General features: G+C 49.4%; 3 protein-coding genes across 3 annotated transcripts in view; 1 reads left to right on the top strand and 2 right to left on the bottom strand.

The window, feature by feature from the left end:
* The window catches only part of KBTBD13 (kelch repeat and BTB domain containing 13), a 12,234-nt gene extending 8,277 nt beyond the window's left edge, over positions 1-3,957 (bottom strand). The window contains exon 1 of the mRNA XM_038766987.1: positions 2,523-3,957. Within this exon, the coding sequence (XP_038622915.1) occupies positions 2,523-3,903 (1,381 nt within the window). The 5' untranslated portion in view covers positions 3,904-3,957. The remainder of the gene's footprint in view (positions 1-2,522) is intronic.
* Positions 3,958-16,669: 12,712 nt separating this feature from the next.
* RASL12 (RAS like family 12) lies at positions 16,670-51,134 on the top strand. The gene is made up of 5 exons (XM_038767267.1): positions 16,670-16,796; positions 27,591-27,647; positions 35,720-35,793; positions 40,376-40,569; positions 49,129-51,134. The coding sequence occupies exons 1-5, from the start codon at positions 16,670-16,672 to the stop codon at positions 49,502-49,504; spliced, it is 828 nt and encodes a 275-aa protein (XP_038623195.1). The 3' UTR covers positions 49,505-51,134.
* A 1,015-nt stretch (positions 51,135-52,149) lies between these two features.
* On the bottom strand, positions 52,150-58,579 carry SLC51B (solute carrier family 51 subunit beta). The gene is made up of 3 exons (XM_038767345.1): positions 58,404-58,579; positions 57,560-57,650; positions 52,150-52,543 (listed from the first exon to the last, which is right to left on the bottom strand). Exons 1-3 carry the CDS (start codon positions 58,498-58,500, stop codon positions 52,342-52,344), a joined length of 390 nt encoding a protein of 129 aa, XP_038623273.1. The 5' UTR covers positions 58,501-58,579; the 3' UTR covers positions 52,150-52,341.
* Between the last annotated feature and the right edge of the window lie 12,337 nt (positions 58,580-70,916).

Genomic DNA, 70,916 nt, shown 5'->3' on the forward strand with positions numbered 1-70,916 from the left:
AGCGGTGGAGCCGGGATTAGAACCAGGGCCTTCGGCGCTTAGACCATTCATTCAATCATATTTATTGAGCGCTTACTGCGTGCAGAGCACTGTAAGAACAGTGCTTTGCGCATAGTAAGTGCTTAATACATGCCATCATTTCTTTTCGGACTTCCAAGCCCGTACTCCATCCGCTAGGCCACACTGCTCGTTGCGTGCGTGTCGTTTGTGTGTGCTGATCGTGTTGTGAAAGTTTCCAGAAAAGCCAGCCCCGTCGAGTGATAAATGGACTCTCAGCACGTGGGTGGCTGAGTTTCCTACCCCAGTGAATTCCCATTGTCTCTGCGAAACGGGCGACATTTAAACAAAGTCACTGAGATGAAAAACAGCCAGGCTGGTTGGACCAGAAGGAAAATAAATAAAGAGAATCTGAGTCTATTTTATGGGCCACCACCAGTTATATTTCACCAGCTGATTAGCTGGGGGAGGGAGGAAAACTTTCCAGCCTCCGCCTCCCAGAAGCCAAGACAATTTCCCACTTCATTTTCCCGGATTCTCACTCTTCTCCCGATTCTTCTCGTTAGTCTATTAATTTTATTCTGTTAATATGGTTTGTTTTGTTGTCTGTCTCCCCCTTCTAGACTGTGAGCCCGCTGTTGGGTAGGGACCGTCTCTATACGTTGCCAACTTGGACTTCCCAAGCGCTTAGTCCAGTGCTCTGCACACAGTAAGCGCTCAATAAATCAATCAATCGTATTTATTGAGGGCTTACTGTGTGCAGAGCACTGTACTAAGCGCTTGGGAAGTACAAGTTATGGGAGTTATACAAGTTAAGGAAGCTCAATAAATACGATTGAATGACTGACTGAATGAATGTCGCTCTCCCGTCGCTCTCTCTTCCCGGCTCCTATCCGCCCGCTGAGGGTCAGATGGTGATTTGTGGGATCATTTCCGGGAAAAAGAAAGGGTGTCTGTTCATCCCGGGATTCCGCCTTCACGCCGGGCAGGAGAACTCAAATCTCGGCTCTGCCACTGGCCCACGGTATGGCCTTCTCAAGTCACTTGACCTCTCTGGGCCTCAACCTCCTCACCTGTCAAATGGGACTAAAATGCCTGTTCTCCCCCCGTCTGAGATTGTGAGCCGGGTGCGAACCAGGGACTGGATCCCATATTCATTCAATCGTATTTATTGAGCGCTTACTGTGTGCACAGCTCTGGACTAAGCGCTTGGGAAGTCCAAGTCGGCAACATAGAGAGACGGTCCCTACCCAACAACGGGCTCACGGTCTAGAAGGGGGAGACGGACAACAAAACAGAACATGTGGACGGGTGTCAAGTCATCAGGACAAATAGAATTAAAGCTAAATGCACATCATTAACAAAATAAATAGAATAGTAAATATGTACAAGTAAAATAAATAGAGAAATAGATCTGTACAAACATACATACGAGTGCTGTGGGGAGGGGAAGGAGATCATCAATTGTATTTATTGAGCGCTTACTGTGTTCAGAGCACTGTACTAAGTGCTTAGCACTGTACTAAGCGCTTAAGGAGATGGCTCGGTGGAAAGAGCCCGGATTTTGGAGGCAGAGATCATGGGTTCAAATCCCGCCTCCACCGTCAGCTGTGTGACTTTGGGCGAGTCACTTAACTTCTCTGTGCCTCGGTTCCCTCATCTGTAAAATGGGGATGAAGACTGTGAGCCCCACGTGGGACAACCTGATCACCTTGTAACCCCCGCCCCCGGCGCTCAGAACAGTGCTTTGCACATGGTAAGCGCTTAACAAATACCATCATTATTATTAGTATAGGGCGGAGGGGAAGGGGAGGAGGAGAGGAAAAAGGGGGCTCAGTCTGGGAAGGCCTCTTGGAGGAGGTGAGCGCTCAGGAGGGCTTTGAAGGGAGGAAGAGAGCCAGGCCCCTGATTTTCCTGCTAGGCTATATGCTGGCATCGGAAATAGACAGAGGGACAGAGGACGCCGTTTAGTACGATGTTCCGGGGCACTGCCCTCTCCCCTCTCACCAAAGGCAAGGCACTGACTCTGAGCTGAGCCGCGTGGGCGGCCGAGGCCTAGAGAAGTGAAGCGACTTGCCCAAGCTCACCCGGCAGACATGTGGCAGGGTCAGGATTAGAACCCAGGTCCTTCTGACACCCAGGCCCGGGCTCTATCCACTCGGCCACGCTGTTTCGCTGCGACCCCTGCCCCAGGGCCAAGGAGAAGCGGCAACGAGTGGGGAGGGCCAGTGAGCCCTCCAGCTCCAAGGCCCCCTCATCATGAGAGAAGCAGCGTGGCTCAGTGGAAAGATCACGGGCGATGGAGGCAGAGGTCATGGGTTCAAATCCCGACTCCGCCACTTGCTGCTGTGTGACTTAGGGCAAGTCACTTCTCTGAGCCTCAGTGACCTCATCTGTAAAACGGGGATGAAGACGGTGAGCCCCCGGTGGGACAACCTGATCACCTTGTAACCTCCCCAGCGCTTAGAACAGTGTTTTGCACATAGTAAGTGCTTAATAAATGCCGTTATTATTATTATCATGGCCCTCCTCCCCATCTGGGGACCCCCGGGGATCGGTCCCCTGCCCCCGGGGCAGGCGGAGGAGGAAGGCCCGCAGAGAGCCGGGCCGGGGGAAGCCGGCCTTCTGCTCCCGGAGCGTCCAGGCGCCGCCGTCGATGGAGTAGAGGAGGGTGAGCATCCTGTTGACGGTGTAGACGACGTCGGCCCGGACCACGGCCGTGAAGAGCGCCCCTTTGCTGTTCATGAACTGGCCGGGCAGGGCGGTCCACTGCAGGGTGCGGAGGCTGAGGCGATCGATGGAGCAGCGCAGGAAGTCGTCGAAAGGCCCGTTGCGCACGACGTAGAGGGCGTCCCCGTGGGCCACCATGCAGTGGCCGTAGCTCTGCGGCCTCTTGAGGGCCGCCACGGGCCGCCACCGGTCCGCGCGGGCCTCGTACTCGTACACCACGGTGGCCTCGGCCGGTTTCCACAGGCAGACGAAGAGGCGGCCCAGAGCCTGGGCGCAGGGGGCCCCGGCCGCGGGCTGGGGCAGGTCGGCCGCCCGGGTCCAGCGTCCCGACCCCGGGTCGTAGCGCTCCACCGACCCCAGCGGGGTCCTCTCGAACTCGCCGCCGATGGCGTAGAGGGCTCCGTCCTGGCCGGCCAGCGCCGGGTCGTAGCGGGGCCTCCGGGGGCCGGGGAACTCCCGCCAGACGTCCGCGTCCGCGTCGTAGCAGAAGCCGGCCTCCACCACCACCTTGTCGGCCCCGCGGACGCCCCCGACCACGTAGACCTTGTTGTCCAGGGTGGCCACGCCGGCCAGGAGGGTGCTGGCCCCCGGCGGCAAGCGGGTCAGGGTCTTCCACGCGTCGGCCCCCTCATCCAGGTAGCACAGGGTCCGCGTCGGGTCGTCCAGGAGGCCGGAGGCGGGCGTGTGGGCGCCCACGGCCACGAAGCTGCTGGGCGGCAGGGAACGCACGTGGGCCCGGCCGGCGGGCGAGAGGCCTTCCGGCCCGTCCCCGCGGCCGGCCCAGCGGTCGCGGATGTACAGGGCCGCGCTGCGGCTCAGCTCCGCCAGGCCGAAGAGCGCGGCCGCCTCGTAGAGGGCCACGCAGTTGTCCGGGGCCAGGGAGTGGACGAGGAAGCGGGCCAGCCGCTCCACCTGAAGGAAGGCCGCGCACTCGGCCGCCGCGGGGACCTCGTCCCCGCCCAGGACGGGCCGTTCCCCGCGCAGGACCCGCAGCGTGAGGAGGAAGCCGGCCGCGCTCACGCCCCGCAGGCTGATCCGCTCCTGGCTGCTCTCCCGCATCCCCGACCGGAACAGGGCCCGGAAGAATTCGCTGTTCTCCACCATGAGGGCCTTGTCCACGGCAAACAGGCTGTCCTCCACCTGGATGCACAGCCGGCCGGGAGGGCCGCTCTGCATCCCGCCCGGGCCTCGCCGCCGACGCTGGGAAAAACGGGGGGACGAGGAGCCCCCTGCCCCCGACCTTCCTCGACCTCCGCTCTCTCTCCGGTTGTCCCGCGAGGGCTAAGAATACATCGGTCCCGGCTAAAGATAGCCGCGGCTCATGTGACCGGGCCGAAGTCGGCCGGGGGATGGGGTCGCCAGTGCATTGGGCCTTCCCGTCGCCCCGGCGAACCTCGACCCGCCGGACGGCCCCTCTTGGAGTCGGGGGGTGGGCTCGGGGAACGGCCGTGAGGAAAACTGACCGGCCGGGGCTCGATTCCGTCCATCAATCCTCATTATTGAGCGCTCTCTGTCAGCCAGTTGGTCAGTCAGTCAATCGAATTTATTGAGTGCTTTCTGTCGGTCAGTCGTTTTTATGGAGCACTTTCCGTCAGTCAGTCGTATTTATTGAGTGCTTCCTGTCGGTCAATCGTTTTTATTGAGCGCTTTCTGTCAGGCAGTCAATGTATTTATTGAGCACTTTCTGTCAGTCAGTCTATCGTATTTATTGAGTGCTGTCTGACAGTCAGTTGGTCAGTCAGTCAATCGAATTCATTGAGAGCTTTCTGTCAGTCAGTCGTTTTTATTGAGCACTTTCCGTCGGTCAATCGTTTTTATTGAGCACTTTCTGTCAGTCGATCGTATTTATTGAGTGCTGTCTGTCAGTCAGTTGGTCAGTCAGCCAATTGAATTCATTGAGAGCTTTCTGTCAGTCAGTCGTTTTTTTTGAGCACTTTCCATCGGTCAGTCGTTTTTATTGAGAACTTTCTGTCAGTCAGTCGATCGTATTTATTGAGTGCTCTCTGTCAGTCAGTTGGTCAGTCAGTCAATCGAATTTATTGAGTGCTTTCTGTCGGTCAATCGTTTTTATGGAACACTTTCCATCAGTCAGTCGTATTTATTGAGTGCTTCCTGTCAGTCAATCGTTTTTATTGAGCACTTTCTGTCAGACAGTCAATGTATTTATTGAGCCCTTTCTGTCAGTCAGTCGATCGTATTTATTGAGTGCTCTCTGTCAGCCAGTTGGTCAGTCAGCCAATCGAATTCATTGAGAGCTTTCTGTCAGTCAGTCGTTTTTATTGAGCACTTTCCGTCAGTCAATCGTTTTTACTGAGTGCTTTCTGTCAGATAGTCAGTCATATTTATTGAGCACTTTCTGTCAGTCAGTCGATCGTATTTATTGAGTGCTCTCTGTCAGTCAGTTGGTCAGTCAATCAATCAAATTTATTGAGTGCTTTCTGTCGGTCAATCGTTTTTATGGAGCACTTTCCATCAGTCAGTCGTATTTATTGAGTACTTTCTGTCGGTCAGTCATTTTTATTGAGCGCTTTCTGTCAGTCGTATTTATTGAGCCCTTTCTGTCAGTCAGTCGATCGTATTTATTGAGTGCTGTCTGTCAGTCTGTTGGTCAGTCAGTCAGTCGAATTCACTGAGAGCTTTCTGTCAGTCAGTCGTTTTTATTGAGCACTTTCCGTCGGTCAGTCATTTTTACTGAGTGCTTTCTGTCAGACAGTCAGTCGTATTTATTGAGCACTTTCTGTCAGTCAGTCGATCGTATTTATTGAGTGCTCTCTGTCAGTCAGTTGGTCAGTCAGTCAATCGAATTCATTGAGTGCTTTCTGTCAGTCAGTCGTTTTTATTGAGCACTTTCCGTCAGTCAGTCGTATTTATTGAGTGCTTTCTGTCGGTCAGTCATTTTTATTGAGCGCTTTCTGTCAGTCAGTCGTATTTATTGAGCACTTTCTGTCAGTCAGTCAATCGTATTTATTGAGCGCTGTCTGACAGTCAGTTGGTCAGTCAGCCAATCGAATTCATTGAGAGCTTTCTGTCAGTCAGTCGGGTTGTTTTTGAGCACTTTCCATCGGTCAGTTGTTTTTATTGAGCGCTTTCTGTCAGTCAATCGTATTTATTGAGCACTTTCTGTCAGTCGATCGTATTTACTGAGTGCTGTCTGTCAGTCAGTTGGTCAGTCAGTCAATCGAATTCATTGAGAGCTTTCTGTCAGTCAGTCGTTTGTATTGAGCACTTTCCGTCGGTCAATCGTTTTTATTGAGTGCTTTTTGTCATCATCATCATTATCATCATCAATCACATTTATTGAGCACTTACTATGTGCAGAGCACTGTACTAAGTGCTTGGGAAGTACAAATTGGCAACGTATAGAGACAGTCCCTACCCAACAGTGGGCTCACACAGTCAGTCGTATTTATTGAGCACTTTCTGTCAGTCAGTCGATCGTATTTATTGAGTGCTCTCTGTCAGTCAGTTGGTCAGTCAGTCAATCGAATTTATTGAGTGCTTTCTATTGGTCAGTCATTTTTACTGAGCACTTTCCATCAGTCAGTCTTATTTATTGAGTGCTTTCTGTCTGTCAATCGTTTTTTTTGAGCGCTTTCTGTCTGTCAGTCGTATTTATTGAGCACTTTCTGTCAGTCAGTCGATCGTATTTATTGAGTGCTGTCTGTCAGCCAGTTGGTCATTCAGCCAATCGAATTCAATGAGAGCTTTCTGTCAGTCAGTCTTTTGTATTGAGCACTTTCCTTCGGTCAATCATTTTTATTGAGTGCTTTCTGTCAGTCGCTTTCTGTCAGTCAATCATATTTATTGAGCACTTTCTGTCAGTCAGTCGATCGTATTTATTGAGTGCTGACTGATGGGCTGACTGATGACAGTCAGAAAAACATTTGGTTTTTGCTTTGAAACTGAATGTGCGCCCAGTAACCCACGAGGAGACCAATCAATATGCAGAGTCTCACTTATTCTGCACTTATTGTTTGTGGGTAGTTTGGATTTCTGTTAAAGCCAGGGACCTCAGAAGCCAGACATGCCCACTGAGCGGGCCTGCCATCCATTCTGTGTGATCTTGGAGGACTCCCGTGCCCCCCGTACCTCAGTTTCCCCACCTCTCTGCTGGGGAATGGTTCCTGCAGTTTTGTGGGGCATTGGGGCGGTCCCTTACGCCTCAGTTTCCATAGGGGAATGATTCCCGCTGCTCTATTGGATCTTAGGGGAAGTCCTCGTGTCTCCATGGCTCCTGCTCAGGGATCCCAAAGCGGAAGGAGGTTGGGGCGGAGGGAATGCCGAGCTGGGCTGTAAAACTGTCCGACCTGAGGTTAGCCGGTGGGTTAGGGGTAGGGTGGAAATCCCACCCAGAGCTGCAGGAGACGGTGACCCCCGGCCCGGCCCACACAAGTGTAAACCTTCTTTGCTCCTCGCTGACCGGTCTCAGGGCGGCCCGGGGAAGGGGCAACGGCGGCCACAGGCCAGGTGGTCATTCATTCATTCATTCAATCGTATTTATTGAGCGCTTACTGTGTGCAGAGCACTGGACTAAGCGCTTGGGAAGATGTGTGGGACCTAGGGAGGGTGAGCGGTGGGAGAGGGAGGGATGATCCCAGCGGAGGGAGCCAGAAATAGCCAGGAGGAAGAACCACGTGGAGATTCGGAAAGGTTGAGGGAGGAAGGGAGTCGACCGCTTCTCCGCAGGCTTCAGGGCCCTGGGGAGACGGTCTGTTAGGAGCAGGCTTCCGGACAGGGCCCCTTTGGTCAGTTTAAGGTCCCGGGATCAGGGCCCTTGGAGGACGGAGGGAGGAGGAGGGGGTGAGGGAGAAGTCAGGAAGGAGATACGGGTCTGGAGCAATTCCTGCCGCTTGGCCTTGCTAGGCCAGGCTCGGGGCCAAAGGAGCCCCAAACCTCTGCTTAGTTGCCCCCGGCAGAGCCATAGGGCTAGGAGTTAGGGGGGCAGTGGCAGGGAGTGGGCAAGCACGGGACGGAGGGGCTCTTCCTCTTTCTTCTCTTTGGATGCCACTACAGTTATTCAGACGGGAAAGAGGGATGCTGGCAGTCCTGTCTGGGGAAGCTACGTGGCACCTGGGATCTGGGGAAGCGGACGGATTCCTGTCTTCAGTCCCGGAAATCAAAACGGATCAATCATTCAATGTTATTTATAATAATAATTATTATTATTAAGGTATTTGTTAAGCGCTTAGTAAGCGCCGGGCAGATACAAGCAAATAGGGTCGGACACAGTCCCTGTCCCCTGTGGGGCTCACGGTCTCAATCCCCATAATAATAATAATAATGATGGCATTTATTAAGCGCTTATTATGTGCAAAGCACTGTTCTAAGCGCTGGGGAGGTTACAAGGCGATCAGGTTGTCCCTCGTGGGGCTCACAGTCTTAATCCCCATTTTACAGACGAGGGAACGGAGGCCCAGAGAAGTGAAGTGACTTGCCCAAAGTCACACAGCAGACAACAGGCAGAGCCGGGACTAGAACACCGTGGCTCAGTGGAAAGAGCAAGGGCTTTGGAGTCAGAGGTCACGGGTTCAAATCCCGGCTCTGCCAACTGTCAGCTGGGTGACTTTGGGCAAGTCACTTCTCTTCTCTGTGCCTCAGTTACCTCAACTGTAAAATGGGGATAAAGACTGTGAGCCCCCTGTGGGACAACCTGTTCACCTTGTAACCTCCCCAGGGCTTAGAACAGTGCTTTGCACATAGTAAGCGCTTAATAAATGCCATTATTATTATTATGACCTTCTACCTCACAGTCCCAGGCTCTATCCATTATTCATTCATTCATTCAATCGTATTTATTGAGCACTTACTGTGTACAGAGCACTGTACTAAGCGCTTGGGAAGTGCAAGTCGACAACATATAGAGACGGTCCCTACCCAACATTATGCCACGCTGCTTCCCCTATGCGGAGCACTATACTAAGCACTCGGGAGAGAACAGTGCACCTAAAGTGGTAGACATGTTCCCTGCCCACGTGGAAAAGCAGGGTGGCCTAGTGGAAAGAGCAAAGGCCTGAGATCAGAGTACCTGGGTTCGAATCCCGGCCCCGCCACTTGTCCGCTGTGTGACTGTGAGCCCCGTGTAGGACTTGGGCTGCGTCCAACCTGATTATCTTGCATCTACCCCAGTGCTTAGTACAGTGCCTGGCCCACAGTAATAATAATAATAATAATAATAATAATAATGATAATAATGGCATTTATTCTCCCCCTTCCAGACTGTGAGCCCACTGTTGGGTAGGGACCATCACTATATGTTGGCAACTTATACTTCCCAAGCGCTTACTACAGTGCTCTGCACACAGTAAGCGCTCAATAAATACAATTGAATGAATGAATGAATGAATGATGTTGGATAGGGACCGTCTCTATATGTTGCTAACTTGTACTTCCCAAGTGCTTAGTACAGTGCTCTTCACACAGTAAGAGCTCAATAAATTCATTCATTCATTCATTCATTCAATTGTATTTATTGAGCGCTTACTGTGTGCAGAGCACTGTACTAAGCGCTTGGGAAGTCCAAGCTGGCAACATATTGGATTGAAAATTGCCGAATTATATACATAATTACAGAATTATATATTCATTCATTCATTCAATCGTATTTATTGAGTGCTTACTGTGTGCAGAGCACTGTACTAAGCGCTTGGGAAGTCCAAGTTGGCAACATCTAGAGACGGCCCCTACCCAACAGCAGGCTCACAGTCTAGAAGGGGGAGACAGAGAACCAAAGAAAACATATTAACAAAATAAAATAAGTAGAATAAATATGTACAAGAAAAATAAATAAATAAATACAATTGAATGAATGAATTAAGCGCTCACTATGTGCCAAGCACTGTTCTAAGCACTGGGGAGGTTACAAGGTGATCAGGTTGTCCCCCGGGGGGGCTCACAGTCTTAATCCCCATTTTCCAGACGAGGTCACCGAGGCCCAGAGAAGTGAAGTAACTCGCCCAAGGTCACCCAGCTGACAGGCGGCGGAGCCGGGATCTGAACCCACGACCTCCGACTCCAAAGCCCGGGCTCTTTCCACCGAGGCAAGCGCTCAACGGTTTTAAAAAAGAGCTCCACGTACAGTAAGCGATCAGTAAGTACCACCGATCAACTGCTCGATCAATCGGAGACCTGCAGCATTGGCGGCGAAAAGCTCCGGGATAAGGGAAGGGTGGGAGCCTCCCGGAGACGGATCCGGCTCTGAGGGATCCCGGGGGGATCAGCGTGGGCCGAAAAGAAGCAGGCGCAAGCATCATTGCCTTACAAGGAGGCAAGGCCTCACAAGGACATCGGGAATATTTTCTATTAATAAAATGCAGAAACGTTTCGTGATATGAGACTTTTCTCCTTCGATACAGTCAGCCAGTTGGGCTCGCCGTGGGCAGAGCACTGTACTAAGCGCTTGGGAGAGGACCGAAGAACAATAAACAGATAAGTTCCCTGGCCACGACGAGCTTACACTTCATTCTAGAAGTGTAGAATGTCACAGTCTAGAAGACTTCACTTCTCTGGGCCTTGGTGTCCTCAACTGGAAAATGGGGATTCAATACCTGTTCTCCTTCTTACTTACAATGGCATTTGTTAAACGCTTACTATGTGCGAAGCATTCATTCATTCAATCGCATTTACTGAGCGCTTACTGTGTGCAGAGCACTGTACTAAGCGCTTGGGAAGTCCAAGTTGGCAACATATAGAGATGGACTGGAAAATGGGGATTCAGTACCTGTTCTCCTTCCTACTTACAATGGCATTTGTTAAATGCTTACTATGTGCGAAGCATTCATTCATTCATTCATTCAATCGTATTTATTGAGGGCTTACTGTGTGCAGAGCACTGTACTAAGCGCTTGGGAAGTCCAAGTTGGCAACATATAGAGATGGACTGGAAAATGGGGATTCAGTACCTGTTCTCCTTCCTACTTACAATGGCATTTGTTAAACGCTTACTATGTGCGAAGCATTCATTCATTCATTCAATCATATTTATTGAGGGCTTACTGTGTGCAGAGCACTGTAGTAAGCGCTTGGGAAGTCCAAGTTGGCAACATATAGAGACGGTCCCTACCCAACAGTGGGTTCACAGTCTAGAAGACTTCACTTCTCTGGGCCTTGGTGTCCTCAACTGGAAAATGGGGATTCAGTACCTGTTCTCCTTCCTGCTTACAGTGGCATTTGTTAAACGCTTACTATGTGTGAAGCATTCATTCATTCAATCATATTTACTGAGTGTTTACTGTGTGCAGAGCACTGTACTAAGCGCTTGGGAAGTCCAAGTTGGCAACATATAGAGATGGTCCCTACCCAACTGTGGGCTCACAGTCTAGAAGACTTCACTTCTCTGGGCCTTGGTGTCCTCAACTGGAAAATGGGGATTCAGTACCTGTTCTCCTTCCTACTTACAATGGCATTTGTTAAACACTTACTATGTGCGAAGCATTCATTCATTCATCCATTCAATCGTATTTATTGAGCACTTACTGTGTGCAGAGCACTGTACTAAGCGCTTGGGAAGTCCAAATTGGCAACATATAGAGATGGTTCCTACCCAACAGTGGGCTCACAGTCTAGAAGACTTCACTTCTTAGGGCCTTGGTGTCCTCAACTGGAAAATGGGGATTCAGTACCTGTTCTCCTTCCTACTTACAGTGGCATTTGTTAAACGCTTACTATGTGCGAAGCATTCATTCATTCAATTGTATTTATTGAGCGCTTACTATGTGCAGAGCACTGTACTAAGCACTTGGGAAGTACAAGTTTGCAAGCACTGTTCTAAGCGCCGGGGGGGGATACAAGGTGATCAGGTTGTCCCACGTGGGGCTCGCAGTCTTCATCCCCATTTTCCAGATGAGGTAACTGAGGCCCAGAGAAGTGAAGCGACTTGCCCAAAGTCACACAGCTGACAAGCGGCGGAGCTGGGATTAGAACCCATGACCTCTGACTGCCAAGCCCGGAAGCCACGCTGCTTCCCCTAGATTGTGAACCCCGTGTGGGACGGGGTTTGTGAGTCTGACCTGGTTGACTTGTAGCCACCTCAGCGCTTAGTACAGCGCTTGACACAGAGTGAGCGCTTAGCAAATACCATTAAAAAATTGCGGCATTGACTGGGGATCTGCCACCTGTGCAACAAAAGCAGCAGAGAATAAGGTTATCGATCAAACAATCAATCAGTCGGTGGTGACTTCTAGACTGTGAGCCCACTGTTGGGTAGGGACCGTCTCTGTATGTTGCCAACTTGTACTTCCCAAGCGCTTAGTACAGTGCTCTGCACACAGTAAGCACTCAATAAATACGATTGATTGATTGATTGGTGATTATTGAGCACTTACCGTGTACGGAGCATTGGACTAAGCGCTTGGGAGAGGACAATGAGCCCACTGTTGGGTAGGGACTGTCTCTATATGTTGCCAACTTGTACTTCCCAAGCGCTTAGTACAGTGCTGTGCACACAGTAAGCGCTCAATAAATACGATTGATTGATTGACAAGACAACAGAATTAGCAGATACGTTCCCTGCCCGTAATGAACTCAGAGTCTAAAGCGGGAGATGGATATTAATATGAATAAATATGGATATAAGTGGTATGGGGCTAGAGATGGGGTGAGTATCACTGTGTCCAAGGTGTACAGACCCAAGTCCATAGGCGACACAGAGGATAATAATAATAATAATAATAATAATGATGATGATGATGATGATGATGTCATTTGTTAAGATGTACATATATATACATATATAATTCTGTATATACGTATATCTTTGTACGTATTTATTACTCTATTTATTTTATTTGTACATATTTATTCTATTTATTTTCTTTTGTTAATATGCTTGGTTTTGTTGTCTGTCTCCCCCTTCTAGACTGTGAGCCCGCTGTTGGGTAGGGACCGTCTCTAGATGTTGCCAACTTGGACTTCCCAAGCGCTTAGCACAGTGCTCTGCACACAGTAAGCGCTCAATAAATACGATTGAATGAATGAACGAATATATAATTCTGTATATATATATATATGTTTGTACGTATTTATTACTGTATTTTATTTATACATATTTATTTTCTTTTGTTAATATATTTTGTTTTGTTGTCTGTCTCCCCTTTCTAGACTGTGAGCCCGTTATTGGGTAGGGACCGTCTCTATGTGTTGCCAACTTGGACTTGCCAAGCGCTTAGTCCAGTGCTCTGCACACGGTAAGCACTCAATAAATGCGATTGAATGAATGAATGAATATATAATTCTGTATATATGTATATATGTTCGTACTTATTTATTACTCTATTTATTTATTTATTTATTTTATTTGTACATATTTATTCTATTTATTTTATTTTGTTAATATGTTTTATTTTGTTGTCTGTATCCCCCTTCTAGACTGTGAGCCCGCTGTTGCGTAGGGACCGTCTCTAGATGTTGCCAACTTGGACTTCCCAAGCGCTTGGTACAGTGCTCTGCACACAGTAAGCGCTCAATAAATACAATTGAATGAATGAATGAATGAATGAATGAATGAATGAATTAAGCACTTACTATGTGCCAAACACTGTTCTAAGCCCTGGGGTGGAGACAAGATAATCAGGTTGTTACTGTTAACTGTGCCTCAGTTCCCTCATCTGTAAAATGGGGATTTAGAGTGTGAGCCCTTTGGAGGACAGGGATTGTGTCCAACCTGAACAGCTTGTCTCTACCCCAGTGCTTAGAACAGTGCTTAGCACATAGTAAGCGCTTAACAAGTACCATAGTTATTATAGTTGTTGAGAAGCTGTTGAGAAGCAGCGTAGCTCAGTGGAAAGAGCCCGGGCTTTGGAGTCGGAGGTTATGGGTTCGAATCCCGGCTCCGCCAGTTGTCAGCTGTGTGACCTTGGCCAAGTCACTTAACTTCTCTGGGCCTCAGTTACCTCATCTGTAAAAGGGGAATTAAGACTGTGAGCCCCCCGTGGGACAACCTGACCACTTTGTAACCTCCCCAGAGCTTAGAACAGTGCTTTGCACATAGTAAGCACTTAATAAATGCCATTATTATTATAGTGACGAGGCCACTAAATATGGTTCTTCTGGGTAATTTATAATAATAATAATAATAATAATAATGGCATTTATTAAGCGCCTACTATGTGCAAAGCACTGTTCTATTCTGTTCTATTCTAGTCTCTGTCTCCACCCTCACTGAATTGGAAGCTCCTTAAGAATGGGGATCGTTTCTACCGATTCTATTGGACTTTCCCAAGTGTTTAATGTACTGCTTGGCCCCTTATTAGGCCAGTATGTACTATTGATTAATTAATGTGAGCAATGTTTTCCCCAAACATCAGTTTTATTAGACCCTTCCTTGACTGTCACTTCTCAGCCTCCAAAAGCGCACTGTCTTCTGGTCATTGCAGATTGCTTATCAGCTGCTTAGGAAGTAATAATAATAATAATAACGATGGCATTTATTAAGCGCTTACTATGTACTATATGATAGAGACGGTCCCTACCCAACAGCGGGCTCACAGTCTAGAAGGGGGAGACAGAGAACAAAACAAACCATATTGACAAAATAAAATAAATAGAATAGATATGTACAAGTAAAATAAATAAATATGTACAAACATATATATTTGTATATATACATATATATATATGTACAGAGAAGCAGCGTGGCTCAGTGGAAAAGAGCACAGGCTTTGGAGTCAGAGGTCATGGGTTCAAATCCCGGCTGCACCACACGCCTACTGTGTGACTTTGCGCAAGTCACTTCACTTCTCTGGGCCTCAGTTCCCTCATCTGTAAAATGGGGATTAAGACTGTGAGCCCCCCCGCGGGACAACCTGATCACCTTGTAACCTCCCCAGCGCTTAGAACAGTGCTTTGCACATAGTAAGCGCTCAATAAATGCCATTATATTATTATTATTATTATTTTATCTACATCTAGACTGTGAGCCCACTCTAGACTGTGAGCCCACTGTTGGGTAGGGACCGTCTCTAGATGTTGCCAACTTGGACTTCCCAAGCACTTAGTACAGTGCTCTGCAATCAATCAATCAATCAATCAATCGTATTTATTGAGCGCTTACTGTGTGCAGAGCACTGGACTAAGCGCTTGGGAAGTCCAAGTTGGCAACATATAGAGACGGTCCCTACCCAACGGTGGGCTCACAGTCTAGAAGTCTCTGCACACAGTAATTCATTCATTCATTCATTCATTCATTCATTCATTCATTCATTCGTATCTATTGAGCGCTCTGTGTGAAGAGAGGCCCCGCCCCGTCATTCATTCGTTCATTCATTCACTCACTCATTCACTCATTCATTCGTATCTATTGAGCGCTGACTGTGGAGTGGCCCCGCCGCTGTCATTCATTCATTCATTCATTCATTCATTCATTCATTCATTCGCATCTATTGAGCTCTGACTGTGGAGTGGCCCCGCCGCTGTCATTCATTCATTCATTCATTACTCATAAATAGAGTAATAAATATGTACAAACATATATACATATATACAGGTGATATACATATATACAGGTGACATACATATATACAGCCCAGCGCTGTGCACACAGTAAGCGCTCAAGCGCTGCTCAGAGGGAAAGAGCCCGGGCTTTGGAGTCAGCGGTCGTGGGTTCCAATCCCGCCCTCCGCCACTTGTCAGCTGGGTGACTTGGGGCAAGTCACTTCGCTTCTCTGGGCCTCAGTTCCCTCAACTGTCAAGTGGGGATGAAGGCCGGGAGCCCCCCCGGGGGGACAACCTCATCCCCTTGTCCCCTCCCCCGGGGCTTAGGGCAGTGCTGGGCACACAGTGAGCGCTTCACCAATGCCATCGCTCATAAAGAATACCAATGAATACGGTTGAATGAAATGAGTGGATGAAGAGGGGGCCCGCCCTCCGTCGCGGCCCCTCCCCCCTGTCCCGCCGCTTGTCCCGTCCCCTCCTCCAGTCCCGCCCCCTGCCCCCTGCCCCCTGTCCCGGTCCCTCCCCCTGTCCTGCCCCCTCCCCCCGTCCCGCCCCCTGTCCCGCCCCCTTCCCTTACCCCCTCCCCCTGTCCTCTCCCCCGTCCCACCCCCTGTCCCGCTCTCTGTCCCCTGTCCCGCCCCCGTCCCCTGTCCCGCCCCCTGTCCCGTCCCCCGTCCCCTCCCCCTGTCCCGCCCTCTGTCCCGCCCCCTCCCCCTGTCCCGCCCCCATCCCCTGTCCCGTCCCCCTCCCCCCGTCCCGCCCCTCCCCCCTGTCCCGTCCCCCTCCCCCCGTCCCGTCCCGTCCCCCGGTCCCCTCTCCCTGTCCCGCCCCCCGTCCCGTCCCCCTCCCCCCGTCCCGCCCCCTGTCCCGCCCCCTCCCCCCGTCCCGTCCCGTCCCCCGTCCCCTCCCCCTGTCCCGCCCTCTGTCCCGCCCCCTATCCCCTGTCCCGCCCCCTCCCCCCTGTCCCGCCCCCTGTCCCGTCCGCCTCCCCCCTGTCCCGTCCGCCTCCCCCCTGTCCAGTCCCCCTCCCCCCTGTCCCGCCCCCTCCCCCGTCCCGCCCCCTGTCCCCCGTCCCGCCCCCTGTCCCCCCGCCCCGCCCCCCGTCCCGTCCCCGTCCCCGTCCCCCCTGTCTGGTCCCCGGCCGCGTCCCCCGCCGTGGGCGCGGTGGGTGCGGTGTGTCCCCCCCCCCCGTGTCCCCCCCCCGGTGTCCGGGCTGCTCCGCCCGCCCCCGCCGCTCCCCGCTCCCCGCTCCCCCTCCCGTCCCGGGGGTCCCGTCCCGTCCCGTCCCGTCCCGTCCCGGGGGTCCCGCCCCGGGGGTCCCGCCCGTCCGGCGGCTCCCTGCTCCCCAAGCGCCGGGGGTGCGGGGGACGCCCGGGCTGGACGGACCCTCCCTCCGTCCGTCCCGGCCCGGCCCTGGGAAGGGGAGTCCCGTGCCCCCCGTGCCCCCCGTGCCCCCCTTGCCCCCCCCGCCCCCGGTGCCCCCCGTGCCCCCCGTGCCCCCGCCGGTGTCCTGTCCATGGCCTCGGTGTTCGGCAAAGCCCGGGCCGGGAGCGGCGGTGGCGGCGGCCCCGACCGCGCGGCCCCCGGCCCGCTCCCCGACGTCAACCTGGCCATCCTGGGCCAAAGAGGAGCCGGAAAGTCGGGTAAGCGGCGGGGGGGCGGGGGCCCGGGGCCACCCCAGGACCCCGCCGGAACCAGCCTCCCAGCCAGCCCCTCCGTCCGGCCCCCGGCCCCCCCGCCATCCCCTCCTCCCCCTCCTCCCATGACCCTGGACCCCCCGCCATCCCCTCCCCCATGATCCTGGCCCCCCGCCATCCCCTCCCCCATGACCCTGGCCCCCCACCATTCCCTCCCCCCATGGCCCTGGCCCCCCCGCCATCCCCTCCTCCCATGACCCTGGCCCCCCGCCATCCCCTCCCCTCTGACCCTGGCCCCCCCGCCATCCCCTCCCCTCTGACACTGGACCACCACCACCACCCCCTCTCCCCTGACCCAGGACCCCCACCATCCCCTCCTTCCATGACCCTGGACCCCCACCATTCCCTCCCCTCTGACCCTGGACCATTGCCATCCCCTCCTCTCTGACCCTGAAACCACCACCACCCCCTCCCCTCTGACCCTGGACCACTGCCATCCCCTCCTCTCTGACCCTGAACCACCACCACCCCCTCTCCCCTGACCCAGGACCCCCACCATCCCCTCCCCCATGACTCTGGACCCCCCGCCATCCCCTCCTCCCATGACCCTGGACCCCCCGCCATCCCCTCCTCCCATGACCCTGGACCCCCCGCCATCCCCTCCTCCCATGACCCTGGACCCCCCGCCATCCCCTCCTCCCATGACCCTGGACCCCCCGCCATCCCCTCCTCCCATGACCCTGGACCCCCCGCCATCCCCTCCTCCCATGACCCTGGACCCCCCGCCATCCCCTCCTCCCATGACCCTGGACCCCCCGCCATCCCCTCCTCCCATGACCCTGGACCCCCCGCCATCCCCTCCTCCCATGACCCTGGACCCCCCCGCCATCCCCTCCTCCCATGACCCTGGACCCCCCGCCATCCCCTCCTCCCATGACCCTGGACCCCCCGCCATCCCCTCCTCCCATGACCCTGGACCCCCCGCCATCCCCTCCTCCCATGACCCTGGACCCCCCGCCATCCCCTCCTCCCATGACCCTGGACCCCCCGCCATCCCCTCCTCCCATGACCCTGGACCCCCCGCCATCCCCTCCTCCCATGACCCTGGACCCCCCGCCATCCCCTCCTCCCATGACCCTGGACCCCCCCCCCCCCGCCATCCCCTCTCCCCCCCCCATCCCCACCCTCCGGATTCCCCCCTTCTCCAGAGCCCACCTCCCAGAGGTTGACTTGCAGGAGGGGGCTGCCCGAATCCCTCCTCCTCCTCCTCGGGGTTTCATCCCATTGCCAAGATAATAATTATGGTTTAGTTAAGCACTTACTGTGCGCTAGGCACTGTACTAAGCGCTAGGATGGATACCAGAAAGTCGTGTTGGACACCAGTCCCTGTCCCACGTGGGGCTCATAGCCTCAATCCCCATTTTACAGATGAGGCACAGAGAAGTGAGGTGACTTTCCCGAGGCCACACAGCAGGCAAGTGGCGGAGCGGGATTAGAACCCATGACCTTCCGACTCCCAGGCCCGGGCTCTATCAACCAGGCCATGGTGTGCAGCCAGAATCACTCCAGCCTGGCACCTCCCTGGGTTTCCCTAAATCCTGCTCTGCTATTTGTCTGCTGTGTGACCTTGGGCAAGTCACTTAACTTCCCTGTCCCTAAGTTACCCCATCTGCAAAATGGGGAGTAAGACCGTGAGCCCCATGTGGGACAGGGACTGTGTCCAACCTGATTACCTTGTGCCTACCCCAGTGCTTGGCATATAGTAAGCGCTTAGTACAGTGCTCTGCACACAGTAAGCGCTCAATAAATGTGATTAAATGAATGAATAGTAAGCGCTTAAAAGCTACCATTATTATTATTATTATTTCCCAACCCCCCTGAAACAGGGACTGTGTCCAACCTGATTACCTTGTGTCTACCCCAGCTCTTGGCACATAGTAAGCGCTTAAAAGCTATCATTATTATTATTATTATTTCCCAACCCCCCTCAAACAGGGACTGTGTCCAACCTGATTACCTTGTGTCTACCCCAGCGCTTGGCATATAGTAAGCGCTTAAAAGCTACCATTATTATTATTATTTCCCAACCACCCTCAAACAGGGACTGTCCAACCTGATTACCTTGTGTCTACCCCAGCGCTTGGCACATAGTAAGCGCTTAAAAGCTACCATTATTATTATTATTATTATTTCCCAACCCCCCTCAAACAGGGACTGTGTCCAACCTGATTACCTTGTGTCTACCCCAGCACTTGGCATATAGTAAGCGCTTAAAAGCTACCATTATTATTATTATTTCCCAACCACCCTCAAACAGGGACTGTCCAACCTGATTACCTTGTGTCTACCCCAGCGCTTGGCATATAGTAAGCGCTTAAAAGCTGCCATTATTATTATTATTATTATTATTATTATTATTATTTCCCAAACACCCTCAAACAGGGAAGCAGCTGGGGTCCCGAAAGGTGGGAGAGCCCTGCTGAAAAAGGCGCTAGGCCACCGGGGCAGGGATAATCAATTAATCAATCAGTGGTATTTATTGAGCACTTTCTCTGTGCAGAGCACTATAGTAACTGCTTGGGAGAGTATAGCGGAGGATCCCTGCCTTCAAGGAGCATACAGTCTAGCAGGAGGGAGAAACAGAGGGGGAGGGAGATTGGAGGGGTCACCTCCATATGGGAGGAGGGGTCTGTAATTCCTGGCTGATCCCTTGTCGCTGCCAAACTTCAACAGGAGTGCAAAGTTGTGGGACCAAAAAAGTGGGAAAGTGTGATCCTCAGCCTCTTAAGAGCGGTCCCTTCAGCAGGTTTGGAGACGGAGGAAAGGGAAGAGTCCAGACTCCCTTCTGGAATCCAGCGAGCCATGATTAGAAAAACTGCACCCTCAACTCTCTCATTAAGCCAACCCTTAATGAAGAAAACGCTAATAATAAGAATATGTGTGGTATTTAAGTGCTTACTATGTGCCAAGCACGTTGCTCCGCTTTGTGGATTCTCTATCCCCAGAATCCGTCTCCCCTGGGAGCATCCCTGGACTTGAGGCAGTTAAAAGTTCTGTCCGGTGTGCCTCCGCCTCGAAGTTTTTCAGCAACACTTTTTCAAGGAAAATCCTTCTTATGGCTCTCGTTTTCTCCTGGGCGTCACACACAGAGGTGTGGATAATCAATCAGTGGCATTTATTGCGCCCTTCCTATGGGCAGAGCACTGTACTGAGCGCTTGGGAGAGTACAGTACAGCGGAGTTGGTGGATACGTTTCCTGCCCACAACATGTTTGTGGTCTAAGCTCGTCGTGGGCAGGGGATGTGTCTACCGATACTGTTATATTGTTACGTTGTACTCGCCCAGGCACATAGTACATTGCTCTACAGTCAGGAAGGGCTCAGTAAATTTGATCGATTGATGGATTGATAGAGAAAAGGAAAAGGAAATCAATAAGCGGTATTTATTGATGGTGGGTGTCAACTGAATATCTCGTCTCTATCCCCAGCCTTCAGTGTGGTGTTGGACACACAGCAAGCACTTGACGAATGCCACAGTTGTTATTTACTGAGCGCGTACTGCACGCAGAGGAGAAGCAGCACGGCGTAGTGGAGAGAGCCTTGTCAATCCAAGGTCATGGATTCTAATCCTGACTCCACCACTTGTCTGCCGTGGGACCTTGGGCAAGTCACTTCACTTCTCTGGGCCTCAGTGACCTCATCTGTAAAACGGGGATTGAGACCGTGAGCCCCACGTGGGACAGGGACTGTGTCCAACCTGATTTGTTTGTATCCACCTCGGTGCTTAGTGCAGCGCTTAACAAATACCGGAATTATTATTAATATTCTAAGCGCTTGGGAGGGCACAGTAGAGTAAGGAGACGCAATCCCTGCTCTCAAGGAGTTTACAGTCTAGAGGAAACAACTTATCAGTTTTCATGCTTGATTGGAAGCTGGACTTTCCAGCCCCCAAATCCCACCATTTATCTCCCCCATTCGAGGGCAAGATTCTCAAGGCAGATATGTGTCACTTCTTTATTATTATTATTATTGTTATTATTATTGTTATTGTTATTACAGTGCTTGATGCTTAGTAAGCCCATAAATGCTTACTGAGTGTCAAGCAACTGTTCTGAGTGCTGGGGTAGCTACAAAGTTGGTCACAGTCCCTGTCCCACCTGGGGCTCACAATCTAAGGAGGGAGATCAGGTATTGAATCTTCATTTTACAAGCGAGGAAACTGAGGCACAGAGAAGGTCCCACAGCTGACAAGGGTTGGAGCCGGGATTTAGAGGGAGGAGAATCGGGAGAGGACGGTGTCAGTGAAGCCGAGGTTGGATAACGTTTCCAGAAGGAGGTGGTCGACAGTGTTGAAAGCCGCTGAGGGGTTGAGGAGGATTAGGATGAAGTAGAGGCCGTTGAATTTGGCAGGAAGGAGATCACTGGTGATCTCCTCTGAGAGGGAGATTTCTGTGGAGTGAAGGGGATGGAAACAGATTGGAGGGGGGCAAGGAGAGAATTGGAGGAGAGGAATACCGCCGACTCCCTCCTGGTACTCCTAGGGCCTCAGGTCTCTCCCGGTGACCTCTGAGAGGGCGATTTCTGTGGAGTGAAGGGGATGGAAACCAGATTGGAGGGGGTCAAGGAGAGAATTGGAGGAGAGGAATACCACCGACTCCCTCCTGGTACTCCCAGGGCCTCAGGTCTGTCCCTAAAGCCCGGGCAGATTAACAGTTCGGGTGGAGGGAGGAAGCAATACAATATGATTGAATGAATGAGTGGATGAACTCTGGGGCAGCCGCCGTCCATCAGGCTGACTTCTGGGCCAACCAGGAAGCCTGTTCCTGCTGACCAGCTATCTAAACCCAAGAATCCCTTTGCCGGGCCCAAGATATTTGGCCAAACCTTTCTACTTCCCGGCTGCCTTTTGGTTGGACTTAAAAAAGGAACAGAACTGGCTTGACCGATCGCGTTGGCTTCCGGGAAATGGATGTGGCTTGTGCCCCGGGCCGTTATAGCTCGGATGCCTGGTCTCCGAGTGGTCCCTGTGTCTGCCGGTTGGGAGAAGGTGGCAGGGTATCTGAACCTTGTGTTTGTGCAGAAAACTTGCCAACTTGGACTTCCCAAGCGCTTAGTACAGTGCTGTGCACACAGTAAGCGCTCGATAAAGACGACTGAATGAATGACTGCAGAAAAGAAGCGACTTTTCCAAATTGGAAATCGAGGCCCTAACTAGTGAAATGGCTCTCTCCGGCCAGCCCTGTAAATCCAAGTGTGATATATTCCCAGTGTCCTAAAAATCTTGGAAGAGAGTTAAGAAACATTTTTTATACACTGCTTTATTCTTTGGAGACTAACGTAACATTTGGCTCGATTTTGACCTTCAGTTGCTAATTTCGGCCGGGATCCCTCTCCCCCTTTTTCGCCGTTAGATGCGGCAGGGAAAGAACTTGATACATTCAAAACTACATAATTAAAACATATGTGGAAGATGCGGGGGGAAAGAAAAAAATCTATGTTGAAAAGCCTGGTTGGCTCTTTGGATGAATTTCTTGTAAAGCGTTTGTTCTCTTCTGGAATTGAAAAATTGGATTTTTTTTTTTTAATCTATCCCAGCACTGGAATGATAAATCACAACTGTTAGAGAGCTTACATCACTTTGCGGAGATTGACTGTGGAACCAAGTTCTAGTTTGGGATTTTCTCTTCTCTTCGCTTTCTTCTCCTCAAACTCCAATTCCAGCAACTCACAAAGTGTTTCTTCGTTGCAGGGAGATTTCTTCCGTCCTCCCTGTAAATGACAGTAAAATCTGCCTCCCTCAGATAGGTTTTTCTGAGCCCTCTGCAGAGAGTGGGGAGGAGACGGCATTCTTGGGCTGCTTAACTCTTTTTAACATTTCAGGTTTATTAAACTCCAAACAGATTCAGCACGAAATGTCTTTTCCATTAGTTAACCAAAAAAAAAGTCAAAACAAACAAACAAACCCCGAAAACCATGTGTGTAATTTGAGGGAAATTTAATCCACATGTTTCTGATTCCCTTTGACTGGAAGGATCAGAACATTTCTGTCTGAAAGCCGTTCGGTGGTCCAAGGAGCGCATTAACCAGCCTTGAAAAACCACATTCTCCGCTTAAAGGCACGTCTCTTTTTTGGCCACGAGAGGATTTGAAGATGATCGGAAGGGCTGCTAAGGGAGAGAGAGGAGAGAGAGAAAGAAAGCAATCTGTAATACCTTTTGTTGTTGTTGCTTAGCGCTTTTATTTTTTCCAAGAGCTTTCACATCAGTTACCACATTTTATCTTCACACCATCACAGGGGTTGGGAGAGGGGAGTGGTTTTATGTCCGTTTTACAGATGAGGAAAGAGAGGCCCAGAGAGGTTCAGTGACTTGCTCAGGGTCACACAGCAGGCTGGAGGAGAGCAGGATCCAGAATCCCAGTCTGTTGACTCCCCACACCCCTCTGATTCCTCTAGAAGCACCAGAAGCAGCGTGGCTCAGTGGAAAGAGCCCGGGCTTTGGAGTCAGAGGTCACGGGTTCAAATCCCGGCTCCCCCGCTTGCCAGCTGTGTGACTTTGGGCAAGTCACGTCACTTCTCTGGGCCTCAGTTACCTCATCTGTAAAATGAGGATTAAGACTATGAGCCCCATACGGGACAACCTGATCTCCTCGTATCCTCCCCAGCGCTTAGGACAGTGCTTTGCACATAGTAAGCGCTTAACAAATACCAAAATAATTATTATTATGTAGGCCACGCAGCAAGTCTTCTCTGTGATGAGGCTGGCCAGGGGTTTTTCCTCTTCTGGAATTAAAAAGATCAGAAATACCACTCCAATGGAGAATTTTGTAGCTCCTAGTCACAATGGCTTCCTCCTTCCGAAATTTCCCAGGGGTGATTAAGGCTCAGTCCCCTCGCCCAGTTGCCCTTGAAGAGGAGGAGGATGGGCACCTGAAAGGGCCAAGGGGAAACCGAGGCAAGACTTTGCCTTTTTCCTCTCCTTGGCCTCTGGGTCTTAGAAAACCCGCACTCCCGGCCTCTCCCGCTTTCCAGACTTCGTACATACCGTTCTCCTCATCTGGAATGCCCTCCCCACTTCTTTTTTTGGGGAAAAAAAAAGCACATCTCCTCCCTCCTACTCATCTCTTCTTTGACACTTCCCAGATTAACCCCCTCCAATCAACTCCTTAGCACTCCTGCAAATAATAGTAATAATTGCGGTATTTCATCATCATCATCAATCGTATTTATTGAGCGCTTACTGTGTGCAGAACACTGTACTAAGCACTTGTGAAGTACAAGTTGGCAACATATAGAGACAGTCCCTACCCAACAGTGGGCTCACAGTCTAAAAGGGGGAGACAGAGAACAAAACCAAACATACTAACAAAATGAAATAAATAGAATAGATATGTACAAGCAAAATAAATAAATAAATAAATAGAGTAACAAATATGTACAAACATATATATATATATATATACAGGTGCAGTGGGGAAGGGAAGGAGGTAAGATGGGGGGATGGAGAGGGGGACGAGGGGGAGAGGAAGGAAGGGGCTTAGTCTGGGAAGGCCTCCTGGAGGAGGTGAGCTCTCAGTAGGGTATTTGTTAAGCACTTACTATGTGCCAGGCACTGTTCTAAGCGCCGGGGTGGTTACCAGCTAACCAGGTTGGACACAGCCCCTGTTCCACGTGGAGTTCAGATTCATTCATTCATTCAATCGTATTTATTGAGCGCTTATTGTGTGCAGACGCTGTACTAAGCGCTTGGGAAGTCCAAGTTGGCAACATATAGAGACGGTCCCTACCCAACAGTGGGCTCTCAGATCTTGATTTTCAAATGTCTGTGCCTTACAAGTTTACAGTAGTCGATGGGCCCCTGCGGAGTTTGTGGCAGGTTTATTTGGGTCGTCCTTATTAGAGTGAAATCAAGGGTATTTACTGAACGCCCATTGTGTGCAGAGCCTTGTGCTAAGCATCTGGGAGTTAGTAGATAGGATCGCAGCCCTCCAGGAGTAGTAGTAATAGTATTTATTAAGTACGTATTGTGTGCAGAGCACTGTACTCTAAGGGCTGGTAGAGAATACATAAGTGGCCTAGAACAGTGCTTTGCACATAGTAAACGCTTAATAAATACCATTAGAAAAAAAGTGGCAATTAGACACTGTCCCTGGTTGGGGATAGGGTGTGCTCTGGAGAGAGAACGTAAATTACAGATAGGAGGAAGAGGGAGAAGCAGTGTGGCCTAGTGGAAAGAGCCCCGGGCCAGGAGTCCCGGAACCTGGATTCTAATCCTGGCTCCTCCACTTAAAATAATACATAAATAATAATAATAATGGCATTTATTAAGCGCTTACTATGTGCAAAGCACTGTTCTAAGCGCTGGGGAGGTTACAAAGTGATCAGGTTATCCCACAGGGGGCTCACAGCCTTAATCCCCATTTTACAGATGAGGTAACTGAGGCCCAGAGACGTGAAGTGACTCGCCCAAAGTCACACAGCTGATAATTGGCAGAGCCGGGATTCGAACCCATGACCTCTGACTTCAAAGCCCATGCTCTTCCCACTCAGCCATGCTGCTTCTCAGCCGTGAGTCACTTCACTTCTCTGGGCCTCAGTTTCCTCATCTGTAAAATGAGGATTAAATCCCACTCCCTCCTACCTAGACCGTGAGCCCCATGCAGGACAGGGACTCTATCCAAACTGATAACATTGTATCTACCTATGTTATTATTATTATTATTATTATTATTTAATAGAGAAGCGGCGTGGCTCAGTGGAAAGAGCCCGGGCTTTGGAGTCAGAGGTCATGGGTTCAAATCCCGGCTCCACCAACTGTCAGCTATGTGACTTTGGGCAAGTCACTTCACTTCTCTGTGCCTCAGTTACCTTTTCATTCATTCAATTCATTCAATCGTATTTATTGAGCGCTTACTGTGTGCAGAGCACTGTACTAAGCGCTTGGGAAGTCCAAGTTGGCAACATATAGCGACGGTCCCTACCCAACAGCGGGCTCACAGTCTAGAAGGAGAAGACAGATGACAAAACAAAACATATTAACAAAATAAAATAAATAGAATAAATATGTATAAATAAAATAGAGTAATAAATACGTACAAACATATATACGGGGTTTAAGACTGTGAGTACCCCGTGGGACAACCTGATCACCTTGTAACCTCCCCAGCGTTTAGAACAGGGCTTTGCACATAGTAAGCACTTAATAAATGCCAGTATTATTATTATTATTATTATTATTATTGACAAGGAGGGCAGGAAGTAGCTGAGGAGAAGCAAACCCATGGAACCCAATCTTGTGCCAGAGTTAGAGACCCTCTATTTGCCATCTAATAATAATAATAACAACAACAATAATAGAAATATATCATTTTATTATTGTTGTGGTGGTATTTAAGAGCTTACTATGTGCCAAGCGCTGAGAAGGATACGATACAATCAGACACTCCCTCTGGCCGACCTGCCTCTCGCAGCTAAGGGAGAGGCAAAGCTGGTAATTGAATCCCTATTGTACAGATGAGGAAACTGAGGCTCACAAGAAGTTAGGGAGCTTGCCCCAGGCCCCACAGTGGGCAACCGGCTTGGAGTGGGGATTAGAACCCAGGTCTCCAGGTTCTCAGGCCGCAGCTGTTTCCCCTAGGCCCTGCTGCTTCTAGAAAAGGTGGAGTCCCACGGGAATTGACGTTTAAACGAAGCCTGGACGTATTTGTTAAGCGCTTACTATGTGCCAAGCACTGTTCTACTTAGAGAGGGCCACAGTCTAGCGGAAAGTGGCCGGACCCAGGAGTCAGAGGACCTGGATTCTTATCCAGGCACCCCCACTTCTCCGTTGGGCGACCAAGGACAAGTTACTTCACTGCTCTGGGCCTCAGTTTCCTCCTCCGTAAAATGGGGATTCAATATCTGTTTTTCCTGTGTGAACTACGGGACAGAGACTGTCCTACCTAATAATAATAATTATTGTATTTAAGTGCTTGCTATGTGCCAAGCACTGGGGTAGATACCAGCTAATCAGGTTGGACACAGTCCCTGTCCCACATGGGACTCCCAGTCTTCACCCCCATTTTACAGATGAGGGCCCAGGAGAGTGAAGCGACTTGCCCAAGGTCACACAGCAGACACGTGGTAGAGCTGGGATTAGAACCCACATCCTCTGACTCTCAGTCCGTGCTCTTTCCATTAGGCCATGCTGCTGCTACCTGATTACTTTGTATCTACCCTGGTACTTACTACATCTCTTGGCACATAGTAAACACTTAACAGATACCACAGTTATTATTATTATTTTACCTCCAAAGAGATTTCATGGACTCTATTGGGCCCGTTCATTCATTCATTCAATTGTATTTATTGAGCGCTTACTGTGTGCAGAGCACTTACTAAGCGCTTGGGAAGTACAAGTCGGCAACAAATAGGGACGGTCCCTACCCAACGATGGGATCACAGTCTAGAAGGGGGAGACAAACAATAAAACAAGCAGACATCTTGTTAGGTATATATATATTTACCCATTCAAGTGTGATTTCTTCATATTCTTAATCTGCGTCGGTGCCATATGCTGGAGTCTCCATGGTCCTTGGTCACCCAACGGAGAGATTTCATGGAGCCCATCGCGATTCCTCCTCCTGACCCATTTTTCCCTCGGCAGGGACAGTTACTGCCCCCACCATCCCCCGGGACTCCTAAACAAATGAGCCCGAGGCTGAGTGGCACTTAGCACAGAGCTCCGCACACAGTAGGCGCTCAATAAATAGCTGTTGCTTGATCAGGCCGGGTCTAATCTCGGCTCTTCTCGTCCTCTTTCAGCTCTGACGGTGAAGTTCCTCACCAGGCGGTTCATCAGCGAATACGATCCGGATTTGGGTAAGCTGCCTCACCCCCGGCTCCCCTGGGGTCGGGTGGTCTTTTCCTGCCCCCGCGACCCCGGGGTGGGGTCTGTCGGCCGCTGAAACACCAAGTCCCCAGGTAGACTGAGCTCTCTCCCTTGGGAACAGGCCTGGAGGTTGATAATAATAATAATAATAATGATGACATTTGACTGTGAGCCCACTGTTGGGTAGAGACCGTCTCTATACGTTGCCAACTTGGACTTCCCAAGCGCTTAGTACGGTGCTCTGCACACAGTAAGTGCTCAATAAATACAATTGAATGAATGACTGACATTTGTTAAGCACTCATTATGTGCACAGCACTGTTCTAAGCTCTGGGAAGGACACAAGGTGATCAGGTTGTCCCACTTGGGGCTCACAGTCTTACTCCCTATTTTACAGATTCATTCATTCATTCAGTCGTATTTCTTGAGCGCTTACTTGAGCCGGGTTTGAAACCCAGATACCCCAACTTCCAGGCCCGGGCTCTTTCCACTAGGCCACGTTACTTCTCCTTCTTTCCTCCTCTTCTTCCCATCCCCTTTCTCCCTCTCTTTTCCCCCTTCCTCTTCACCACTCTCTCCTTCTCCCATTCCCTTCCCCATCCTCCTTTCCTCTTTATCCGCTTCCCTCTCTTATCTTCCCCCTCACCACACCCTTCTCTTTCCCTCACTTCTCCCCCTTCCTCATCTCCCTGAAATTTGGCCCCTTCCATGCCCCCTAGTAAATTGGTAGGAGGCGCAGGGAGAGTTGGAGAGAAGTTTGACCCCCAGAGTGACCCCTGCACAGTGAGTCGGATATAATAATGATTGCATTTGTTAAGCGCTTACTATGTGCAAAGCACTGTTGTAAGCGCTGGAAAAAAGGTGATCAGGTTGCCCCACGGGGGGCTCACAGTCTTCATCCCCATTTTATAGATGAGGTAACTGAGGTCCAGAGAAGTGAAGTGACTTGCCCAGATTCACACAGCTGACAATTGACGGAGCCGGAATTTGAACCCGTGACCTCTGACTCCAAAGCCCGGGCTCTTTCCACTGAGCCACGGGATAGCTCCACAGGGGCGGAGGGCAGCCCTGGAGTCCCCGGGGAAGAGGGGGGATATGTAGGAATCGGCGTGGCCCGGTGGAAACAGCTCGGGGCTGGGAGTCAGAGGACCTGGGTTCTAATCCCAGCTCTGCCACTTGGCTGCTGGATGAGCCTGGGCAAGTCACTTCACTTCTCTGGGCCTCAGTTCCCTCATCTGGAAAACGGGGATTAAGACTGTGAGCCCCATGTGTGACAGGGACTGCGTTCAACTTGATTAGTTTGTATCTGCCCCAGCGCTTAGGACTGTGTCTGGCATATAGTAAGCGTTTAACAAATACCATAAAAAAAAGAAGAAAAAGTGAGGTTTCCGGCTCAGTCAAAGTCCAGGGCCCCTCCCTACCTCCATATGAGCCCCTTCCTTCCTCTCCCCCTCGTCCCCCTCTCCATCCCCCCATCTTACCTCCTTCCCTTCCCCACAGCACCTGTATATATGGATATATGTTTGTACATATTTATTACTCTATTTATCTTACTTGTACATATATATTCTATTTATTTTATTTTGTTAGTATGTTTGGTTTTGTTCTCTGTCCCCCCCTTCTAGACTGTGAGCCCGCTGTTGGGTAGGGACTGTCTCTGTGTTGCCGACTTGTACTTCCCAAGCGCTTAGTACAGTGCTCTGCACACAGTAAGTGCTCAAATACGATTGATTGATTGATTGATCTGGGTATGCCCCACCCCCCCGATGGTTGGAGAAGACCCTCTCCTCCCTCCGCTTCCCCCATGTATCCTCGTTTTGGGAAGAGGACGGAATGAAGATGGTTCTTCCCCCTCCTTCAGGACCGCTCCATTTCCTCCCCTGATTCAGCTGCAGTGGCTCCCAGGCGTCCCATCTCCCATCAACACCAAGCAGGAATCAATCAATCAACCAATTAGTGGTATTTATTGGAGAAGCAGCGTGGCCAGGGGATAGAGAACCGGCCGAGAATCAGAAGGTCATGGGTTCTAATCCCCGTTCCACCACTTGTCTGCCGTGTGACCTTGGGTGAGTCACTTCGCTTCCTCTGTGCCTCATGAGTAAGTTTCCTCAAGTGTTGCCAACACCCCCCTGTCTAGACTGTAAACTCATCATGGACAGGGAACGGGTCTGTTAAACTCTGTTATATTGCACTCTCCCAAATGCTTAATAGAGTGCTGTGCCCACGGTAAGTGCTCAGGAAATATACTGATTGATTGACTGATCAATCTGTAAAATGGGGATGGAGACTGTGAGCCCCACGTGGGCCAGGGAATGGATCCAACCCAATTTGCTCGTATTCACCCCAGTGCTTAGAACAGCACCTTGCCCACAGTAAGCGCTTAACAAATACCATTATTATTATTATTGAGCACTCTTAGGATGCAGGGCACCATACCAAGCTCTTGGGAGAGTACTATGCAACAGGAGTTGGTAGCCACATTCATTTTTATTCATTCAATCATATTTTTTGAGCACTTACTGTGTGCAGAGCACTGTACTAAGCGCTTATCGCCAGCTCACACCGAGCTTACAGTCTAGAGAAGTGCCAGAAACCTAAGCCTCGAGCCCTGAGCCAAGCTAGGTGGGTTTGAATTTTTTGAGGACACTTATGCCCACCCCCGCCCCCCAAAATCCCCCAATTTACACAAGGGTCTCTGAAGGATCTCCCTCTAGACTGGAAGCTCACTACGGGCAGGGAACATGCCTGTTAATTCTGCTATATTGGACTCTCCCAAGTGCTTAGTACAATGCTCTGCACACAGTAAGCGCTCAATGAATATCACTGATTGGTTGATAGAATCAGATTGTTGGTCACAGTGAGATTTACCTGTTGGTCATAGTAGTTGTAGTGAAGCAGCATGGTGTAGTGGTTAGAGCCCGGGCCTGGGATTCAGAAGGACCTGGGTTCTAATCCTGACTCTGCCACTTGTCTCCTGTGTGAATTCGGGCACATCGCACTTCTCTGGGCCTCAGTTACCTCATCTGTAAATTGGGGATTGAGACCGAGAGCCCCACGTGGGCCAGGGACCGTGAACAACCTGATTTACCCGGATCCACCTCAGCGCTTAGTACGGTGCCTGATACGTTATAAGCACTTAACAAATGTCACAATTATTATTAATTACTATTAATGATGGAATTTCTAGAGCACTCCCTGAGTGTTCCCTAGTATACTAAACACCTGAGACCCATTTCCCCCTTCTAGACTGTGAGCCCACTGTTGGGTAGGGACCATCTCTATATGTTGCCAACTTGTACTTCCCAAGCGGTTAGTACAGTGCTTTGCACACAGTAAGCGCTCAATAAATACAATTGAATGAATGAATTTCCTGCCCACGAGAAACTTTCACTTCTAATGGGTCGAATCGGAGACTTTAGGAGACAGAATGTTACAGCAGAGAGCGGAAAAGGTTTCTATTTTTTGACATCCCGTCCCGTCACCCAGGGGAGGTCAGATGCAGTAGTGAATTCTCGTGGTGTCTTATTTTCCCAAAATAAAGAATCCCGCTTCCCTGCCCAAGAAAGTGTTCCTTAGTTACGGGTGCAGGAATTTGAGTTAGTGTTTTGGACCTTCCCTGGTTCCAGAAAAAGGAAAACTTTCCACTGTCCCATTGACTGGGCCCGGGCCCATCTATGGCAAGTTGTTTGACCACTCCCCCGCCTCCAAATGGTTATTATATAGACAGATTTAATCAAATCTGTAAAATGGGGATTGAGACTGTGAGCCCTACGTGGGACAGGGACTGTGTCCAACTGGATCTGTTTGTATCTACCCCAGCGCTTAGTACAGTGCCTGGTACATAGTTAAGCGCTTAACAAATACCATAATAATAATAATTGACTGTGTGCCAAGTGCTGTGGTACATATAAGGTAATAGGTCCCATCGGATCTTCCAGTCTAAGTAGGAGGGAGCCCCACAGTAGACAAACGGCAGAGCTGGGATTAGAACCCAGGTCCTCTGACTCCCAGGCAGGCCCGGGCTCTTTCCACTAGACCGCACTGCTTCTCAATGTGCATGTCGGGTACATCGTTTGGTATCAGTAGATCTCGGGTTTGGGCAGCCCCCATAGCCCAGGACATTTGCATTCCTCTACTTGGCCGATGCAGGGTTGCCTGGCAACCGGAGGCCCTAGTGTCCGGTCAGCCGACCGGCCCGAGTCCGAGCGGCGGGGGAGCGATGAGGGTTGCCGAGAGGGACTGGCGATAACCTCGACGTTGAGGAAAGCGGAAGAGGCTGAGGACTAGTCAGGGAGCAGTTGGCGAGGGGAGGAAATGGTCTTCTTCGGAAGGGGCTGAGGCCTAGTCGGAGCGGTTGGCGAGGTGAGGGAATGGTCTTCAAAAGAAGGGGCTGAGGCTTAGTCAGGGAGCAGTCAGTGGCGTGAGGGAATGGTCTTCATCTGAATGGGCTGAGGCCTAGTCAGGGAGCAGTCAGTGGCGTGAGGGAATGGTCTTCAAAGGAAAGGTCTGAGGCCTAGTCAGGGAGCAATTGGTGAGGTGAGGGAATGGCCTTCAATGGGAGGGGCTGAGGCCTAGTCGGGGAGCAGTCAGTGAGGCAAGGGAATGGACTTCATCGGAAAGGGCCGGGGCCTAGTTGGTGAGGGAATGGTCTTCATCAGTTACCCGGATGGAAGAGGTCTGCAGTGACCACACTCCACCCGCCCACAATGTCCACCGGAAGCCGAAACCCCTCCCATCTCAAAAATTCCTCTCCCGGCCAATCCCGAACCCTTATTGAAGGCCCATCTCCTCCAAGAGACCCTCCCTGACTAAGCCCCCTTTTCCTTTTCTTCCACTCCCTTTTGTGTCACCCTGACTCGCTCCCTTTATTCACCCCCTCTCCCAGCCCCACAGCACTTATGGCCGTATCTGAAATTTATGTGTTTATATTCATGTCTGTTTTCCCCTCTAGACTGTAAACTTGCTGTGGGCAAGGAATGTGTCTGTCGTATTGTTCTATTGTACTCTCCTAAGTGCTCTGCACACAGTATGTGTTCAACTAATATGACTGACTGCTGACTGACTGGCTGAGATCCGGAAGCAAATGGGGCCAGCGCTTGAGGAGCCCCGGGAAAGTCAATCACCAAGAGGTGCCTGTGTCCAGAGGAATTCTGGAAATGGATGGACCCCCTCACCCCTGGTGACGCGGAGCTGGGAATGTGGACCATGGTATCCCAGCAGTCCACCCTGAGGCGCAAGAGAATGGACTCCTTGGCGTCTGAGGCCAGCAGGGCTTGAGTGTTGGGGGAGGATGTGGGGATCGCCTGGAGACTGCAGGCCCATTGAGGACAGGATGGGGATGGCGGGGGCCAGGGCCCAGTGCCTGGTCCCCAAGGAGTGGACGGGGCCAACTGACCATCCTTTCTGGGAGCAGACATTCCTCTGGGACCGGAGCTTGAATCCAAGGTTGCTGGAATCGTGAGCAGAGGAGAGCCCCGGGCCCTGGGTAAATGGAAACCGACCAGTCAGTCAGTCATATTTATTGAGTGCTTACTGTGTGCAGAGCACTGTACTAAGCGCTTGGGAGAGGACAGTAGAACAGACACATTCCCTACCCACAATGAGCTTACTGTCTAGAGGGGGAGACAGACATGAATATAAATAAATACATTACAGATAATGGACATAAGTGCTATGGGGCTGGGAGGGGGGATAATAATAATAATGATGGCATTTGTTAAGGCTTACTATGTGCAAAGCACTGTTCTAAGCACGGGGAGGATACAAGGTGATGAGGTTGTCCCACTTGGGGCTCACAGTCTTAATCCCCATTTCACAGATGAGGTCACTGAGGCCCAGAGAAGTGAAGTGACTTACCCAAAGTCACACAGCTGACAATTGGCGGAGCCGGGATTTGAACCCATGACCTCTGACTCCAAAGCCCGTGCTCTTTCCAATGAGCCACATTTCCAAAGGAGCAAGTCAGGTTGATGCAGAGGGGGTGGGAGAAAAGGAAAGGAGGGGTTAGTCAAGGAAGGCCTCTGGAAGTACCTTCATAAGGGTTTGAAGGCAGGGAGAGTCATTGTCGGATATGAGGTCCAGCACGCTGGAGCTGGGGGGTGTGGGTCAAAGTCCCACTCATTCATTCATTCAGTTGTAGTTATTGAGCGCTTTCTGTGTGCAGAGCACATGTCTGTGAGGTGTGGGGGGGAGGACTCTCTGGCCAGCGACGCCCTGATGCAGTGCGGGAGCGGCAGGAACACGGGACTGGGTGGGCTGCCAGGTCTGGAGGCCTGAAGCTTCACTCTGGGAGAGGCCCTTGAGGCTGAGCTTGACCGGAGCCTTGCTGTCGGCTGTGGTGGTCTCTGGAGCTCCCCGAGGCCAGAATCTCTCCCCCGTCCCCTGAGCCCATACACTTAGCTTCCCACTTTTAGTCCTGGCCAGTGACTGAAGCAGAGAGGACACTGAACAGCGTGGCTCAGTGGAAAGAGCCCGGGCTTTGGAGTCAGAGGTCATGGGTTCGAATCCCGGCTCTGCCACATATCTGCTGTGTGACCTTGGGTGAGTCACTTAACTTCTCTGAGCCTCAGTTACCTCATCTGTAAAATGGGGATTAAGACTGTGAGCCCCACGTGGGACAACCTGATCACTTTGTATCTCCCCAAGCGCTTAGAACAGTGCTTTGCACATAGTAAGCGCTTAACAAATGCCAACATTATTATTATTATTATTATTACTGAAGCGGACCTTCTCACTGGGCCTCTATCGCGCCTGTATCACAGCCCATGTCCTGCCTCTGGCCTGAAACTCCCTCCCTCCTCAAATCCAATGGACAGTTACTCTCCTCCTCCTCCCCACATCTTACTGAAGGCCCATCTCCTCCAAGGGGCCTTCCCAGACTAAGCCCCACTTTTCTCCCTCTTCCACTCCCTTCTACATCGCCCTAAGTTGCTTCCTTTGCTCTTCGTCATCTCCACAGCACTTATGTATATATCTGTCATTTTATTTCTTTTTGTATTGATGCCCGTCTCCCCTCCTCTAGACTGTGAACTCGTTGTGGGTAGGGATTGTCACCTGTTATTGTTGTATAGTACTTTTCCAAGTGCTTAGCACAGTGCTATGCACACAGTAAACGCTAAATGAAAACGAATGAGGCCTTCCCAGACTGAGCCCCTTCCTTCCTCTCCCCCTCGTCCCCCTCTCCATCCCCCCATCTTACCTCCTTCCCTTCCCCACAGCCCCTGTATATATGTATATATGTTTGTACATATTTATTACTCTACTTATTTATTTATTTATTTTGCTTGTACATATCTATTCTATTTATTTTATTTTGTTAGTATGTTTGGTTTTGTTCTCTGTCTCCCCCTTTTAGACTGTGAGCCCACTGTTGGGTAGGGACTGTCTCTATATGTTGCCAACTTGTACTTCCCAAGCGCTTAGTACAGTGCTCTGCACACAGTAAGCGCTCAATAAATACGATTGATGGTGATGATGAATGAATGAATGAGTGGAAGGCCCAGTCAGTCGTTCAGTCAATCGTATTAAGCTCTTTGTCTCTAGACTGTAAACTTGTTGTGGGCAGGGAATGTGTCCGTTCGTGGTACTAGCGTACTCTCCCAAGTTCTTAGTCCCATGCTGTGCACACGGTAAGTGCTCAATAAATGTGATTGAATGAATTGAGCGCTTTACCGTATGCAGAGCACTGTACTAAGCGCTAGAGAGAGGACAATATAATAATATAACTGACACATTCCCCGCCCCCAGCGAGCTTACAGTCTAGAGGCCCAGGGAGACAGCCATCGAAGACAGGAGGCTCAGGGCATCTGCTCCATCTGCCCAGCGGCCGACAAGCGTTTCCAATCACCAGTGGCCAGGGTGAGTGAGGGAATGAGAGAGGATGGCCCAGAACTGGGTGCCAGCTGGTCCCTGGGACCTATTTGGGCAGGAGTTTGCCAACAGTTGCCGTGGAGGAAAGAGCCAGGGGCAAGTCACTCCCCGCCAGGCTCCTGGACCCAGGAGTCCCACCAGTGGGGCCGGGGGAGAGGCCCATTAACCTGCCCTGCCCCGTTCTGTGTTGCAGAAGACACCTACACCTCCGAAGAAACCGTAGACGGACAACCGGTCCTGCTAAAGGTGATGGACACGGCCGACCAGGTAGCCCTCGGGAGCTGGCCCGCGCAATCTCAGCGGCCGGGGGCCGGGGCGGGACGGGATGGGATCCCCTGTGAGGGCCGGAGGGACACCTAAGCAAATCCAGACCCTCGGAGAGGATTGCACCGTGAAAGGGAAGGTTAATCCCTGGACAAAGCCCTGAATTCTCTCCGTCTCCCGACCTCCAGAATGGTAAATGGATCTCACCGCCCCTGTCCTGCCTCCCAGGGCCATGGTGGAGATCCATCAATCAATCCATGGTATGGATTGAGCGCTGCCTCTGTCCCTTTCCAAGCACTTAGTACAGTGCCTTGCACAAATTGCAGGAGAAGAGGGGGCAGAAATTACATCAAAACTTGGGATGCTTCCCTGATCATGAGTCTTTGTTGCGCGGATGATTGAGTTCTGCCCAGACATATAACCTCCTCACGTGCCTGTGCTCACGTCAACAAGTATACACATGCCCACGGATACATGCCCACACATCTCCACTGGCACACATTCATTCACATATATGAATGAATATATGGCACACATGAATATGAATATATATGGCACAAACATATGTTGCCGACTTGTACTTCTCAAGCGCTTAGTAATAATAATAATAATAATGATAGCATTTATTAAGCACTTACTATGTGCAAAGTACTGTTCTAATTAATTAATTAATGTTGGCATTTGTTAAGTGCTAACTATGTGCAAAGCACTGTTCTAAGAGCTGGGGGGGTACAAAGTGATCAGGTTGTCCCACGTGGGGCTCACAGTCTTAATCCCCATTTTACAGATGAGGTAACTGAGGCTCAGAGAAGTTAAGTGACTTGCCCAAGGTCACACAGCAGACACGTGGCGGAGCCAGTATTCAAACCCATGACCTCTGACTCCAAAGCCCGGGCTCGTTCCACTGAGCCACGCTGCTTCTAAGTGCTAGGGAGGTTACAAGGTGATGAGATTGTCCCACGGGGGGCTCACAGTCTTAATCCCCATTTTACAGATGAGGGAACTGAGGCCCAGAGAAGTTAAGAGACTTGCCTAAAGTCACACAGCAGTGCTCCGCACACAGTAAGCACTCAATAAATACGATTGACTGACTGAATGAATGAATTCACACATATCTGGGAGCTCGCCTACACACACACACACACGAAAATTCAGTTTTTGCATCCATTCCCTCCTTCTGTTACTCTCAGTCCCGTTTTCCGTTCTTAGATCTGAGGTAGATACAAGTTAATTAGGTTGGATACAATCCCGGTCCCGTGTGGGGCTCACAGTCTTAAGTAGGAGGGAGAACAGGAAAACTGAGGCCCAGAGAAGTGGTGACATGCCCAAGGTCACACGAAGCCACAGAGTTTACATCCTGACAAAGCCGAGATTAGAATCCAGGTCCTCTGATGCCCAGGCTCTTTCCGCTAGGCCACACTCTTCTCTGGTTCCTTCGTGCTATCCAGAGGAAGGCCCCTTTGGGGTATTAAACCCCCCCAACTGCTTCTAAATCAAGCAAATGCCACGAGTCATCAATCAATGGTATTTACTGAGCGCTTACTGTGTGCAGAGCACTTGGGAGAAGACAGTGCAACAGAGTCGGTTGACACGGTTTCTGCCCCTCTAGACCGTGAGCCCGTTGTTGGCTAGGGACAGTCTCTATATGTTGCCAACTTATACTTCCCAAGCGCTTAGTACAGTGCTCCGCACACAGTGAGCGCTCAATAAATACGATTGAATGAATGAATGAATGAACAAGCTTGCAATCCAGAGGGGAAGACAGACTTTAATATAAATTATGGATAGGGACATAAGTGTTGTGGGGTAGAGGGAGGGGTGAATAAAAGTGAATATTTATAACCTGGGCCTAGTGGAAAGAGCCCGGGTTGGGAGTCGGGGGGACCTGGGTTCTAATCCAGCTCCGCCAGGTACCCGCTCTGTGGCCTAGAGCAAGTCATTTCACTTCTGCGTGCCTCAGTTTCCTCATCTGTAAATTGGGGATGAGAAACCTGCTCTGTGGCTTTTCAACCATGAACCCCGTGTTTGGGAAGGGGTGTGTCTGCTTTGATTATCTTCCATCTCCCCCAGTGCTTGGCACAGAGTAAGCGCACAATCAGTACCATCGCTATTAGAATTATCCTCGGGAGAATTCCTGTGGTCTGGCAGAATGAGCCCGGGACTGAAAGTCAGGAGGCCCAAGTTTGGCTCCCAGCTCCGCCACCGACCTAACCGTGTGTCCCTGGGCAAGTCGCTTCGTCTCCCCGGGCCTCAGTTTCCTCACCTGTAAAATGGAGATAAGGTAAAAATTGTAGTGTTTGTTAAACACTCACAAAACACTCACTTTTAACATTTGTTAAACACTTGTTAAACAGTGCTGGGCATAGTGCTGGGGTAGATACAAGCAAATAATAATAAATAATAATGATGGTATTAAGCACTTACTATGTGCCAGAAACTATACAAGCAAATCGGGTTGGACACAGTCCCTGGCCCATGTGGGGCTCACAGTTTCAAACCCATTTTACAGATGAGGTAATGAAGCCCAGAGAAGTAAAGTGACTTGTCCAAGGTCACCCAGCAGTCAAGTGGTGGAGCTAGGATTAGAATCCAAGACCTTCTGACTCCAGGCCCATGCTGCTTCTCTAGAGCCCCTAGAAAGAGGAAAGAGCCTGGGCTTTGGAGTCAGAAGTCATGGGTTCAAATCCTGGCTCCACCAATTGCCAGCTGTGTGACTTTGGGCAAGTCACTTCTCTCTGCCTCAGTTACTTCATCTGTAAAGTGGGGATGAAGACTGTGAGCACCCCCATGGGACAACCTGATCACCTTGTAACCTCCCCAGCGCTTAGAACAGTGTTTTGCACATAGTAAGGGCTTAATAAATGCTATCATTATTATTATTATTATTATTATTAAAGACAGGGACTGTGGCCCCTTGAAATACAGGGACTGTGTCCGATCTCATTGAAATACCAGTAAATAATAATAATAGTAATAATAATAATAATAATAATAATAATTATGGTATTCGTTAAGCGCTTACTGTGTACTAGGCACTGTATTAAGCGCTGGGATAGATAGAAGCAAATCAGGTTGGACACAGTCCCTGACCCACATGGAGTTTATAGTCTTAATCCCCGTTTTTACAGGTGAAGTTACTGATTTGCCCGAGGTCACCCAGCAGAGAAGTGGTGAAGTCAGGATTAGAATCCAGATCCTTCTGTCCCCCAGGCCCCAGCTCTATCTGCTAATAATAATAATAATAATAATAATGGCATTTATTAAGCACTTACTGTGTGCAAAGCACTGTTCTAAACGCTGGGGAGGTTACAAGGTGATCAGGTTGTCCCACGGGGGGCTCACAGTCTTCATCCCCATTTTACAGATGAGGTAACTGAGGCCCAGAGAAGTTAAGTGACTTGCCCAAGGTCACACAGCAGGCGTGTGGTGGAGCCGGGATTTGAACCCGTGACCTCTGACTCCAAAGCCCGTGCTCTTTCCACTGAGCCACGCTGCTTCTCTAGAGCCCCTCGAAGAGCAAGGACCGTGTCTAATCTCATTCCCTCGTCCCTGTCCCAGCGCTCATCCCATAGTGAGTGCTTAAGAACCACCCTGATGATCATGAGAAGCAGCGTGGCTCAGTGGAAAGAGCCCGGGCTTCGGAGTCAGTGGTCAAGGGTTCAAATCCCGGCCCTGCCAATTGTCAGCTGTGTGACTTTGGGCAAGTCACTTCACTTCTCTGTGCCTCAGTTCCCTCATCTGTAAAATGGGGATTGACTGTGAGCCCTCTGTGGGACAACCTGATCGCTCTGTAGCCTCCTCAGCTCTTAGAACAGTGCTTTGCACATAGCGCTTAATAAATCAATCAATCGTATTTATTGAGCTCTTACTGTGTGCAGAGCACTGTACCAAGCGCTTGGGAAGTACAAGTCGGCAACACATAGAGACAGTCCCTATCCAACAGCGGGCTCACAGTCTAGAAGGGGGAGACAGAGAACAAAACCAAGCATACTAACAAAATGAAATAAATAGAATAGATATGTACAAGTAAAATAGAGTAATAAATATGTACAGACATATATACATATATACAGGTGCTGTGGGGAAGGGAAGGAGGTAAGATGGGGGGCATGGAGAGGGGGACGAGGGGGAGAGGAAGGAAGGGGCCAAGTCTGGGAAAGCCTCTTGGAGGAGGTGAGCTCTCAGTAGGGCCTTGATAAATGCCATTATTATTATGATGATGATGATGATGATGATGATGATGATGATGAGTCAACCTCCAGCTCCCCCCGGCCCTTAGCGGAGAAGGTGGTCCCAGCCACGGTGGTCTGGTCCGCACCTCAGCGTCCACCCGAGCTCCCCCGGGAGACGACGAGCCCCTTGGCCGGTGCTCAAACGCCCCCCCGGAAGCCGGCCCGTCTTGGGCCCGGGGCCTGGTGGCCAACCTCCCTCCGGTGATCTAGACTGTGAGCCCACTGTTGGGTAGGAACCGTCTCTCTATGTTGCCAACTTGGACTTCCCAAGCGCTTAGTCCAGTGCTCTGCACGCAGTAAGCGCTCAATAAATACGATTGATTGATTGATCCCTCTGTGTGTCGTCCTGGTAGGACGTGCCAGGGAGCTGCGAGCGTTACCTGAGCTGGGCTCACGCGTTCCTGGTGGTCTACAGCATCGACGACAAGGGCAGCTTCGACGGCTGCCGTGGGTACCTGGACATCATCGCCCGGCACGCCAAGGAGGCCCGGCGGAGGCCCCGGCCCGTCCTGCTGCTCGGGAACAAGCTGGACCTGGAGCAGTACAGGTGACCCACCCCCGCCGCGGTCGGGGGGCTTTCCGGGACCTTTGGGGGGACACCAGAGGGGTGAAGACCCCCACCCCTTTCTCCCCCCCTGCAGCCCTGTCACCCTCCATCCGGGGACGGGTTCGTTCAGTGATCGGCGAGGCGAGAGAGAGACAGAGGCCGGGGACGGAAAGCCTGAGTTTTATATAAAATGTATTCCGCGAGGCAAATTGAATTTATGTAATTGTTTAGGCGCGTTGGATTGAACTTCCCTTTCGGGAGGAATATAATAATAATAATAATAATAATAATGGCATTTATTAAGCGCTTACTGTGTGCAAAGCACTGTTCTAAGCGCTAGGGCGGTTACAAGGTGATCAGGTTGTCCCACGGGGGGCTCACGGTCTTCATCCCCATTTTCCAGATGAGGTCACTGAGGCCCAGAGAAGTGAAGTGACTTGCCCAAAGTCACGCAGCTGGCCATTGGCGGAGATGGGATAAGAACCCATGACCTCTGGCTCCAAAGCCCAGGCTCTTTCCACTGAGCCACGCTGCTTCTCCCTATATATTCTCTGAATATAATCAATTGGCAATATTAGAGCTTCCGTACACGGGAGGAACACAATCATACGTTAAATGTGCACTTCCCACTCAGGAAGAATCCACTTACTTTCCCACATGGGAAGAAGTCATTCCATTCCCCGCGCACGTGATGGGCGGCTAGCTCTCACAGTGCGCTCTCCCTACAGGGGAGGAATCCACTCGTGATTCCCATCCGCAGCGGGGTACCTGGGTCCCCCCATGAGACGCTCACCCATCCCGCTTGCCTTGCCTCAGTTTGTTGGTTCTGGTTGTAGAGCGGGCATCTGGGCAGGGAGAGACACGTCCGGCGTGTCCTGGTGTTCTGACCCCGAAGGTCGGAAGCGACAGGTATTTATCGCCAGCGTCCGGCCTCAGTTTACCCAATCTCTGCCCTCCCCGCTCCTCCGTACTTAACTGGATTGGCATGGGGGCGAGGGGCACCTTCTGGATTCCCGGCTTGGGCCGTCAATCTGGGAGATTTGGTCGTCGGAGCGGTATCCCACCCTCACTTTTGAGTTCCGCCTGCTGGTTCGGGTGGTCTCGAAATAGCTTTTGACCTTGAGATGGCCGGTACCCCAGGGTCACCTCGGGACAAGCCCTTAGGCTGGACAGTTGATGGCTTGGATCCGGGAGTTGTAGCGGGCCGGCGTCTTACTGAGTGTTGGCCAGGGACTGTGTATTCGCCCCAGTGCCTAGTACACCGCCCGACACATAATAATAATAATAATAATAATGGTAATAATAATAATGATAATAATAATAATAATAATGGTAAATAATAATAATAATAATAATGGCATTTGTTAAGCACTTACTATGTGCAAAGCACTGTTCTAAGCGCTGGGGGGGATAGAAGGTGATCAAGTTGTCCCACGTGGGGCTCACAGGCTTCATCCCCATTTTCCAGACGAGGTTAACAGAGGCTCTGAGAAGTGAAGTGACTTGCCCAAGGTCACAGAGCAGACATGTGGCAGAGCCGGGAGTCGAACCCATGACCTCTGACTCCAAAGCCCGGGCTCTTGCCACTGAGCCACGTTGCTTCTCAGCCCTCTAGTAAGCCCTCTAGACTGTCAGCTCATTCATTCATTCAGTCGTATTTATTGAGCGCTTACTGTGTGCAGAGCACTGTACTGAGCGCTCGGGAAGTCCAAGTTGGCAACATATAGAGCCGGTCCCTACCCAACAGGAGGCTCACAGTCTAGAAAGGGAGGACAGACAACAAAACAAATTAAAACAAAATAAAATAGAATAGTAAATATGTAATATATGATTGAATGAGTGAATCCCGCACTTGAGCGCTTACTGTGTGCAGAGCACTGTACTAAGCGCTTGGGAAGTACAAGTCGGCAACACATAGAGACAGTCCCTACCCAACAGTGGGCTCACAGTCTAGAACGGAGAGACAGAGAACAAAACAAATTAAAACAAAATAAAATAGAATAGTAAATATGTAATAGGCGATTGAATGAGTGAATCCCACACTTGAGCGCTTACTGTGTGCAGAGCACTGTACTGAGCGCTTGGGAAGTCCAAGTTGGCAACATATAGAGCCGGTCCCTACCCAACAGGAGGCTCACAGAATAGAAGGGGAGGGCAGACAACAAAACAAATTAAAGCAAAATAAAATAGAATAGTAAATATGTAATATATGATTGAATGAGTGAATCCCACACTCATTCAATCAATCGAATGTATTTATTGAGCGCCATCATTATGAAGGCCTACGATTCATTCCATCGTATTTATTGAGCGCTTACTGTGTGCAGAGCACTGTACTGAGCGCTTGGGAAGTCCAAGTTGGCAACGTATAGAGCCGGTCCCTACCCAATAGTAGGCTCACAGTCTAGAAGGGGAGGACAGACAACAAAACAAATTAACAAAATAAAATAAATAGAATAGTAAATGTGTAATATACAATTGAGTGAATCCCGAACTCATTCAATCAATCAATCGTATTTATTGAACGCCATCATATTGAGCACTTACTGTGTGCAGAGCACTGTATTAAGCGCTTGGGAAGTCCAAGATGGCAACATATAGAGACAGTCCCTACCCAACAGTAGGCTCAGTAAGGGAGGACAGACAACAAAAATTAACAAAATAAAATAAATAGAATAGTAAATATGTAATATACGATTGAATGAGTGAATCCCTCACTCATTCATTCCATTGTATTTATTGAGTGCTTACTGTGTGCAGAGCACTGTACTGAGCGCTTGGGAAGTCCAAGTTGGCAACATACAGAGACAGTCCCTACCCAACAGTGGGCTCACAGCTCGTTGTGGGCAGGGAATTTGTCTGTTTATCATTGTATTGTTCTCTCAAGCATTTAACAAAGTACTCTGCCCACAGTAAGCACTCAATAAATACGACTGAAGCGCTTAACAAATACCACATACATTACTATGATTAATAATTATAATAATAATAATGGCATTTATTAAGCACTTACTATGTGCAAAGCACTGTTCTAAGCTCTGGGGGGATACAAGGTGATCAGGTTGTCCCACGGGGGGCTCACAGTCAATCCCCATTTTACAGATGAGGTAACTGAGGCCCAGAGAAGTGAAGTGACTTGCCCAGAGTCACCCAGCTGACAATTGGCGGAGCTGGGATTTGAACCCATGACCACTGACTCCAAAGCCCGGGCTCTTTCCACTGAGCCACGCTGCTGCACCTGCTTTTATTCATTTTTTTATTGGTATTTTTTTAACGCTTACAGTGGGACAGACTTGGTACTAAGCACTGAGGCAGATACAAGGTTGGACACACTCCCTATCCCAGAGCTCACAGTCTTCACGCCCATTTTACAGATGAGGGAACCGAGGCACAGAGAATTGAAGTGACCTACCCTAGGTCACCCGGCAGATAAGTGGGGGAGCCGAGATTAGAAGCCTGGTCCTGTGACGCCCGGGCCCGGGCTCTTTCCGTTAGGTGCTCTGCCCACAGCAGGCGCTCAATAAATAGCATTTATTTGTTTTTGTGTCGACAGCTTCCCTCTGCCACGGCAGGGATCGTGCCTCCTCCCTCTATTGGACTCTCCCCGTTGCTTAGCACAGTGCTCTGTACACAGCAGGCACTCGATCAATACTACTGATTGATCGATTGACATGCCCGGCAGAAGGCTATCTGGTAGAGAAGCAGCGTGGCTCAGTGGAAAGAGCCTGGGCTCTGGAGTCAGAGGTCATGAGTTCGAATCCCGACTCACCACATGTCTGCTGTGTGACCTTGGGCAGGTCACTTAGCTTCTCTGAGCCTCAGTTCTCTCATCCGTAAAATGGGGATTAAGACTGTGAGCCCCACGTGGGACAACTTGATCACCTTGTATCCCCCAGCGCCTAGAACAGTGCTCTGCACATCGTAAGCACTTAACAAATGCCATCATTATTATTATTATTATTATTCTCTGGGCCTCAGTTCTCTCATCTGTAAAATGGGGATTAAGACTGTGAGCCCCACATGGGACAACTTGATCACCTTGTATACCCCAGTGCTTAGAACAGTGCTCTGCACATAGTAAGCACTTAACAAATGCCATCATTATTATTATCATTATTATTATTATTATTCTCTGGGCCTCAGTTCTCTCATCTGTAAAATGGGGATGAAGACTGTGAGCCCCATGTGGGACAACCTGATCATCTTGTATACACCCAGTGCTTAGAACAGTGCTTTACACATAGTAAGCGCTTAACAAATACCATTATTTGATTATTATGATTAACCCCATGTCTGAAGGGGGGACATGAACATATTTACTATTTATTTTGTTAATGATGTGCATTTAGCTTTAATTCTGTTTGTTCTGATGACTTGACACCTGTCCGCATGCTTTGTTGTCTGTCTCCTCCTCCTAGACTGTTAATGATGTGCATTTAGCTCTAATTCTATTTGTTCTAGTGACTCGACGCCTGTCCACGTGTTTTGTTGTCTGTCTCCCCCTTCTAGACCATGAGCCCGTTGTTGGGTAGGGACCGTCTCTATATGTTGCCGACTTGGACTTCCCAAGCGCTTAGTACAGTGCTCTGCACACAGTGAGCGCTCAATAAATACGAATGAATGAATGAATGAACCGTTTTGGGGTAGGGACCGCCTCTCTGTGTTGCCAACTTGGACTTCCCAATCAATCAAATCAATCGTATTTATTGGGCGCTTACTGTGTGCAGAGCACTGTACTAAGCGCTTGGGAAGGACAAGTTGGCAACGCATAGAGACAGTCCCTACACAACAGTGGGTGAATTTGGCAGATGAGGGAACTGAGGCACAAGGGCTTGTCCAAGGTCACACAGCGGACATGCTCCTCTGTCTCCTCTCTCTGCCCCTCGCCTTCTGTCCCTCTTTCTCCTCTCTCCGTCCTGCCCGTCTCTTCCCTTCTCTTCCCTCTTCCCTGCAACATATAGCGCTTAGTACAGTGCTAAGCGCTTAGTACGGTGCTCTGCACATAGTAAGCGCTCAATAAATACGATTGATTGATTGATTGATTCCCCTCTCTGTCCCGGGGGCGGCTGGTCTCCCCCGACGCAGCTGGCTTGCGTTGACCTCGGTTTCCTTCTGGCCAGCGGAGCCCTGCGGCATCGGAGAGTTTCTCCCCGGTGGCGATGGCGCCTGTCGAGTCCTTCGGGCTTCTCAAGGTTGCGGTTTGACCTCGTTTCGTGCCCATTTTCAAACAAGCTCCTACAGGGCTGCCAGCAGCTCAGTTTTCCTGGGGGAAGGGAGGCGGAGAGTGGCGGAAAATGCCTGTGAAATGGACCTCTTTTAGGGCAATGAGACTTACCTGAAACCTGATCATCGATAGCAGCATGGGAAGCAGCATGGCCTAGTGGGAAAAAGCACGGTCCTGGGAATCGAAAGGACCTGGGTTCTAATCCTGACTCCTTCCCTTGCCTGCTCTGTGACCTTGGGCAAGTCACTTCACTTCTCTGTGCTTCAGTTCCCCCTGGCCTGGAATGCCCTCCCTCTGCCCATCCGCCAAGCTAGCTCTCTTCCTCCCTTCAAGGCCCTACTAAGAGCTCACCTCCTCCAGGAGGCCTTCCCAGACTGAGCCCCTTCCTTCCTCTTCCCTTCGTCCCCCACTCCATCCCCTCATCTTACCTCCTTCCCTTCCCCACAGCACCTGTATATATGTATATATGTTTGTACATATTTATTACTCTATTTATTTATTTTACTTGTACATATCTATTCTATTTATTTTATTTTGTTAGTATGTTTGGTTTTGTTGTCTGTCTCCCCCTTCTAGACTGTGAGCCCACTGTTGGGTAGGGACCGTCTCTATATGTTGCCAACTTGTACTTCCCAAGTGCTTAGTACAGTGCTCTGCACACAGTAAGTGCTCAATAAATACGATTGATTGATTGATTGATTGGTGAGGGGCAGCACTTGAGCTTACTTCTAGAGGACTGCGGGCGTGGGGAAATTCATTCATTCAATCGTATTTATTGAGCGCTCACTGTGTGCAGAGCACTGTACTAAGCGCTTGGGAAGTCCAAGTTGGCAACATATAGAGACGGCCCCTACCCGACAGTGGGCCTGGGGAAATGGGGGCGGCTCGCCCGGCTGGAGGGTGGCCGGATTTGCCCCTGAGACGAGGGCCACCCTAGCCCGAGGCCCGAAACTGCAAATTCCCAGCCAGCCCGTCAGTGACGTGTCCCGACATTCCTGCTTCTTTCTTTTAATGGCGTTTATTAATAATGATGGCATTTGTTAAGCGCTTACTATGTGCAAAGCACTGCTCTAAGTGCTGGGGAGGATACAAGGTGATCAGGTTGTTCCATGTGGGGCTCACAATCTTAATCCCCATTTTCCAGATGAGGTCACTGAGGCCCAGAGAAGTGACATGACTTGCCCCAAGTCCCACAGCTGGCAATTGGCGGAGTCGGGATTCGAATCCATAACCTCTGACTCCAAAGCCCGGGCTCTTTCATCATCATCATCAATCGTATTTATTGAGCGCTTACTATGTGCAGAGCACTGTACTAAGCGCTGTACACAGTGAGCGCTCAATAAATACGATTGAATGAATGAATGAAAGAATGAACCATTTTGGGGTAGGGACCGCCTCTCTGTGTTGCCAACTTGGACTTCCCAATCAATCAAATCAATCAATCGTATTTATTGGGAGCTTACTGTGTGCAGAGCACTGTACTAAGCACTGTACTAAGCACTGTACTAAGTGGCTCTTTCCACTGAGCCACACTGCTTCGAGATAGACGAGATGGAGGCACGATAACGATAATCATATTCGTTAAGCACTTGCTATGTGCCAGACGCCGTTGGAAGCACTGGGGTGGATACAAGCAGATCGGGTGGTACATAGTCCCTGTCTCACATGGGACTCCCAGTCTTCATCCCCCTTTACCAGATGAGAAAACTGAGGGCCAGAGAAGTGAAGTGACTTGTCCAAGGTTACCCAGCAGGTGAGTGGTAGAGTCAGAACTAGAACCCAGGTCCTCGGACTCTTAGGCTCAGACTCTTTCCGTTTTTTTTTGTGTGTGTGTGTGTATGTGTGTGAATCAGTCAATTGTATTTATTGAGTGCTTACTGTGTGCAGAGCAGGGTAATAATAATAATAATAATGATAATGATGGCATTTATTAAGCATTTACAATGTGCAAAGCACTGTTCTAAGCGCAGGGGGAGATACATGGTAATCAGGTTGCCCCACATGGGGGCTCACAGTCTTCATCCCCATTTTACAGATGAGGTAACTGAGGCACAGAGGAGTGAAGTGACTTGCCCAAAGTCACACAGCTGACGTTTGGCCGAGTCGGGATTTGAACCCATGACCTCTGACTCCAAAGCCCGGGCTCTTACCACTGAGCCACGCTGCTTCTCTTGGGAGAATATAATACAGCAGTAAACGGACGCATTCCCTGCCCCCAACGAGGTTATAGCGTGGGGAGGTGGACAGACATTAAATAAATAAATGAGGGATAGGGACCGAAGCGCTGTGGGGCTGGGAGGGAGGATTCATTCATTCTTTCAATCGTATTTATTGAGCGCTTACTGTGTGCAGAGCACTGTACTAAGCGCTTGGGAAGTCCAAGTTGGCAACATATACAGACGGTCCCTACCCAACAGTGGGCTCGCAGTCTAGAAGGGGGAGACAGAGAACAAAACATATTAACAAAATAAAATAAGTAGAATAAATACGTATAAGTAAAATAAATAAATAAATAATAATAATGTTGGTATTTGTTAAGCGCTTACTATGTGCAAAGCACCGTTCTAAGCGCTGGGGTAGATACAAGGCAATCAGGTTGTCCCACGAGGGGCTCACAGTCTTCATCCCCATTTTCCAGATGAGGGAACTGAGGCCCAGAGAAGTGAAGTGACTTGCCCAACGTCACACAGCTGACAAGTGGCGGAGCCGGGATTTGAACCCACGACCTCTGACTCCAAAGCCCGGGCTCTTTCCACTGAGCCACGCTGCTTCCCCATATCCGTACAAACATGTATACATATATCCAGGTGCTGTGGGGAAGGGAAGGAGGTAAGGCGGGGGGGATGGAGAGGATAATCATAATAATGATGGCATTTATTAAGCGCTCACTATGTGCAAAGCACTATTCTAAGCGCTGGGGAGTTTACAAGGTGATCAGGTTGTCCCATGGGGGGGCTCACAGTCTTCATCCCCATTTTCCAGATGAGGGAACTGAGGCCCAGAGAAGTGAAGTGTCTTGCCCAAAGTCACACAGCTGACAATCGGCGGAGCCGGGATTTGAACCCGTGAACTCTGACTCCAAAGCCCGGGCTCTTTCCAGGGGCGAGTCAGGGCGAAGCGGACGGGAGTGGGAAAGGAGGGCCTAGTCAGGGAAGGCCTCTTGGAGGAGACGGGCCTTCAGTAAGGCTTTGAAGGAAGGGAGTATGTGCGTGTGTGGGTGTTGGAGGGGGGTGGGAGGCTGGGCAGGGACCCCTCATCCATCATCAATCGTATTTATTGAGCGCTTACAGAGAGCCCTGCAGAGAGCCTCACCTGTACCCGTTCCTCCCCGCCAGGCAGGTCACCAAGTCGGAGGGCGCGTCTCTGGCCTCCAGGTTCGGCTGCCTGTTTTTCGAGGTCTCGGCCTGCCTGGAGTTCGAGGCCGTGCGGCGCGTGTTCCACCAAGCGGCCCGCGAGGCCAGGAGGGGGCTGAGGCCCGGCCCCCCGGCCCGGCCGCCCTTCCCCTCCGAGAACGAGAAGGCCCGCCCGGCCCTGCCCGCCCCCGCCCCGCCCGGCCTGGCCAGCTGCACCTTCAACACGCTGGCCGCCGTCGGCTACAAGGAGATGCCCTCCGTGGCCCAGGCCAAGCTGGTCACGGTCAAGTCGTCCCGGGCCCAGAGCAAACGCAAAGCCCCCGCGCTAACCCTGCTGAAGGGCTTCAAGATCTTCTGAGGGGCCCAGTCCGGCCTGGCCCCCGCCCCGACTCTGGCTCTCACCTCCATCCCGGCCCGGACGGCGCGGGGCGGGAAGCTTCCAGCCGGATAACCGGCTTCCCGGCTTGGGAGAGAGGCTCCTTGCTGGCCCTGGCGTCCGGGGCCACTTCCTCTGCCTCTGATTGCTGATGCCCCCTCGCTCTCTCCCTACCATTGCTACAATCTGCCCAGTTCTAGGCAAGGGCCGCTTCCCTCTCCCGGGCCGAGTGTCAGGAGGGGAGCCGGCCGAGCCGGGAGGCCCGTAGCCCTCCGGGGAGGCTAAAAGAAGAAAGCCCGAGGGGAGAGGCCCGGCGGCGTGACTCTCCGGGGCAGGAGGATGAGGGGCTTGCGAGGACCCGTGCTTGATTCCCACGGGCCCGCCGGCGTCGGAAAGACAGCGCCGAACTTCCGCGCCGAGCCCCGGCTTTGGATTTGGGAACTCGCCCTCCTCGAGAAGGGGGGGCGGTGGGAAGTTTCAGGGGCTAAAAGTGGCCAGGAGTTGCTGAGACGTGGGAGCGTCTTATCGCCGGAACGGTGGGAAAATTCGACGCAGGCCGAAGCCTGCCGGAATTCCGTCGGCTTAATGCGACCCCTGGTGGGTGACCTCCTGAAAGAATAAGTCTGTCGTGGCTGACGCCTCACATCTCCCTCGTTCAGGCAAAATTATAATTAGAAGATAATAATAGATGCTCGTCCAGCGCTTATTCTGGGCCTAGCACTGTGCTAAACGCCAGCTGATCCAATGCAATCGGATCAGACACAGTCCCCGTCCCACATGAGGCTCCTACATTCAAGGACTGTGAGTGACCCCAGAGAAAATATCCCAACTAGCAGGTTCCAGGTCTGCGTATACTCGTATTTACGAGTACACCATTACACCGAATCAGGCCTCCGTTTAAACGACACCCCCCACCCACCCCACCGCATCCTCCTTAAACTTCTCCATAAACGAGAAGGCGACTTTTTCTCAAAGCGTCTGTTTTAACCGGCTTCGTTGTACAAAGTCAGGGTTTCTTGGAAATTATCGGTCGTCTTGGTTCCTTGGGGCCGTCCCGGCCTAACTCGGAAGTCGGGGGAGGCCTCAGAGCGACAGCCCCACTTAGTTTGGAGGTTGGGCTCACAGAGGCGGAAGGGCCCGGGGAATACAGCCGGTTCCAAAGGATAAGGACGCTTCCTCTGGTTTGACTGTGTTTATGCTTCGGAATGATTTAATTCGAAAATCCATCATGGATCCGCGGGGAGAAATATGGTCTCTGCAGTACACTCGTAAACATTTCAGTGCCTTGAAGGAGCGTGGGCCCTTTCAAGTAGAATGAGCAATCATTAATGGCATTCTACGCTCCCTGGGTCTGGGATGGAGCCTGCATTTGAGAGTGCCGCTCTCCCATCTGCTGCCGGGCCTCCAAGACGGGGTTTTGGGAGCCGGAAAGGTGGTGGGAATGATGGGGAAAAAGAAGGAACGATGGGAAGAAGACCAACTAGTCTTCCAACCCCGCTAAACTCGTTGGGGCCTGAAGCAGCGGATATGGTGGCATTATCAAAAAAAAACCAAAACACACTTAAAAATGATAATAGTAATAATTGCGGTACTTAAGCACTTACTATATGCAAGTATGCCCTTGGGTAGGGACCGTCTCTATATGTTACCGACTTGTACTCCCCAAGCGCTTAGTACAGGGCTCTTCGCACAGTAAGTGCTCAATAAATACGATCGAAAGAATGCATGAAGTAGAGAAGCAGCGTGGCTCACTGGAAAAGAGCACGGACTTTGGAGTCAGAGGTCATGGGTTCAAATTCCGGCTCCGCCAATTGTCAGCTGTGTGACTTTGGGCAAGTCACTTCACTTCTCTGGGCCTCAGTTACCTCATCTGTCAAATGGGGATTAAGACCGTGAGCCCCCCGTGGGACAACCGATCACCTTGTAACCTCCCCAGCGCTTAGGATAGTGCTTTGCACATAGTAAGCGCTTAATAAATGCCATTATTATTATTATTATTACCATTATTATGAATATAGCTTGTGCCTAAAAGGGCAAACCGCCAAGCCTGAATGTAACTTTATGAATAAGTTATAACCGTAAGCAAGCACGTTAAAAATGCGGTGCACTAATTTCACCAAAATGCATCATTCTTCCTCAAGCTTTGTTGGGGGTTAGGGTTCTTTAGCCTAGTTTACCTACTGTGGTATTGACACCAGTCTACTTGTTTTGTTGTCTGTCTCCCCCTTCTAGACTGTGAGCCTGTTGTTGGGTAGGGACCGTCTCTATAAGTTGCCGATTTGTACTTCCCAAGCGCTTAGTGCTCTGCACACAGTAAGCGCTCAATAAACACGATTGAAATGAAAGCGTCGTACCAAGCCCCGGGGCAGATAGAAGATAATCAGGTCAGGCACAGTCCCTGTCCAGCATGGGGCTCACAGTCTGGGAAGGAGAACAGGTATTGAATTGCCATTTTCCAGATGAGGAAACTGAGGTACAGAGAAACGAAGCGCTTTTATCAAGGCCACACGGCAGCAAGTGGCGGAGGTGGATTTAGAACCCAGCTCGGGCCCTTTTCACTATCAATCAATCAATCAATCGTATTTACTGAGCGCTTACTGTGTGCAGAGCACTGTACTAAGCGCTTGGGAAGTACAAGTTGCAACATATAGGGACAGTCCCTACCCAACAGTGGGCTCACAGTCTAAAAAAAGGCCACAAACGCCATCAAATTCACGTCAAGCTGGAGATTTCGGCCCTTCAAAGTGCCCGGCTGTGGAACTGGCTTGGTGTGTAGAATGTTGCTCCGGTTTCTGTTTGTCAAACCCCTTCAACTCTCACTAGACATCTGCTTCCGTTGATTCCTCGTTAACACCGGTCAATTGTTTCTCCTTCAACTCGATCACCCGGTCCGGCGTTGGCTCTTCCGAAAGGAAACCTTCTTTTACGTTATTTAAGTCTTCGCTGTCCTTAGAAGGCTCAGAGCAGCTCTGGGGATACGCCTTCTCCCGTTGCTTCTCTCTTGCCCGTGTCTTCCGATTTCTAAGGGGGAAAAGGCAGAGGGAGAAAAAGACGGGACGTTAGCCGGCTCGGAGGCCGGATTCGGTTCCGAAGTCGTGTGATAAGATGGCTGGATTTCAGGGCTCTGAGGCCTGGACCGGGGACTCTGATGGAAATCTCCCTGCGGGCAAGAAAAGTGTCTACTTTCCTTGTATTTCCTTGTACTTTCCTTAGGAGAGTGTATCATACTCTCCTAAGCATTCAGTACAGTGCTTTGCACAGAGTAAGCGCTCGGTAAATATCACTGATCGGTTGATTTTTTTTTTAGTATTTCTTAAGCACTTACTACACGCCAGGCACTGTACTGGGGTAGATACAAGCTAATTCGGGTTGGACACAGTCAATGGGATTCACAGCCTTAATCCTCATTTTACATCTTAAATAACATTTAACATTATTATTTAAAGAAGTAACATTGCTGAGTGGAAAGAATTGTGGTTTAGGAGTTCGAGGTTCTGGGTTCTGATCCTGCCTCGCCACTGATCAGCTGCGTGACTTTGGGCGGGTCACTCAACTTCTCTGTGCCTCGGTTACCTCATCTGTGGAATGGGGATGAAGACTGTGAGCCCCCTGTGGGACAACCTGATCACCTTGTAACCTCCCCAGCGCTTAGAACCGTCTCCAGATGTTGCCAACTTGTACTTCCCAAGTGCTTAGTACAGTGCTCTGCACACAGTAAGCGCTCAATAAATACGATTGAATGAATGAATGAATGCTTTGCACATAGTAAGCGCTTAATAGATACCATCATTATTATTATTTATTTATCTGAGAGAACCGAGGCACAGAGGAGTGAAGCGATTCGCCCAAGGTCACCCAGCAGACAGGCGGCAGAGCCGGGACTGGAACCCAGGTCCTTCTGATCCCGAGGCCCGGGCTCTACCCATAGGCCGTGCTACTTGTTGATCGATCAAAGCGGCGGGGGGTGAAGAGTCCCATCACGTTGGGAGCCGAGACCGGACACGGTGCTAGATTGGGTCCCTTCTTCCTCCTTCCTTCGCTCCCAACGGCCGTGAGTGGGGATCGGGAGGAGAGGGAAGGGAGCCGGAGTGAAATCCCTCAGCACTTTGGGACAACTGGATGGCAAATCCCAAAGTGTCCTGGTTCCTAGATATTCATTCATTCATTCAATCGTATTTATTGAGCGCTAACTGTGTGCAGAGCACTGTACCAAGCGCTTGGGAAGTCCAAGTCTAGAGACGGTCCCTCCCCAACAGTGGGCTCACAGACTAGAAGGGGGAGACAGACAACAAGGCAACACATATTAACAAAATAAAATAAATATGTACAAATAAATAGAGTAATAAATCCGTACAAACATATATACAGGTGGTGTGGGGAGGGGAAGGAGGTAAGGCGAGGGGGATGGGGACGGGGAAATCATACAGATAGAGGACTAAACGTGGTCCATCCAGCCCAGACGTGGCCTACCAAGCATGATCATTTTGTTAATATGTTTTGTTTTGTCGTCCGTCTCCCCCTTCTAGACCGTAAGCCCACTGTCGGGCAGGGGCCGTCTCTAGATGTCGCCAACTTGGACTTCCCAAGCGCTTAGTACAGTGCTCTGCACACAGTAAGCGCTCAATAAATACGATTGATTGATTGATCAGTGAACCAGAGGTTCTGGGGGGGCGGGAGGAGGGAGCAGGATAGGGCACCCTGACTGTAGACACTGCTCTGTTCTTCTGACATTTTGCAGGTGGGCGCCCACTCATGTCTGATGCTGATGGTGGTATTTGTTAAGCGCTTACTATGTGCCAGGCACTTACTAGGCACTGGGGTAGATCCAAGGAAAATTGGGTCGGACACAGCCCCCGTCCTACATGGGGTTGCCATCTTATACTCCCCTTTGCAGATGAGCAAACTGAGGCATTGAGAAGTTACATGACATACCCAAGGTCCCACAGCAGGCAATTAGAACCCGCGTCCTTCCGGCTCCTGGGCCACGCTGCTTCCGTCCCGGACTGTCTAATCAATCAATCAATCGTATTTATTGAGCGCTTACTGTGTGCCGAGCACTGTACTAAGCGCTTGGCAAGTGCAAGTTGGCAACACATAGAGACGGTCCCTACCCAACAGTGGGCTCACAGTCTAGAAGTCTAGACTGTAAGCTCACTGTGGGCAGGGAACGTGGCTGTTTATTATGTTGTATTCTCCCAAACTCTCACCACAGTGCTCTGCACACAGTAAGCGCTTAATAAATACCATTGACTGATAAAGTGGACTATATGGTCATCTTCGTTCTAAGGACGTTCTTGCTTAGTTGTGGGCGGGGAATGTTTCTGTTATATTGTTCTGTCTGACTCTCCCAAGTGCTTAATACAGTGCCCTGCACACAGTAAGTGCTCAATAAATACGATTGACGATATAGTGGACTGTATGGTCACCCTCATTCTTGATCGGTCGTGGGCGGGGAATGTTTCTGTTATATTGTTCTGTCTGACTCTCCCAAGTGCTTAATACAGTGCTCTGCACACAGTAAGTGCTCAATAAATATGATTGACGATATAGTGGACTGTATGGTCACCCTCATTCTTGGTCGTGGGCGGGGAATGTTTCTGTTATATTGTTCTGTCTGACTCTCCCAAGTGCTTAATACAGTGCTCTGCACACAGTAAGTGCTCAATAAATACGATTGACGATATAGTGGACTGTATGGTCACCCTCATTCTTGATCGGTCGTGGGCGGGGAATGTTTCTGTTATATTGTTCTGTCTGACTCTCCCAAGTGCTTAATACAGTGCTCTGCACACAGTAAGTGCTCAATAAATACGATTGACGATATAGTGGACTGTATGGTCACCCTCATTCTTGATCGGTCGTGGGCGGGGAATGTTTCTGTTATATTGTTCTGTCTGACTCTCCCAAGTGCTTAGCGCCTCCCGACTCTGTTATAGCCTCCTCTCCCGGACGCTTCGTAAAGTGCTCTGCACATGGTAAGTGCTCAATGAATATGATTAATTGGTTGGTTCTAATCCTTGCTGAGCGACCGAGGGCAACTCATTTAATAAGAATAATAATAATGATGGTATTTGTTAAGCGCTTCCTATGTGCAAAGCACTGTTCTAAGTGCCGGGGAGGTTACAAGGCGATAGGTTGTCCCACGGGGGGCGCTCACAGTTTTAATCCCCATTTTACAGATGAGCCAACTGAGGCACGGAGACATGAAGTGACTTGCCCAAAGTCACACAGCTGACAGTTGGCGGGGCCAGGATTTGAACCCATGACCTCTGACTCCAAAGCCCGGGCTCTTGACGTCTCTGTGCCTCAGTTCCTTCGTCTCTAAAATGGAGATTAAAGACCGGTTCTTCCTCCTACTTGGACTGTGAGCCCCACCTGGGACGGGGATTGTGTCCAACCAATTAACTCATATCTCTCCCAGTGCTTAGAATAGTGTTTGATGCTTTTATTTATTTTATTTGTACATATTTATTCTATTTATTTTATTTTGTTAAAATGTTTTGTTTTGTTCTCTGTCTCCCCCTTCTAGACTGGGAGCCCACTGTTGGGTAGGGACCGTCTCTATCTGTTGCCAACTTGTACTTCCCAAGCGCTTAGTACAGTGCTCTGCACACAGTAAGCGCTCAATAAATACGATCGAATGAATGAATGAATGACACATAGTATGTGCGCTTATCAAATATAATAATAATGATGATGATAATAAAATCCAACTTTTAGTGGGCCAATTTCCCCTAGCTCTCAAGTCCTTAGCACTGGACACAGAGTGCTCTTGCCTGCCTATTTTGGGGAGTTGGTAATAATAATAATAATGATGATGATATTTATTAAGCACCTATTTTGTGCCAAGCACTGTTCTAAGCACTGGGGTAGATCCAAGCTAATCAGATTGGACACAGTCCCTGTCCCCTGTGGGGCTCACAGTCTTGAACCCCATTTTACAAATGTGGTAACTGAGGCCCAGAGAAGTGAAAAGACTTGCCCAAGGTCACACAGCAGACAAGTGGCAGAGCAGGGATTAGAACCCAGGTCCTTCTGAATCCCAGGCCCGGGCTGAGCCCCCTCCTTCCTCTCTCCCTCCTCTCCCTCTCCACCCCCCCGCCTTACCTCCTTCCCTTCCCCACAGCACCTGGATATATGTATATATGCTTGTACGGATTTATTACTTTATTTATTTTACTTGTACATATCTATTCTATTTATTTTATTTTGTTAAATATGTTTTGTTTTGTTCTCTGTCTCCCCCTTCTAGACTGTGAGCCCGCTGTTGGGTAGGGACTGTCTCTATCTGTTGCCAACTTGGACTTGGGATGAAGACTGTGAGCCCCCCATGGGACAAACTGACCACCTTGTAACCTCCCCAGCACTTAGAACAGTGCTTTGCACATAGTAAGTGCTTAATAAATGCCATCATTATTATTATCTGGAAAATGGGGATTAGTAATAATAATAATAATCATGGTAATTCTTAAGTGCTTACTATGTGCAAAGCATTGTTCTAAGCCTTGGGGGAGATAAAAAGTGATCAAGTTGTCCCACATGGGGCTCACAGTCTTAATCCCCATTTTACCAGTGAGGGATTAAGAGTGGGAGGCCTATGTGGGACAGAGACTGAGTCCAATCAATCAACCAATCAATCAATCAATCGTATTGAGTGCTTACTTTGTGCAGAGCACTGTACTAAGCGCTTGGGAAGTCCAAGTTGGCAACATATAGAGACGGGTCCCTACCCAACAGTGGGCTCACAGTCGAGCAATCACTGACATTTATTCAGCTCTTACTGTGTGCAAAGCGTTGGACTAAGCGCTTGGGAGAGGACAGTACAACACTATAACAGCCACATTTCCGGCCCGCAGCGAGCTTTCAGTCTAGAGTCCTGTCAGGATGGGGAGCCCAGGGGCCATGTCAGGAGAAGGAAAGGAGGAAAGGAAGCGGACCCTGGCTCGGATTTGGGCCAAAGTCCTCGGCCTCTTGCTCTCCTCTGGGAGCCGGGCCGCCCGGGAGATTCCCGAAGGCCCAAGACCCAATCCTCCTCACCTGTTGTTCCTGATGTTAGTTCCCAGGAGAGAGAGTCCTATCACCAAAACCAAACAGGCGAGGACCAGCATTGAGTAGTTCCAAGGGGTGGCTGAAGGAAAAGCATCATCGTCATCATCAACAATCGTATTTATTGAGCGCTTACTATGTGCAGAGCACTGTACCAAGCGCTTGGGAAGTACAAATTGGCAACATATAGAGACAGTCCCTACCCAACAGTGGGCTCACAGTCTAAAAGCACAGACAGAGCCATCAGATGCCGGGAGGTGACAGACTTAACCGTCAGCCCGCTCCCGCCCCGGGTCCTCGGCGATGCCCATGAACACGACATCCCCTCGGGCAGGACCTTAAACGTCAGGATGGAGGCTCAAGACTCCCTTCACTTCCGGAGAGCTGGAAGCTTTCGGAAAATGACCGGAATACGCTAGCCCTCGTGATGTTCCTCTGAGGAAAGGATGGACAGGGGTGAGGAAACTGAGGCTAGGGACCGGTTGGGCTCGCTTGAGGCGAGCTCAGCCTCTGTCCAGATGTGGAAGCCATGCTTTCGCTCGGCGAAATGTTTTACTGAGAGTCCTGACGAGGGCCCTGCCTGCCCCAGAAATTGCAATCCTGTGTCCCCCTGAAATGACCGCTCCGCCTCCACCACGGGGAAGGAGCGGCAGCGTGGACGATTTTTCACTGGGAGCACTGGGTTGAAAAGGGGAGCAGGCTTCAGAGAGCGAACAGAGCAGGAGGCCGCCATTTGGGATCCCCTCGGGCCCGACTGGGAACTCTCAGGTGGCGTCCGAGGGCTGGGGTCGTGAGGTCGGGCTCGGAGAGGGGGCCGTGACAAGTGTGTACTTACGATCCTCCGTCCTGTAATACCACCGCATCTGCTCCAATTCTTCCTGAGAGAGGCCCGCGGCGTGGGTAGGCCCGAGCTGCATTTCTCCGACGTCCATGGCCCAGGGCAGGTGGGCCCCTCCAGGCTCTGTGCTCTGTCTTCCCGTGGTAAAATCTCCCTCAGACCTTCCTCTGCCTCTCCTGCTAAGAAGGAATCAATCCGTCAATCTATGGGATCAATTGGTATCGATCAGGAACTTGCCATGTACCAGTAAGTAATAAAGCCCGCTTCTAGACCGTGAGCCTGCCGTTGGGTAGGGACCGTCTCTATCTGTTGCCAACTTGTACTTCCCAAGCGCTTAGTACAGTGCTCTGCAGACTGTAAGCGCTCAATAAATACGACTGAATGAATGAATGAATAATTGTGGTATTTGTAGATTCCAGGAAAATGGGTTGGACACAGTCCCTGTCCCCCTTGGGGCTCACAGTCTTAATTTCCACTTTACAGATGAGGTAACTGAGGCCCAGAGAAGTTACGTGACTTGCCCAAGGTCACACGGCAGACAAGTGGCGGAGGCGGGATTAGAACCCGCGTCCTCCGACTCCCACGCCCGGGCTCTTTCCACTAAGCCACGCTGCTTCACTGACTTGCGTGATCTGCGGTAAGTCGCTTCACTTCTCTGGGCTTGAGTCTCCTCGTTTGTAAAATGGGGATTCAAAATCTTTTCTCCCTCCTTGTTAGACTGTGAGCTCCAGGAAATTCATTCATTCAATCATATTTATCGAGCGCTTACTGTGTGCAGAGCACTGTACTAAGCGCTTGCGAAGTACAAGTTGGCAACATATAGAGACAGTCCCTACCCAACAGCGGGCTCATGTGTCTGACCTGTTAACCTAGTACCTCCCCTAGCATTCAGTACAGAATTTGACACATAGTAAGTGCTTAACAAATACCTTTTATTATTATTATTACCATTTTTATTATTATTCCCTCACACCCGCCTGCAGGACTTTTGCACAAATCTACTTGCGAACCCTACTACTGAAGCAGTTATTTAGCCGCACATCTCTTTTTCCTTTCCCTTCTTCTATAGATCGGTTTGTGGCTGTCTTCCCCCACTAATAATAATTAATGATAATTATCTGTAGCCGTTAAGTGCTTTACTATTGCTCCACCGTGGAGCCAAGCGGAAAAGCAAATCATCTGAGGGAAGAGAACAAGAAGGAAACTCACCTGATTTCTGGTAGTTCAGAGCAGAGAAAGGGTTCCTCCTCTTCCCTCCTTGACCCACCAGAAGGCAAATCCTGGCTCCAAAGATCTCTCCTTGCTGGAACCATCCTTATAAATCCTAAACCCCAAGGCCACGCTCCGCTGATAGCAACACACCCAATCCTGGAGTTTCCCCTTACAATTTGAGGTGAGTGACCTCTTTATTAAGCTGAACTCTGAAGTCTTCCGTGGCTTCGTTATCCTATCACTAGCGGGGGCCTCCAGTCGGAAGAGAAAAGATTAGTCAGACCTTGTGGATCTCATTTCTCCTTCCCCCGCAAAGTGCCATTTAACGAGTGACAATGCTGAGCACCCCCGTCCCATCCCTCCAGACCCCCATATGGGCCTTGGAGGGGGTCAGAAGTTGTCGGGGAGGGGCTGCCTTGACTCACTATGAGGCTGAGATCCTTGTACGTGTGTCGCTGTCAGTGGAATCAATATTTAACCACTCGTCCTAGAAGGGAGAGGGATCTTTAGGAAGCAAACTCGCTTTTTACAGCTCTTCGCTTCCCCTGAAAGTAAACCCTGAAGATTGCAACACGGGCTGGTTGCGGGCTACAGGAGACGGGCACTTTGGCCAGAGAGGGTGAGCGCCACTCCTGAGAGGAGCCAAACTGGGCAAGGAAAACAAGGGCGGGTTTAGGTGCCAAGCAGCCGGGCGTAGTGGTCTGAACACAGGCCAGTGAGTTAAAAGGTCATGGGTTCTAATCCTGTCTCCGCCACTTATCTGCTGTGTGACCTTGGATAAGTCCCTTCACTTCCTGGGGCCGCAGTTACCTCATCTGTGATATGGGGATTGAGACTGTGAGACCCCATGTCCAACTCAGATTGCCTGTATCCACCGCAGTGCTCAGTAACTATTATTATTAATGATTATTATAATAATTGTGGTATTTGTTTAGCACTTGCTCTGTGCCAGGCACGGGGGTTAAGCACTTAGAACAGTGTCTGGCACATGGCGCTTAGCAAATACCGTAATTATAATTACTATTATTACAAGCAAATCGGGGTGGACACCGTCCCCGTCCTGCATGGGTGTCACAGTCTGCATCTCCATTTTGCAGATGAGATAACTGAGGCACGGAGAAGTGAAGCGACCTGCCCAAGGCCACACAGCAGACAAGTGACGAGCTGGTCCAACGGACATCGGCAATAATATTTCGCGTCCCTCGTCCTTTCCGGAATCCTGCTTTAACATGCCTCCGTTCGACACTTTTAGCAGTATCTTGCTGGCATGGGAGATCAAGGAAACTGTACGATAATTGTCGCATTTAGTTGTATCTCCTTTCTTCAATATTGGAATACAAACTGATCTCTTCCAATCAGATGGGCATTGAGTGGTTAGCCAGGCCTGTTGACATAATTTTGGCGTGGCAGAATAAAGCTGATCTAATTTCACTTTCCGATGAGGAGTGCCTCTAATTCAAAAGGAGCTTCCTCAAGTACTTCTTATATAGTGCTGTCTTTCTGGTGTAGTTCCTGTGTGTATTCTTCCCATCTCTGTTTGATTCCACCGGATTCATTTATCGTCGGTACGTCTTTGCTTTTGACAAAGCCAATCTGCGGGCGAGATATTCCCTTAATTTCCTTAATCTCCTGTAAGTGTGATCTTGTCCACCCGCATTTGTTATTGACTTCCATTTCTTTACATATGCTGTTAATAAGATTCCTGTTTGTCCCTCCTGGTGGAGAGCAGGAATTCTTGGCTCAGCGTGGCTCAGTGGAAAGAGCCTGGGCTTTGGAGTCAGAGGTCATGGATTCGAATCCCGACTTTGCCACATGTCTGCTGTGTGATCTTGGGCAAATCACTTAACTTCTCTGGGCCTCAGTTACCTCATCTGTAAATGGGGATGAAGACTGTGAGCCCCACGTGGGACAACCTGATCACCCTGTATCCTCCCCAGCGCTTAGAACAGTGCTTTGCACGTAGTAAGCACTTAACAAATGCCAATTATTATTATTATTATGGGAGAGAGGTCTTAGGTACATACCTTTAAATGGTATATTATAAATGACACTTATTCATATTAACGTCTGCCTCCCCTCTCAAGTCTGTAAACTCGGTATGGGCAGGGAACGTGTCTGCTAATTCTGTTCTATTGTCCTAACCTAAGCGCTTAGAACGGGGCTCGATGCATAGTAAGTGCTCAATAAATACCACTGATGGATTGATTGATTGATTGATTGGCAGAGGGCAGGCAGGCTGCAGATTGGCGGGGCATCACAGAACACCTGGGACCTCCAGGCCGCAGTTATTGATCAGACCAACTGTCTGGCCATTCAGAGGCGGGCAAAGGAAAACGTACGACAGACAAATCCTTGTCACCACAATTTCGAACAACAGCTTTCAGTCGAAGCCAGCCAATTTGTGCCCCAAAGAATCAACTGGTTGAACATGAAAGAGCGTCACTGGCCAGTTAACGGGAATTAGACACGGTTCCTGTCCCTCGAGGGTGAGGAGTTGTGGGGGTACGGGGGGTCCCCAGAAACTCCACCGGCCCTACCCAATAACTCTCGTGGAAATCAAAACCAGCTGCTCGTCAGAGGGCGTGTAGCAAATGACGAAGAGATGCAAGGGTGATTTTTGCTTTTCCTTAAAAAAAAACTCTATGTTTCAGTCTGTGTCGGCGTCAGCAATTTAGGGTAATTGTGAATCTGAGATTTTCACCAGGGCGTGTCCCTATGTCAGTCTACTGATTCAGTCCACAGATCCTTATCAGTCATTATTTTTTTACAGTATGACTCTTGGCTCTCCTTTTCTGTTTCGTGATTCACTGCATTCATGCGGTCCTAAAGGAGGATCCATAGCCATATATATAAAATATTATTCATTCATTCAATCGTATTTATTGAGCGCTTACTGTGTGCAGAGCACCGTACTAAGCACTTGGGAAGTACAAGTTGGCAACGTATAGAGACGGTCCCTACCCAACAGTGGGCTCATCGTCATCATCATCATCAATCATATTTATTGAGCGCTTACTGTGTGCAGAGCACTGTACTAAGCGCTTGGGAAGTACAAGTTGGCAACATATACAGACGGTCCCTACCCAACAGTGGGCTCACAGTCTAGAAGGGGGAGACAGAGAACCAAACAAAACATATTAACAAAATAAATATTAGCACGTGGACTTCAGTTTAGCGTGGCAAAATGTGTTATTTCAAAATGCACTCATTGCTTGAATAGTCTGGGAATCCTTGGCAAAGAGGTGGACTATTTAACCAGATAAAAGTAGCAGTAATTTAATAATATTTTCCTTCAGGATTTCTGCGAAGAAGCAGTAATCTGATTCTGGTATTTTAGTGTAATAATAATAATGGCATTTATTAAGTGTTTACTATATGCAAAGCACTGTTCTAAGCGCTGGGGAGGTTACAAGGTGATCAGGTTGTCCCACGGGGGGTTCACAGTCTTAATCCCCATTTTACAGATGAAGTAACTGAGGCACAGAGAAGTTAAGTGACTTATCCCAAGTCACACAGCTGACAACTGGCCGAGTCGGGACTTGAACCCGTGACCTCTGACTCCAAAGCCTTTCCATTGAGCCACAAGTGTACTTCAGACTTATCAACAGTATCTAATTCCCCTGTGACTTTGATCTCACACTTCTGGTTATAGAATAACCAAACATCTTCTCTTCCAGCATCACCAAATCAGAGTTCAAGAGATGTGTAAATACAAAGTCTAGGAACATTTCATTTGAATCAAAATTAAGGCGGGCACTAAAATTGCTTACGCTGATCAATCATTAATTCTCCTTAACAGGACACTCTGAACAGTTTAGAAACTTGGAAACTTCCTCTCCCAACGCTTTGCTCTAAGGTCACCAGTGATATCGTCCTTGCCAAATCCCACGGCCTCGTCTCCATCCTGAGCCTCCTCATCCTCCTTGTTGACCTTCCTCTTCCCCTTCCTTCCTCTCCCCCTCGTCCCCCTGTCCATCCCCCCATCTTACCTCCTTCCCTTCCCCACAGCACCTGTATAGATGTATATATGGTTGTACATATTTATTACTCTATTTATTTATTTATTTTACTTGTACATATCTATTCTATTTATTTTATTTTGTTAGTATGTATGGTTTTGTTCTCTGTCTCCCCCTTTTAGAATGTGAGCCCGCTGTTGGGTAGGGACCGTCTCTATATGTTGCCAACTTGGACTTCCCAAGCGCTTAGTCCAGTGCTCTGCACACAGTAAGCGCTCAGTAAATACGATTGATTGATTGATTGATTGTCTCCTCCTTTTAGACTGTGAGCCCACTGTTGGGTAGGGACTGTCTCTATATGTTGCCAACTTGGACTTCCCAAGCGCTTAGTCCAGTGCTCTGCACACAGTAAGCGCTCAATAAATACGATTAATGATGATGATGATGATGATGATGACCTCCCTGCCTCCTGCCTCTCTCCACTCCAGTCCAAACTTGACTCTGCCCACTGGATCGTTTTCCTGAAGACAATCGGTCACTGTTTCCACGCTCCACAAGACCTTTCGGGGGGTTGCCCATCCACCTCCACATCAAACAGAAACTCCTTCCCGTTGGCTTGAAAGCACAAGGTCACCTTGCCCCCTCTTATCTTATCTCCCCGATTTCCGGCCGCAACTTTTCGCTCCTCTAACGCCATCCTACTCACTCTACCTCCGTCTAGTCGATCTCGCTACCGACCCCTCGCTCACATTCCCCCCTAACCTAGAGCTCCCTCCGCCTTGAAATACAAAAGACCACCAGTCTCCCCGCCTTCAAAATCTAATTAAAAATGACATCTCCTCCAAAAGGCCTTTCAATCAATCAATCAATCGTATTTATTGAGCGCTTACTGTGTGCAGAGCACTGTACCAAGCGCTTGGGAAGTACAAGTTGGCAACATATAGAGACAGTCCCTACCCAACAGTGGGCTCACAGTCTTTTTTCCCAAAAAAACCCTCATTTCCCCTATTTCCTCTCCCTTCTATGTCACCCTGGCACTTGGATTTGCAGTTTTTAAGCACTTCATAGTCAATCCCACACTCAGCCCCACAGTTCTTATGTACATATTCCCCCAGCCCTACCTCCTTCCCCTCCCCACAGCACCTGTATATATGTTTGTACAGATTTATTAATCTATTTATTTTACTTGTACATATTTACTATTCTATTTATTTTGTTAATGATGTGCATCTAGCTTTACCTCTATTTATTCTGATGACTTGACACCTGTCCACTTGTTTGGTTTTGTTGTCCGTCTCCCCCTTCTAATCAATCAATTGTATTGAGCGCTTACTGTGTGCAGAGCACTGTACTAAGCGCTTGGGAAGTACAAGTTCTAGACTCTGGGCCCGTTGTTGGGTAGGGACCATCTCTATATGTTGCCAACTTGGACTTCCCAAGCGCTTAGTACAGTGCTCTGCACACAGTAAGTGCTCAATAAATACGATTGAATGAATGAATGAATACTCTTATATTCTGCTTCCTCCAGCAGTCATTTATTTTTGTGTCTGCCTCCCCGACGAGATTGTAAGCTCCTTGAAGGCAGGGATCGTGTCTATCAAATTTAGTGTACTGTACTCTCCCGACTTGTACTTCCCAAGCGCTTAGTACAGTGCTCTGCACACAGTAAGTGCTCAATAAATACAATTGATTGATTGATTGATTGAGCATTTAATACAGTGTCTGTGCACAGTAAGTGCCCAATAAATGCCATTGATTGATTCTACTCCCTCTTTGGAAGAACTTTTCATTCCTCAAGGTGCTTTTCCATCAGGAGGATAATAATAATAATGGTAGATTAGCATATTTTGGACAGAGGATAATAATAATAATAATAATAATAATGGTAGATTAGCATATTTTGGACACATAATCAGGAGGACTAATTCTCTGGAGAAGATACTAATGCCAGGAAAAGTCCAGGGAAAATGAGGAAGAGGCAGACCAGCAGCTAAATGTATAGAGACCACGACAACGATAATTGAGGAGCGGTTAGAAAGGTTGTGAATTACAGCAGAGGACAGGATATTCTGGATATTCTGAATATTCTGTGTTGCCAACTTGTACTTCCCAAGCGCTTAGTACAGTGCTCTGCACACAGTAAGCGCTCAATAAATACGATTGATGATGATGATGATGGAGAAAATATATCCATGGAGTCGCTATGAATCGGAAATTACTCGACAGCACTTAATAATAATAATAATAATAATAATAATAATGATTTGTTAAGCGCTCACCATGAGAAGCAGCGTGGCTCAGTGGAAAGAGCCCGGGCTTGGGAGTCAGAGGTCATGGGTTCTAATCCTGGCTCCACCAATATTTGCTGTGTGACCTTGGGCAAGTCACTTAACTTCTCTGAGCCTCAGTTCCCTCATCTGTAAAATGGGGATGAAGACGGCGAGCTCCCTGTGGGACAACCTGACCACCTTGTATCCCCCCCAGTGCTTAGAACAGTGCTTCGCACATAGTAAGTGCTTAACAAATGCCATCATTATTATTATTATGAGCCAGGCACTGTCCTAAGCACTTGGGTGGATACAAGCAAATGGGTTGGCCACAGTCCCTGTTCCCCGTGGGGCTCACAGTCTCAATCCCCATTTTACAGATGAGGGAACTGAGGCCCAGAGAAGTGAAGTAAGTTGCCCAAGGTCACACGGTAGACAAGGGGCCGAGCAGGGCTGAGAATCCATGACCTTCTGACTCCCAGCCCCGCTGCTTCGGATCCCGGAAAGCTCCTTGAAATCACATCCTTTCTTTGAAACGTGAGGTCTTTCAGAAAGTAGGGGTGCTGTGCCCCTAGGAAAGGAATTTTTATGATGGTGGCAAAAATGCCAAAGGAAGGGAAAGCAGTGCAGTGACATAAAGAACAAATTCTACTCATTTATTGCAGCCTCTTCCAGTAATTATACTCTAAGGCTGATTCAGGCCCTCGGCCCTGACGGGGCCCTGCCTCCACTCAGCGGGAATTTACCACTGGACAGAGGCAGCTTGGCAGAGGTTTAATTTTCCCTAAGTAAGTCACACTTTGCCAACCAGTATCATGCACCCAACTGACTACCCTGCAGCTGCAAACCTGGAAATAATGGGTCTAAATAATATCGGGTATAAATACAGACGAGGCACATTCATTCACTCAATCGTATTTATTGAGCGCTTTCTGTGTGTGAAGCACTGCACTAAGCACTTGGGAGAGTACAATACAGCGTGGCTTAGAGGCGAGAGCCTGGGCTTGGGAGTCAGAGGTCTTTCATTCATTCATTCAATCATATTTATTGAGCGCTTACTGTGTGCAGAGCACTGTACTAAGCGCTTGGGAAGTACAAGTTCCCAAGTTCCCACCACTTCTCTGCTGTGTGACTTTGGGCAAGTCACTTCGCTTCTCTATGCCTCAGTTCCCTCATCTGTAAAATGGGGATGAAGACTATGAGGAGGCAGGATTCGAACCCATGAATGCCCTCCCTCCCGACATCCGCCAAGCAAGCTCTCTACCTTCCTTCAAGGCCCTACTGAGAGCTCACCTCCTCCAGGAGGCCTTCCCACACTGAGCCCCCTCCTTCCTCTCCCCCTTGTCCCCCTCTCCATCCCCACCGTCTTACCTCCTTCCCTTCCCCACAGCACCTGTATATATGTATATATGTTTGTACATATTTATTACTCTATTTATTTATTTTACTTGTACCTATCTATTCTATTTATTTTATTTTGTTAGTATGTTTGGTTTTGTTCTCTGTCTCCCCCTTTTAGACTGTGAGCCCACTGTTGGGTAGGGACCGTCTCTATATGTTGCCAACTTGGACTTCCCAAGCGCTTAGTACAATGCTCTGCACACAGTAAGCGCTCAATAAATACGATTGATTGATTGATTGATTGATTTTACAGTCTGTGAGCCCACTGGTGGGTAGGGACCGTCTCTATATGTTTCCAACTTGTACTTCCCAAGCTCTTAGTACAGTGCTCTGCACACAGTAAGCGCTCAATAAATACGATTGATTGATTGAGAAGCAGCATGGTTAGAGAAGTAGCGTGGCTCAGTGGAAAGAGCCCGGGCTTTGGAGTCAGAAGTCATAGGTTTGAATCCCGGCAACACCACATGTCTGCTGTGTGACCTTGGGCAAGTCACTTAACTTCTCTGAGCCTCAGTTACCTCATCTGTAAAATGGGGATTAATTAAATAAAATTAAATAATTAAATAAATTATCTTATTTATTTATTATTTATTTATTTATTAATTTATTTATTTGTACATGGTTATTCTATTTATTTTATTTTGTTAATATGTTTTGCTTTGTTCTCTGTCTCCCCCTTCTAGACTGTGAGCCCACTGTTGGGTAGGGACCGTCTCTATAAGTTGCCAACTTGGACTTCCCAAGCGCTTAGTCTAGTGCCCTGCATGCAGTAAGCGCTCAATAAATACGATTGATTGATTGATTGATTGATTGGGACTGTGCTGGGGGTAAAGAGAGGAAATGATCATAATCATTTTAAATAACTGTGGTATTTGTTAAGCGCTTGCTATGTGCCAAACACTGTTCTAAGCACACAGTAAGCGCTCAATAAATACAATTGAATGAATGAATGAATGAAGACTGTGATGCTATGTGCCAAGCACTGTTCTAAGCGCACAGTAAGCGCTCAATAAATACGATTGAATGAATGAATGAATGAAGACTGTGATGCTATGTGCCAAGCACTGTTATAAGCGCACAGTAAGCGCTCAATAAATACGATTGAATGAATGAATGAATGAAGACTGTGATGCTATGTGCCAAGCACTGTTCTAAGCACACAGTAAGCACTCAATAAATACGATTGAATGAATGAATGAAGGCTGTGATGCTATGTGCCAAGCACTGTTCTAAGCACACAGTAAGCGCTCAATAAATACGATTGAATGAATGAATGAAGACTGTGATGCTATGTGCCAAGCACTGTTCTAAGAGCACGGTAAGCGCTCAATAAATACGATTGAATGAATGAATGAATGAATGAAGACTGCGATGCTATGTGCCAAGCACTGTTCTAAGCACACAGTAAGCGCTCAATAAATACGATTGAATGAATGAATGAATGAATGAATGAATGAAGACTGTGATGCTACGTGCCAAACACTGTTCTAAGCGCACAGTAAGCGCTCAATAAATACGATTGAATGAATGAATGAATGAATGAAGACTGTGATGCTACGTGCCAAGCACTGTTCTAAGCGCACAGTAAGCGCTCAATGAATACGATTGAATGAATGAATGAATGAATGAAGACTGCGATGCTATGTGCCAAGCACTGTTCTAAGCGCACAGTAAGCGCTAAATAAATACGATTGAATGAATGAATGAATGAAGACTGTGATGCTACGTGCCAAGCACTGTTCTAAGCGCACAGTAAGCGCTCAATAAATACGATTGAATGAATGAATGAATGAAGACTGTGATGCTATGTGCCAAACACTGTTCTAAGCGCACAGTAAGCGCTCAATAAATACGATTGAATGAATGAATGAAGACTGTGATGCTATGTGCCAAGCACTGTTCTAAGCGCACAGTAAGCGCTCAATAAATACGATTGAATGAATGAAGACTGTGATGCTATGTGCCAAGCACTGTTCTAAGCGCACAGTAAGCGCTCAATAAATACGATTGAATGAATGAATGAATGAAGACTGTGATGCTATGTGCCAAGCACTGTTCTAAGCGCACAGTAAGCGCTCAATAAATACGATTGAATGAATGAATGAAGACTGTGATGCTATGTGCCAAGCACTGTTCTAAGCGCACAGTAAGCGCTCAATAAATATGATTGAATGAATGAATGAATGAAGACTATGATGCTACGTGCCAAGCACTGTTCTAAGCACACAGTAAGCGCTCAATAAATACGATTGAATGAATGAATGAAGACTGTGATGCTATGTGCCAAGCACTGTTCTAAGTGCACAGTAAGCGCTCAATAAATACGATTGAATGAATGAATGAAGACTGTGATGCTATGTGCCAAGCACTGTTCTAAGTGCACAGTAAGCGCTCAATAAATACGATTGAATGAATGAAGACTGTGATGCTATGTGCCAAGCACTGTTCTCAGCGCACAGTAAGCACTCAATAAATACGATTGAATGAATGAATGAATGAAGACTGTGATGCTATGTGCCAAGCACTGTTCTAAGCGCACAGTAAGCGCTCAATAAATACGATTGAATGAATGAATGAAGACTGTGATGCTATGTGCCAAGCACTGTTCTAAGCGCACGGTAAGCGCTCAATAAATACGATTGAATGAATGAATGAATGAAGACTGTGATGCTATGTGCCAAGCACTGTTCTAAGCACACAGTAAGCGCTCAATAAATACGATTGAATGAATGAATGAAGACTGTGATATTATGTGCCAAGCACTGTTCTAAGCGCACAGTAAGCGCTCAATAAATACGATTGAATGAATGAATGAATGAATGAAGACTGTGATGCTATGTGCCAAGCACTGTTCTAAGCGCACAGTGAGCGCTCAATAAATACGATTGAATGAATGAAGACTGTGATGCTATGTGCCAAGCACTGTTCTAAGCGCACAATAAGCGCTCAATAAATACGACTGAATGAATGAATGAAGACTGTGATGCTATGTGCCAAGCACTGTTCTAAGCGCACAGTTAAGCGCTCAAAAAATAAGATTGAATGAATGAATGAAGACTGTGATGCTATGTGCCAAGCACTATTCTAAGCGCACAGTAAGCGCTCAATAAATACGATTGAATGAATGAATGAAGACTGTGATGCTATGTGCCAAGCACTGTTCTAAGCGCACAGCAAGCACTCAATAAATACGATTGAATGAATGAATGAAGACTGTGAGCCCCACGTGGGCCAACCCGATCACTTTGCATCCCCCCCAGCGCTTAGAACAGTGCTTTGCACATAGTAAGCGCTTAACAAAGGCCAACATTATTATCATTACTAATTGGAGACTAATTTTTAGACCGCGAGCCCACTGTTGGGTAGGGACTGTCTCTATATGTTGCCAATTTGTACTTCCCAAGCGCTTAGTACAGTGCTCTGCACATAGTAAGCGCTCAATAAATACGATTGATGATGATGGAGGAGGCGGGATTCGAACCCAGACTTAAAGCGGGGCGAGCGCGTGCGCGCTGTGGGAGGGGACCTCCTGGCGGCACGCGCACGCGCGCTGTGGGGCGTGGACCTCCCGACTAGCCTTCTCTCTGATCTCCCATCCTCGTGTCTCTCTCCACTTCAATCCAGACTTCATGCTGCTGCCCGGATTATCTTTGTCCAGAAACGCTCTGGAC

Source organism: Tachyglossus aculeatus, chromosome 26 (assembly GCF_015852505.1).
Source record: "Tachyglossus aculeatus isolate mTacAcu1 chromosome 26, mTacAcu1.pri, whole genome shotgun sequence".
NCBI classification, from domain to species: Eukaryota; Metazoa; Chordata; class Mammalia; order Monotremata; family Tachyglossidae; genus Tachyglossus; species Tachyglossus aculeatus.

What these genes read in the sequence shown, in the direction of transcription:
- RASL12 (XM_038767267.1), top strand. Translation starts at nt 16,670, where the DNA reads ATGGCCTCGGTGTTCGGCAAAGCCCGGGCCGGGAGCGGCGGTGGCGGC. An exon ending in AAGAGGAGCCGGAAAGTCGG is followed by an intron (nt 16,797 to 27,590) that starts GTAAGCGGCGGG and finishes GTCCTCTTTCAG; the next exon opens with CTCTGACGGTGAAGTTCCTC. An exon ending in CTGGACCTGGAGCAGTACAG is followed by an intron (nt 40,570 to 49,128) that starts GTGACCCACCCC and finishes CCTCCCCGCCAG; the next exon opens with GCAGGTCACCAAGTCGGAGG.
- SLC51B (XM_038767345.1), bottom strand. Translation starts at nt 58,500, where the DNA reads ATGGACGTCGGAGAAATGCAGCTCGGGCCTACCCACGCCGCGGGCCTC. An exon ending in GTATTACAGGACGGAGGATC is followed by an intron (nt 57,651 to 58,403) that starts GTAAGTACACAC and finishes CTTTTCCTTCAG; the next exon opens with CCACCCCTTGGAACTACTCA. An exon ending in ACTAACATCAGGAACAACAG is followed by an intron (nt 52,544 to 57,559) that starts GTGAGGAGGATT and finishes TTTCCCCCTTAG; the next exon opens with AAATCGGAAGACACGGGCAA.